We start from the raw sequence: 72,089 nt of genomic DNA, 5'->3' as shown, positions 1-72,089 counted from the left end.
TATTTCCTCATCAGTACGTAAGAAATTAGTATTGGGATCCTGTATTTTCTGGCTAGTTGATGTTCATATATGCTGGTGACTAGTTTTCTGCTTGTTTTCCGTTGTAGTGTTTGTTATAGTTCTTGCAAGGCTTATTGTTCCTGGAGCAGAACAGAGATAGATATGAGTTTATTGCGGTGCTCAAAAGTATGAATAAACTGTCAGAGTGAAAAATAGTACTTTATTAGTTGGCATTATAGCACCAAAGAATTCTAATTTCAAGGTTATATGCAAAAGTGCGAGGAGTGAAATAAGGAAAAGTGTTTTTATTTCGAGAGTTGTTACAAATTGGACTTGACTGACTGGGAAAGTTGTCAATGAAGATTCAAAAGAGAACTGGATATATAGAACATAGAACATAGAACAATACAGCACAGAACAGGCCCTTCGGCCCACGATTTTGTGCCGAACTTCTATCCTAGATTAAGCACCCATCCATGTACCTATCCAAATGCCGCTTAAAGGTCGCCAATGAATCTGACTCTACCACTCCCATGGGCAGCGCATTCCATGCCCCCACCACTCTCTGGGTAAAGAACCCACCCCTGACATCTCCCCTATACCTTCCACCCTTCACCTTAAATTTATGTCCCCTTGTAACACTCTGTTGTACCCAGGGAAAATGTTTCTGACTGTCTACTCTATCTATTCCTCTGATCATCTTATAAACCTCTATCAATTCACCCCTCATCCTTCGCCATTCCAACGAGAAAAGGCCGAGAACTCTCAACCTATCCTCGTACGACCTACTCTCCATTCCAGGCAACATCCTGGGAAATCTTCTCTGCACCCTCTCCAAAGCTTCCACATCTTTCCAAAAGTGACGCGACCAGAACTGCACACAGTACTCCAAATGTGGCCTAACCAAAGTTCTGTACAGCTGCAACATCACCTCACGACTCTTGAATTCAATCCCTTTGCTAATGAACGATAATACTCCATAGGCCTTCTTACAAACTCTATCCACCTGAGTGGCAACCTTCAAAGATCTATGTACATAGACCCCAAGATCCCTCTGTTCCTCCACCTGACCAAGAACCCTACCATTAACCCTGTATTCTGCTTTCTTATTTGTCCTTCCAAAATGGACAACCTCACACTTGGCAGGGTTGAACTCCATCTGCCACTCCTCAGCCCAGCTCTGCATCATATCCAAGTCCCTATGCAGCCGATAACAGCCCTCCTCACTGTCCACAACTCCACCTATCTTTGTATCATCTGCAAATTTACTGACCCACCCTTCGACTCCCTCATCTAAGTCATTAATAAAAATTACAAACAGCAGAGGACCCAGAACTGATCCCTGCGGAACTCCACTTGTAACTGGGCTCCATGCTGAATATTTACCATCTACTACCACTCTCTGACTTCGACCGGTTAGCCAGTTTTCTATCCAATTGGCCAGATTTCCCTCTATCCCATGCCTCCTGACTTTCTGCATAAGCCTACCATGGGGAACCTTATCAAATGCCTTACTAAAATCCATGTACACTACATCCACTGCTCTACCCTCATCCACATGCTTGGTCACCTCCTCGAAGAATTCAATAAGACTTGTAAGGCAAGACCTACCCTTCACAAATCCGTGCTGGCTGTCCCTAATCAAGCAGTGTCTTTCCAGATACTCGTAAATCCTATCCCTCAGTACCCTTTCCATTACTTTGCCTACCACAGAAGTAAGACTAACTGGCCTGTAATTCCCGGGGTTATCCCTATTCCCTTTTTTGAACAGGGGCACAACATTCGCTACTCTCCAGTGCCCTGGTACCACCCCAGTTGCCAGTGAAGACGAGAAGATCATTGCCAACGGTACTGCAATTTCCTCTCTTGCTTCCCACATAATCCTAGGATATATCCCGTCAGGCCCGGGGGATTTGTCTATCCTCAAGTTGTTCAAAATGTCCAACACATCTTCCTTCCTAACAGGTATCTGTTCTAGCTTATCAGTCCGTTTCACACTCTCCTCTTCAACAATACGGTCCCTCTCGTTCGTAAATACTGAAGAGAAGTACTTGTTCAAGACCTCTCCTATCTCTTCCGACTCAATACACAGTCTCCCACCACTGTCCTTGATCGGACCTACCCTCGTTCTCGTCATTCTCAGGTTTCTCACATACGCATAGAATGCCTTGGGGTTATCCTTGATTCTATCCGCCAGGGATTTTTCATGCCCTCTCTTAGCTCTCCTAATCCCTTTCTTCAGGTCCCTTCTGGCTATCCTGTATCCCTCCACTGCTCTGTCTGAACCTTGTTTCCTCAACCTTATGTAAGCCTCCTTCTTCCTCTTTACTGCACATTCAACCTCCCTCATCAACCAAGGCTCCCTCACACGACCATTTCTTTCCTGCCTGATCGGTACATACATATCAAGGACACGTCGTATCTGCTCCTTGAAAAAGTTCCACATTTCCACCACATCCTTCCCTGACAGCCTATGCTCCCAACGTATGCTCCTCAAATCCTGTCTTACAGCATCGTAATTTCCCTTCCCCCAATTGTAAAAACTTCCTTGTTGTGCGCACCTATCTCTCTCCATAACCAAGGTGAAAGTCACAGAATTGTGGTCGCCATCACCAAAATGTTCACCCACTAACAAGCCCACCACTTGTCCCGGTTCATTACCGAGTACCAAATCCAATATGGCCTCCCCTCTGGTTGGACAATCTACATAATGCGTTAGAAAAGCTTCCTGGACACACTGCACAAACACCGCCCCGTCCAATCTACTTGATCTAAAGAGCTTCCAATCAATATTTGGGAAGTTGAAGTCGCCCATGACTAAGTCGCCAATATTTGGAAATTATTAATTTAACGGGCAACAGAGAGAGGGCTGGCATATGGGAGGTGCTGGGAGACATTTTTGGAGCTGATTCATGCATAATGCCAATGACTTCCTCCTGTACTTTAAAGTTTTGTATTCTATCAAGTGTCAGCTGTGAAGAAAAGTCAGTATCCAAGTATTTCACATTGTAAATGCTCACAAATATCTGATTATTTGGTGCAGCATAAGTATTTAAAATTATTGCAAGGTCACCTTCATTATGAAGTCTAATTGTTACTCAGAACATCAATATTTTACATGTTGTATTCCAATTACTAAAACAAATATATCATTGCTTTGGCACAAAGCCCTTTGGAAAGCTTTGACATTTCGCTGACACGATATTATGTTTGTTGGTTTTTTTTCACTATCCACATTTCATATTAAATACCTTTCATTCTAAACATTGGAAGTTTTCAAATTATTGTTCACTGATATTTGATGACACAAATAATTTATTTGGTTTAATATTCACAGTTCATGTTGAATTATTGTCATTTTAAATTGCTGGCAAATAGCTGAAGATCGTACATTTCAGTGAGAAATTAAACTGATTGATTATATATAAATGTTTAAGAACTCTAATTCTATTTGTATGTTCAATCTTCTGCTCACTCTGAACATCGAATTATCCAAAAACCAACCACTTTAAATGTTGGAGTGGCAAAACATTGCTTTGAATCCTGACATTGAATATCTAATTCTCTTACCACAAGAGTTATGTTGTTTCTTCGATAAAATAAAATGTACCTGCTTTATATCTGTGTAAGAAAATCTTGACAGGAGTTATATTTTAGTTCCATAAATATAGAATCACCATAATTGATTTAAGAGATTATAGTCCAGTTGAAGGATTATCGTTCTCATTTTATTGTTCTGGATTAGCAGTGCTGGAAGAGCACAGCAGTTCAGGCAGCATCCAACGAGCAGCGAAATCGACGTTTCGGGCAAAAGTCCTTCATCAGGAATAAAGGCAGAGAGCCTGAAACGTGGAGAGATAAGCTAGAGGAGGGTGGGAGTGGGGAGAAAGTAGCATAGAGTACAATGGCAGAGTGGGGGAGGGGATGAAGGTGATAGGTCAGGGAGGAGAGAGTGAAGTGGACAGGTGGAAAAGGAGACAGGCAGGTAGGACAAGGCCAGACAAGTCATAGGGACAGTGCTGAGCTGGAAGTTTGGAACTAGAGTGAGGTGGGGGTAGAGGAAATGAGGAAACTGTCGAAGCCCACATTGATGCCGTGGGGTTGAAGTCTTCCGAGGCGGAAGATGAGGCAGTCTTCCTCCAGGCGTCAGGTGGTGAGGGAGGGGCGGTGAAGGAGGCCCAGGACCTCCATGTCCTCGGCAGAGTGGGAGGGGGAGTTGAAATGTTGGGCCACGGGGCAGTGTGGTTGATTGGTGCCGGTGTCTCCCCATCCCCACCCTCCTCTAGCTTATCTCTCCACGCTTCAGGCTCTCTGCCTTTATTCCTGATGAAGGGCTTTTGCCCGAAACGTCGATTTCGCTGCTCGTTGGATGCTGCCTGAACTGCTTTGCTCTTCCAGCAACACTAATCCAGAATCTGGTTTCCAGCATCTGCAGTTAATGTTTTTACATCATCTTCTTGTTGCCCAATTCATGAACTATAGCAAATATCCGATTATTGTTCGGTGTCAGTAAACTCAACATCTTGCAATGAGCTACGCTGAAACTTGCTTCCAATTTAGCTGAAATAATTTACAGTGTTAATGGACCTCACAGCTGCCTGTGATACAGAGAGACTCAGTGGCCTGTTCCAAAATTTGTGCATGGAGCTTCTAACCTGCTTCAGGTCAGTCAGGCAAATATCACTTCAAAACAAATCAGTTGGAACCTTCCTTGGGTAGGTGGATAACCCGCCAACAGACTATAACTGGTCTCAGTGTCGGTACAAATATTGTCCAGGTTAAATACTAATGGCTGACCAGCAACCAGGTTTTGAAATTCATCTTCAGTCAGAGCCTGGCCCAGAGAGCAGACGTGTTGACATTGAGAGCCAGAATCACACCATACAAGTTACCTATAGTGATGAAACCTGACCTGCCTCCCAGACTCCATACATCTGCACCCCGGACCAGGCATGGATGAAGACGTAAACAAGTTGACATTCTATTGCAGTTCCTTGTGTCTCTAAAGCCATATCTTCTAAATGTCACCTTCACATTCTCCAGTATTAAAATAAAATTGTACATCTCTGTGAATGATCAGAGTTACTACATGGATCACACAGTAGAACTGATATGAAGTAACCAGCAGCAAACGGCAATCCAAATTCACATTAATAACTGAACTTTGTGGATACTGTCTGGTCTAAGTAAACACAAATAATATACTGACTTTCAGGTGCCTGTAACAATGCACACCACAACTGGAGGCTTTGGCCTTAAACCCCTCCAAAGTTTCCTGATCTCATACATATCACTCCCTCACACATTCAACAATTTAAGGGGAATCCACAAGCCGGCTGAAACTGGAAACATAGAATAGTGCAGCACTGTACAGGCCTTTTGGCCCTTGACTTTTTATCCATCAAGCCAGCGGATAAAGGGGGCGCTGTGGTAGTCTGGCGCACTGACCTCTACACCGCTGAAGCCAAACGTCAACTCGAGGACACCTCTTCCTACTGCCCCCTCGACCATGACCCCACCCCCATCACCAAACCATCATCTCCCAGACCATACAGAACCTCATCACCTCAGGCGATCTCCCACTCACAGCTTCCCCCAGCGAGAAGGGGACATGAAAAGTCCTTGGTTGGTAGCATTAGGGAAAACCCTAAGGCTTTCTATTGGTATGTCAGGAATAAAAGGATGACTAGGGTAGATATCGGTCCAGTCAAGGATAGTAGTGGGATGTTGTGCGTGGAGGCAGAGGAGATTGGAGAGACACTAAATCAATACTTTTCGTCAGTATTCACTCAGGAACAGGACGTTGTTGCTGATGTGAATACTGAGTCACGAGTGATTAGAATGGATGGCTTTGAGGTATGTAGGAAAGAGCTCCGGGGAATACTGGAAATGGTGAAAACAGATAAGTCCCCTGGGCCTGATGGCATTTATCCTAGGATCCTCTGGGAAGCTATGGAGGAGATAGCGGAGCCATTGGCCTTGATTTATATGTCGTCGTTGTCTTCGGGAACAGTGCCAGAAGACTGGAGGATAGCGAATGTGGTCCCCTTGTTCAAGAAGGGGAGTAGGGACAACCCTAGTAACTATAGGCCAGTGAGTCTCACTTCTGTTGTGGGCAAAGTCTTAGTGAGAATTGTAAGGGATAGGATTTATGAACATCTGGATAGGAATAATGTGATCAAGGATAGTCAGCATGGTTTTGTGAAGGGCAGGTCGTGCCTCACAAACCTTATTGAGTTCTTTGAGAAGGTGACTAAGGAAGTGGATGAGGGTAAAGCAGTAGATGTGGTGTATATGGATTTTAGCAAGCCGTTCGATAAGGTACCCCATGGTAGGCTACTGCAAACATTACGGAGGTATGGCATTGAGGGTGCATTAGAGGTTTGGATTAGGAATTGTCTGGCTGGAAGGAGACAGAGGGTAGTAGTTGATAGTTAAGGTGCATCTTGGAGTGCAGTTACTAGCGGTGTTCCACAAGGATCTGTTTGGGACTATTGCTGTTTGTCAATTTTATAAATGACCTGGAGGAGGGGCTTGAAGGCTGGTTGAGCAAGTTTGCGGATGATACGAAAGTGGGTGGAGTGGTGGACAGCGAAGAAGGATGTGGCAGGTTAAAGCGGGATATAGATAAGTTGCAGAGCTGGGCAGAAAGGTGGCAAATGAAGTTCAATGTAGGTAAGTGTGAAGTCATTCACTTTGGTAGGAGTAACAAGAAGATGGATTACTGGGCTAATGGTAGGCTACTTGGTAGTGTGGATGATCAGAGGGACCTTGGTGTCCATGTACACAGATCTCTGAAAGTTGCCACCCAGGTAAATAGTGCTGTGAAGAAGGCATATGGCGTACTGGGCTTTATAGGTAGAGGAATTGAGTTCCAGAGTCCTGAGGTCATGTTGCAGATGTATAAGACTCTGGTGCGGCCTTATCTGGAGTATTGTGCACAGTTTTGGTCGCCATACTATACGAAGGATGTGGAGGCACTGGAACGGGTGCAGAGGAGGTTTACCAGGATGTTGCCTAGCATGGTAGGAAGATCGTATGAGGAAAGGCTGAGGCACTTGGGGCTGTTCTCATTGGAGAAAAGAAGGTTAAGGGGAGACTTGATAGAAGTGTACAAGATGATTAGGGGTTTAGACAGTGTTGACAGTGAGAACCTTTTTCCGTGTATGGAGTCAGCTGTTACTAGGGGACACAGCTTTAAATTAAGGGGAGGTTGGTATAGGACAGATGTTAGGGGTAGATTCTTTACTCAGCGAGTTGTGAGTTAATGGAATGCCCTGCCAGTATCACTGGTGGACTTTCCCTCTTTATGGTCATTCAACCGGGCATTGGATAAGCATATGGAGGTTATTGGGCTAGTGTTGGTTTGGTAGGCTTCGGTCGGCGCAACATCGAGGGCCGAAGGGCCTGTACTGCGCTGTATTTTTCTATGTTCTATGTTCTGTGTACTCTAAGATCATACTCACCTACATACCTTTTATTATACTATCATTCATGTGCCTATCCAATTAAATATCCCAAATATAGCTCATTTTACGACAACTGTTGGCTGATCATTGCACAGACCCACCACTCTCTGTGTAAAGAACCTACTTCTGACATCTCCCCTAAACCTTCCTCCAATTACCTTAAAATCATAACCCCTCGAGATAGCCATTTCCACCCTGGGAGAGAGTCTCTGGCTATCCACTCTATCAATGCCTCTCATCATCTTGTACACCGCTGTCAAGTCACGTTCCATTCTTCTTCGTTCCAATGAGGAAAACACCCCAGTTCCCTCAAATTTTCTTTGCAAGACATGCCCTCCAGTCCAAGCAGCATCTTGATAAATTTCCTCAGCACTCTCATCAAAGTTTCCTCATCTTTCCTATAATGAGGCAATCGGAACTGATCACAATATTCTACGTGTGGTCTCACCAGGGCTCCATATAGTTGATGCATCACCTTCCAGCTCTTAAACTCAATCCATCGGCTAATGAACACATCAAACACCTTCTTAACCACCTTATGAACCTATGTAGAAACATTGTGGGAGCTACGCCATGGCCCATATGATCCCCCGTTCCTCCACAAATTAAGAATCCTGCCTCTAACCCTGCATTCTGCATTCAACTTCGACCTTCCAAAATGAATCGCATCCCACTTTTCCACATTGAACACCATATGCCACTAAGCAGTTGAGTCCTGCATCCTGTCAATGTCCTGTTGCAAACTACAACAGCCCTCTACACTATCCATAATTCCACCAACCGGTGTTACATCATGGAACTTACTAACCTACCTTTCCACTTCGTCATCCAAGTCATTTATTAAAATCACAAACAGCAGAGGTCCCAGAACCGATCCTTACGTAACACCACTGCTCACCTAATTCCACACTTAAAACTTGCCATTTACCACCACCCTCTGTCTTCTATGGGCTAGCCAATTTGTATCCAGACGGATAGGTCTCCCTGAATGCCATGCCTCCTTACTTTCTGAATGAAACTACCACGGGGAAGCTTATCAAATTGTTAAAATCGATGCACTCCGCATTCACTGCTCTTCCTCCTTCAGTACGTTTAATCCCATCCTCAAAGAATCCAATAAGAGTTGTGAGGTATGACCTGCCCCTCACATAGTCATGCTGACTGTTTCTAATCAAACTCTGATTTTTCAGAATCGTCTCCAATACTTTAGCCAATACTGATGTAAGGCTGACTGGTAAGTCATTCACAGGACAATCCCTGTTCCCTTGCCTGGACAAGGGACGAGCATTTGCCACACTCCAATCAACCGACGCTACTCAAATAGAGAGTGAAGACGCAAAGACCATCGCCAAAAGCGCAGAAATCTCTTTCCTCTCTTCCTGTAGTATCTTAGGGTGTTTGCTGTCTGGCTGAGGGATTTATCTATCCTTATGTTTGTACTTCAATCAGTCTGTATTTCACCTCAACTTGTTTACTCCCTGTCCAACCAACTGATTGACGGCTTTCCATTTCAGGGCTCTGTACAGTGCCGCCTTCCTGAGCAAGTACGGTTCCCAATATCCTGTGTATTATGGAATGGCAAACTTGGGAAGGCACAAATGCCTTTCTCATGAGGGGGGGGGGGGGGGGGCGGAGTGCCAAAACTTTGACTCTGCTGCTCCTTAGATGCTGCCTGAATAGTTGTGCTTTGCCAGCGCCACACTTTTCTACTCTGATCATCAGGATCTGCAGTCCTCACGTTGCCCATTACTGAGGGCTGTCCTCTCTGCACACTGAGCAGGTAATTAATCAGCGGAAACCCGTTGTATTTAGAGCTGACTGTTCAGTTCTGAAAAGCTGCATTTGATGAACACTTTTAGTAAAAACGAAATTACAACTCAACAAATATTCATTCAGTCCCAGAGTTTCAGTTTTGGTTTATGAATTAGGCAGCTTGATAACCAACAGTGAATGACTGAAGAACTCCGAGATACAGAGTATTCCAGGTAATATATTCCAGGTTGGATGTGCTTTACCTTAATGCTGGGAATATTATTAGACAGACAGATATGACAAGGAAACGAGATGATATGTGGAAGTGTGTCCTTTTTACCATTACAGAGATGTGTCTGAGGGAGGTCATGGCTGACAACTCAATATTCTGTGTTAACAGAACTATAGTCAGGGCAGGAGAGAGGGTAAAATAGGAGTTGGTGTTGCCTTATAAATTATGGATTTAGTTACTGGCTTAAGAAGGGACGATATCTTGAAAGGATCATTTAATGCGGTTTGGTGGTTAAAGCTCAGTGTCAAAACCATGACAGAAACACTGCTTTGGATACACTGTCGAACCCCAGATAAAGGAAAGTACGGGAGTAGGTATATAACCAAGTTATTGAGGTGTGTAAAAACAATAATAGGATGACTATATTCAGGCATTTCAATTCCAAACATTCATTATGGTAGTGATAACTTCTTAAGGGGGAGCAGGTGCTTTGAAATTTATTCCCGAGACCTTCTTATATCAACATAGAGCAGATACAACAATGGGCAGTGCAGCGCTGGGCCTCACGTGGGGAACGAAGCCAGTCAGGTATTCCTGGTAGAAGTGGGAGAGCATTAAAGGACCAGTGACTGTGATATCACACATTTTGACGTGGCTAAGGAAAAGACACCAAAATGTTTGAATCATAAAAGCTTTTTGGATTGGGTAGACAGAGTTTATGAAAAAAATGACAGAATCTGGGCAAAGTGCAGTTGCTTCTGGGTGAAACTGTAACAGAACAAGTTGGGGTGGGGGTTGAGGGATCATTTGATTAAAATTGAATTGATGACAGTGTCGGCCCAGCATGTTACACCGAAGATAAAATTTAGGAAAACAAGCCCAGAGAACCTGAGATGTCGACACAAATCCCGAACAGGATGAAAAAGGAAAGAGAAGCTTAAAGCAGGTTCCAAGTGAGCAGGTCAATGAATGTCATAAAAGAATACAGAAAGTGGAGGGCTAACCTAAAAAGTCAGCGATAGAGCAGGAGGAGGGATGATAAAACATTAGCGGGTAAGATTAGCAAGAATCCAAAGTCATATTTTTGGTGTATTAAGGGGAAGACGCTAACGTGGGAAAGAATGGGAGTGTTAGGGACTAAGGGGACAGTCTGTCCACAGAGACAGGGAATATGTTAAATACATCCTCCGAATCGATCTTGAGTTTGGAGAAGCTGTTACTGGATTTAGGGAGAGTGGCTGTTTGACCCTTGAGCAAATTGACACAGGAGCTGAGGAAGAATTGGAAGTTTATGCAAGATAGAGTGGGCAAATCACCAGATTAAAGACCACCAAGTCTCACATCAGTGAGAGAGAAACAATTGTAGAAGATTTGGAGGGCTGTTGAGGCTGGGTCATTAAATATCTTCAAGGCTGAGACAGACAGATTTTTATACAAGTGTTACGGGGAAATTGCAGAAAAGTGGAATGGGGATTAACAAAATAAAAATAACCGATTCGAAGGAAACGCAGACTCATTTAGAGGACAGACATTATTGTTATCCCTATGTCTAATGGTCATCTTTTCCAATAGCCCTGTATTCACAAGAACATCACCTCTCTCGAGGGATTCAAGGAATTCATAAACGCGATACTCATAGACAGAAAGTCCGAGAGGACTGCACCAACACGGATTGTCTGTCGGGGTGAGGATTTCCATTGACACAGTCACCACTACCAGAAGGAAGACCTCAGCAAGACACCCTCCAAGGCCAAGCAGAGACCTGCACTGGGGACCTGGTAGTCAGTGGCCAGAAGTCAAGGTGTCCTGAAGGCCTAAACACTGCATCACTGTCGTGTCTCCTTCCTTCGCTGGCCAAATCTATATGTGGAGAGGTAGAGAGACATGCCGTTGTAGCAGAGTAAGCAGTAAGGCTTTGACACGAGAGGCTTCGGACAGCTCCAGCTCAGAAATATGTACAGGGAAACTGAAATAAAGTCCTTTTAACTTTATTGTTATAGCCGTCGAGATGGCAGTCAGGGCAGTCGCACTCTTCTCTTGTTTCATGTGGGAGCTCACGGAGATTTTCACTGTCCCTGATGACTATTCGTGTGGACTATGCACCCAGCTCCAGCTGCTGGGAGTCCGTGTTAGGGAGCTGGAGCTAGGCAGCACGGTGGCTCAGTGGTTAGCACTGCTCCCTCAAAGTGCCAGGGACCAGGGTTCAAATCCTGGCTCGGGCAACTGTCTGTGTGGAGTTTGTGCATTCTACCCGTATCTGCATGGCCTTCCTCTGGATGATGCGGTTTCCTCCCACAGTTCAGAGATTTGCAGGTTAGGTGAATTGGTCGTGCTAATTTGCCTGTAGTGTAGGGGAGTGGGTCTGGGTGGGCTGCTCTTTGGAGGCTCGGTACGGACCTGTTGGGCTGAAGGTTATTTAGGATGAACTCAGGGTCATCTGAGATACTCAGAACTTCATAGATAAGTGCTTTAGCGTGGTGGCCACACCCAAGACACACCCCTAGTTATGTTTCTTTAATGACTGCAATATTCCAGTCAACGTTCATCACCCTCGGTTCATTAGCTTTACTTGTCAGTCCTGTTGTATTTAAATAAACACAATTTAATCCAAGAGGCGTTCCTTGCTTCCTGTCATATTCCAGGTAGAGAGTAGCTGTGCGACCACCAGGAATGGCAAAGGGAGTAGGCAGAGAGTGCAGGAATCCCCTGTGGCTATTCCTCTCCATAACATGTAGACCATTTTGGATTGTTGGGGGTGATGTCCGTTCAGGGGAAAGCAGCAATAGCCAGGCTGGTGGTATTGCCCCACTGGCTCAGGGGCACAGCAGGAAAGGGTAAAGGTAAACAGGTCGTTAAAGATAGGAGGGTCGATTGTTAGAGGGACATTCGGAGATTCTGTGGCCACAAACGGGAATCCAGGATGGTGGGTTACCTCCCCGCTGCTCGGGTCCAGGATGCCTCCAAGTGGATGCTGAACATTCACAAGGGGTTGGGTGAGCATCCAGAAATCATTATGCTCGTTGGCACAAATGATACCCGTTGAAATAGGGCCGAGGTTCTGGAGCGAGATTACAGAGAACTCGGAGAAACATTAAAAAAAACCTTGACAGTGTTCATCTCATTAGAGGGAGATTACCGTCCGAGACATGCACTGGAAGGGACACCAATATCTTGGCTGCTAGTTATGCTCGTGTTACGAGGGTTGGTTTAAACTAGATCGGCAGGCGGTGGTATCCTCAAGAGCAGGGAGACAAGTGCGAGGCTGGAAGGAGATAGAGTCAATAGAAATAGTAAATTTAGGCTGGAAAATGACAGAGAGAAATGCCTTTTGGATTAAATTGCACTATTTCAATACAGGTAAGGCCAATGAACACAGGGCGTGGAAATGTAGGTGGGACTGGTATATTATAGCCATTACACAAACATGGCTAAGTAATGGATAGGACTGGCAGCTTAATGTGCCAGGGTACAGTTGCTTTAGGTGAGACAGAGATGGTGGAAGGAGGGGAGTGGAGTTGCATTTCTGATTAAGGGGAGTACCACAGCAGTAATCAGAGATAAAATAACTGATGAATCACCCAGTGAGGCTTTGTAGGTGGACTTAAGAAATAGGAAGGTGTTCGTGAGGTGATTGGGGATGTGCTATAGGCCCCCAAATAGTCAACAGAAATGAGAGTAATAAATATGCAGGGAGAGAGGGGACACCTGCAAGAGCAATAGGGTTTTCATAATAGGGGTTCTATTTTTTCGAATAGAGACTGGAATGGCCAGAGCGTTAAGGGATTTGATGAGATAGAATCTGATAAAAGCTTCAGGAAAGTTTCTTCAAGCAATATACAGAGGGTCCTACTAGGGAAGGGACAAAACACGAAATTTTCTTAGGAAATAGGGCAGGGCAGGTGACTGAGTTAACAGTGGGGGAGCACTTTGTGACCATTAACCGCAGTTCTATTAATTTTCAAATAGTTATGGAGAGGGACAAAACTGGTCCACAGGTTCATGTTCGAACTTGGGGCGTGGCTCAGGTCCAGGCAGCTGGGATCAAGAGAATTCCTGGAGGTATATAAGAGATAATGGAGTTTGCGGCAGAAGGAAATCAGTAGGGTGAAAAGAGGACAAGAAAGAGCCTTGGCTGAGAAGATTAGGATGAATCCAAAATGGTACTTTAAATATATTTTTAAAAAATCAAAACAGGATAGAAAATAGGACCCCTCGAAGACCAATGTGGACAAGTATGTGTGGAACTATAAGTGATGGGTGAAGCCCTCAACGAATATTTCTACTCTATGTTTATCGTGGAAAAAGACATGTTGACTTGAGAACTTGAGGAAGTTAGTGGTGATATCTTAGAGCCAATCTATATCATAGTTGAGGAGATTTTGGACGTACTAGAATGTTTGAAAATGGATAAATCTCATGGTCCTTACCCGATATATCCAAGAACACCTCAAGGGGCTCCAGATGAATTTGCGGGGACCCTGGCTTTTAATGTTTATCATCAGTAACCACAGGTAATGTCCCGGAAGACTGGAGGATAGCAAATGTTGTGCCCTTATTCAAGAAGAACTGAACAATAAAAAGCCTTGGAACGACAGATCAGTAGGTTTAACATCCGTGGTAGGTAAGTTACTTGAGAAGGTTCTGAGGGATAAGATGTACATGGATTTAGAAAGACAGGCTTTGATTAGGAATAGTAAGTGTGGCTTTGTGCGAGGAAGATTGTGCCTGACAATTCTCTTCAAGTAAGTGGAAGATGTCACCAGGAAGATTAAGTTGTGAGGGGCAGGAGATTTCAAAACATGTGGTGTTGGATTAGCACAGCAGGTCAGGCATATTCGATGGGCAGAAGAATCTATGTTTCGGACATAAGCCTTTAATCAGGAACATCCAAAACATCGATTCTCCTGTTCTGATGCTGCCTGACCTGCCGTGATTTCCAGTGCCACACTTTTCGACACTGATCTCCAGCATCTGCTGTGCTCAATTTCTCCATTGGCAGTAGATTCAGTCGATATGGATTTCAGTTACAGCAGAACAGAATGAGGCTTTTTAGCCCGTGGAGACTGACATACAATTACAGGAGGAGGCCAATAAGCCATCGGGCCTATAAAACTGTAACCAGATCATGCAACATCAGTATCCAGTTACACAGCAACAGGTTCAATCTATTCAGCTACTTGAAGTCTGTAACACAGGAAATGGAAGAGGTCACAAAGTGACTGGACTATGGGGTATACTGGAATAAAACTAGGCTACATAACCCCTCAGACCTGCACTTCCATTCAGTAAGTCAGGGCTGATTTGCACTCGGCCGCAATTTCTCGTTCATGCCCAATTTTTTGTAGCTGTCGACTCTCTGACGGGTCAAAACCCATTGACACCCACTCACACCCCCCCAAACATTTCAGTGATGTAGCCTCCCCTAACTGTCTGGCCCCAACCATCACTATTCCCTGAGAGAAGGAACTACTCCCCACACATATACCTTGGCCTATTGACATGGATAGAAAATATGAACACAGTGTAAAGTTACTGGCCCTGATATCACGGCAGTATTTGATTGAGCAAGATGTCAAGGAGGCTGAACAAAATTGAACTTGATGAGAATCAGTTGTAAACTCCCCACTGGTTGAATCATTCAGAGCACAATGGGGCTGGTGGACATCAATCCTCCCAGTCCCTGGATATCTCTGTGGGCAATCCTCAGGGTAGCTTCTTAGGCACAAACAACTTCAACTGCTTCATCAATGTCTTTCCCTCTTTCATGCAATCAGAGGTGGGGATATTGTTTGAAGATTATAAAATGTTGAGAACAATGGGTCGCCTCCGAAGGTACTGAAGAATCAAATCTGGGCAACATTCAAGCTTGTGCTGTTGATGTATAGGGAACATGAATTAAAGGCACTGCTGAACACTAAACATTTCCACGGTTAATAGAAAGAGGAACCCCTTCAGCAACTCTAGCTAGTTTCACAGTAATATAAGAAAGCCATTCAGCCCATCAGATCTATTGGATAACAAGAGGTGCAATGCGTTCACTCACTCCTGCCTATTACACAAGAAGACAATTTAAAATAAAAGCAGATGTTGGAATCCAAAATACACACGCAGGAAGCTGGAAGAACACAATAAGCAAGGCAGCATCAAGACTTTGAAACGTGTATGCCTTGAATATAACCCTTCGTCAGGACTGTGGATGGGAGTAAGGGGGTATAGATAAAGGAAGGAGGGGGCAGAGTGAGGGAGGAGGAGGCAGAGTGGCGAGGTGTGGATAAGTGGACACAGATAAAGGTATCAGCGAGTTGTTGATCGAAGGGCTGAATCCAGTTGGTAGCTGGACAAAAGGTGGCTCAGAGGAATGGACGGGAGGGGAGGGTTTGGGAAGGGAGTCAGGGGACTGGAATGGAGGTTATTTGAAATTAGTATTCAATGTTGAGTCCCCGGGATGCAGGCTGCACAGGTGACAGATGCGATCGTATTCCTCCAAATTATGGTTTGGTTCATTGTGGCAATGGAGGAGGCCAAGGATGGTCATGTCGGAAAGGCATTAGGAAAGAGAATTGAAATAGGAAGTGACTGGGAGATTTTCCATTTCACCTAACGACCCTACCTTTCAGCTCCCAACTGGATTCATCCCTCCCATCGCCCAACCAGGTTGCACCAACCACTTGTGTCCACATAGCCGTAACTGACCATCCCCCTGATCTCCCCACCCCAACCACTCCCATCCCTCTTTATCTGCAGCTAACCCTAACCCCCAACCCAGTTCTGAAGAACGGTTATACCTGAAATGTTGACTTTCCCAGCTCATGGTGCTGCCTGGCTTGCTGTGTTCTTCCAGCCTTCTGTTTGTCTCCTATAACCCAGGAAGATAGAGTCTAGTCTGCACAGCGTGCTGATAGGCAGGAACTAAGGGTTGCCCACTGAAGTCCTTGAACCTCTGCCCTCGGGCCAGGAGGAAGACATTCAGTTCCTCCAGACACTGACACATGAACAGAAGAGGCCATTCCGCCCATCCAAACTGTTAGACTGAAATTGGAGGATGTCATTGTTGCTGCAACACGACAAACCAATGAGCCATAGACTGCAAAGACAGACTGCTCCATTTTGTTCCTCCTGGCTCCATTGCTAATGGTACACTCGTGCTATGTTAACGTGGTTTGCTGACCATGAGGAGGGAAAGTGAATGGTTTGTGCCAAGTCCCAAGGAGGCATCTTCCATCTCCGAGATGTTATGAACTAGGTTAGACTACTCCAAATACTTTTAAGCAGGCAGCCCAGAGCATACCTTTGCAATTTGTTTCGGTAAGTGTACAATGAAAATTACCGGAGGTAATTTAGCTAGGTTGACTACTAGATTTTGAAACAGACAAAAACTTTATTCATAAAATTACACAATGAAACACAAAGAATAGAATAAAAAATCACGTCAGAATTCAACCGATTCAGCTAGACTTAATTATGTTATTCCGAATACACACAACTGTCCCAATAAGCAAACTCGCAATAAAAACCAGTATAAATGGAAGACTAACTGCAAGGTTGAAGTTGAAGGTCAGAAAAGAGTGAGAGTTTCCACACAGCTCCCAGTTGAACTTCCCAGTTCAAGACTCAACTGAAAACTGCTCGGCTCAGCGAGTTCAGCTAAAATAGCTCACCACTCTCCGTTCATTATACTGGTCACTTATGAAGCATGGCCACCTTGGGCTGAAGACTCATCTATTTCCATATAGTTAAAGACCTCTGAAAGTACTTTTCATCTCTGTACCAAACCAGACTGATCGAAGGTTGGAGAAAGTGAGGAAGGGATTATGCCCGAAATGTCGATTCTCCTGCTCCTTGGATGCTGCCTGACCTGCTGCGCTTTTCCACCAACACACTTTTCAGCTCTGATTGGAGCTTGGCCCCGTTTTATTGTTCCTCTGAAAAAGAAAACCAAGGACAGAGTCTACTTGAGCCAAGGAACAGCTTTTAGACAAAAAGGGACTTGCTTTGTGACACATCTTTCCCCTCTTAAAAAAAATCAATGATAAAAGGTGGCTGCATTTTTAACCCTTCAGACCCAGTTCGTAGTCTTAAAACTGACAGATATACTGTACTAATTGTAAACATTCAAACATGCACAAACCCATACCGAACACCTCCGTATCTCATTCTAGTCTCAGCAAGTCATCAGCTTTCACGTTTTCGCGACCTGCCACAAACATAATTGTCAGATCGAATGGCTGCAACAACAAGCTCCATCTAAACAGTCTGGCATTTTTGTCTTTAATTTTTTCCACAAATGTCAATGTGTTGTGATCAGTGTATGCGATTGTTTCAGATGCATTGCTGGTAATATAAACACAGTTATGGTGTAATGCCAACGCCAAGTTTAATGTCTCTTTCTTCACTGTTGAACATTTCTGTTGATGTACGTTCGACTTCCCAGAAAAACACCCAATCGGTCTTTCTATTCCCTCATCATCCTCCTGCAAGAACACTGAACCAATACCCACATCACTGGCATCGATAGCCACCTTGAAAGACTTCGTGTAATCGAGAGTAGCTAATATTGGGGCAGTCTCTAACACAGGTTTTAGGCTGGAAAATGTCTTTTGACAGTCCTCTGTCCACTGAGAGTTCTTGCCCTTGACAATTCGGTGAGTGGAGCAGCCACACCGCTTAAAGTTTGTCACAAGCTTTCAGTGCATTCCAGTCATTCCCAGGAACCGTACTATTACATATTTATTTTTGTCGACGGTGTGGAACATTCCCCAACTACTTTCGTTTTTGTATCTCATGGGACCATTGGTCATGTCCAATAACGTGACCCAGAAACGTGGCTTGGCTTTCTCAAATTCACTTTTAGCTAGGTTTACCAACAAGCCTGCCTTCTGAAGTCAATCAAACATGTCCGATAAATGCTGTAAATGTTCCTTTCATGAGTGACTAAAAACTACCATGTGATCAATGTACACCACATAGTTGGGTAATCCGACAATGACTTCATTATCAGTCTCTGACCTCATTATCAGTCTCTGAAAGGTGGCTGGATCATTTTACGTATCAAATGCCACAACTTTCAACTGATACAATCCATTTAGTGTTACAAAAGCTGAAATTGTCTTTGCTCTCTCTGACAGAGGTCCTTGCCAGTAGCCTCTGAGCAAGTCCAACTTAGAAATGTAAGTAGCTTCTCCCACTTTTTCGACAAAGTTCTCCAAACAGGCAATAAGATATGCATCAGTCTTTGTAACAAAGTTGAGTTTGTGATGTTCCTCACATGTCCGCTGGGTAACATCTGGCTTTGGCGCCATGACTATACATGAGCTCCAAGCACAGTAACTAATTTCGATTATTCCATCTTGGAGCGTGTGCTCTATTTCCTTCTGAACCTGTGCCAACTTTAGAGGATAATGCCTTTAAGGATGTTATTTCATCAGAACAGCATCTCCTGTGTCTACATCATGCACAATTATGTTCTTACTTCCCAGGTTATTTCCACACATCTCTCCAAGATACCGTAACAACTCTTTCAGGTCACTATGATTTTCTTGTGGAAGGTAACTCAATAATTTATCCCAATTTTTGGCCACTTTCTCATTGTTCAATTTGATATTAGGAATGTCCAATTCAGAATCCTCTGAACGTGGGTCTTCCTTCTGTGCTGTAATCATTAATACCTTCTCCTCTTGCTATCCTTCCCTATCGAAATACCTGTTGAGCATATTCACATGACACACTCTGTGAGATTTCTTCCTTTCTGATGTCGGTAGGAAGTAGTTCATCTCATTCAATTTCTTCCCAAGTTGATAAGGGAGACTAAAATCTGCTTCTAAAGGCTCAACTGTTACTGGAAGAAACACCAATACCTTATTCCCAATTGCAAAATTGCGAATTTGTGATTTCTGATCCACTTCCTTTTTTCTTTGTATGCTGCAATACTTTTAACTGTTGTCTAGCTAACTCTCCAGCTCTACTTAATCTTTCCCTAAAATTTGGCACATTGTCTAAATGGGTGGTCTCTGAATTCTGCCTTATTGATTTCTCCTTAACCAATGTTAACGGTCCTTTTACTTCATGCCCAAAAATTAATTCAAATAGTTTGAATTTAGTCGATTCATTCCGTGCGTCTCTGATCACAAATAGTTCAAAAATAATTTCCTTATCGCAATCATCAGGATTCTCCTGACCATAAACCCTCAACATGGTTTTCACTGTTTGATGCCATCTCGCTCATGCGCACATTGATTCCGAATACTACGTAGCAGATTTGAATTGCTTTATTCCCAAGTTATCCATCACCTTCTTGAATAGTTCGGATGTGAGGTTTGATCTGTCTGGATCTCTATTGGTAGTCCGTACCTACGTAAAAAATAAGTATTTTTTTCTACAACTGTTTTAGCTGTGAAGCATAATGGGTCTGCTTCTGGAAATCTAGTCGACACACCCATTATTGTTAAGAAATACTTATTCCCACTTCGACTTTGCGATAGTGGACCTACACAATCTATCAAGACTCTTGTGAAAGGTTCCTCAAATGCTGGAATAGGTATTAAAGTTGCAGGTTTTATTACTGCGTGTGTGACATGTTTGAGACATTTGGCAATATTCACTACATCTTTGTGTACTCCAGGCCAGTGAAAATATCTTTGTATTTCAGCTTGTAATGTCCTCACCCCGAAATGATCTCATGTGCCACTCGCAGCACCTCCTTTCTATACCCAACAGACAAAACAATTTGATAAATTTCTGTGCACGTCTGATCTGCTTCAATGTGTGCTGATCTCCATATCTGCATTAAAACATCATTTGTTAAGTAATAACACACAGGAATGCATTCATCCTCTTTCTTGCTAAATATCTTTTGATATAACTTCTGTAACTCCACATCTTTCTGCTGTAATTCAATCAGCTTAGCAGAGCTAAAAATACTTTCATTTTTTCCAACTTGCTCCTTCTGTTTTCCACTTAACTGATCAAAAAGAAACGTTCGTATAACTCGACGTCAGCTTCGTTATCTGTGCCTTTATCCTGCTTAAACCTGTGCATCTGTGATCTTCTGGTGATGCAATCAGGGGAAATTCCTGGATAAACCTTCTCCAGGTCTTCAGTTGCCTGCATCTCCACTGGCTTTTCAACTAGAGTAGGCAGCACGCCTACCAGTGAAACAGCTATATTATTTGCAAGGACAAATTTTATTCCTAGAGCTGAGAGTTAGGGGTCTAGTACACCTACCGCACATGCTCCAATTTTCTCTGGACACTATCGCCTCACTTTACATAACTGAGCACTTTTTGCCTCACTATGAATTCCTGTTACCAGCACATTTTCTGGAAGTAGTCTCTCAAGGGTGCATAAAGCCTCACCCCTCAGCATTACAGACGGAAAACATCCTGTCTCAATTAATATTGAAACCTTCTTACCAATTACTCCTGGCCTAGGTGAATAAACTTTCATGTAAGTTTTGTTTGCAGATTTGGCACGTCCACTGATCATTTTGTACACTCTGAGGCAGTTGCCTACCTTCCCTTATGCTTTTTGTTACGAGTCCAACAAAACTTCCAGGCTTATTTGGTTATCCTACATCTGGTTTTCTCCCAGCCCATCAACACTGTGATTTTGTGTGGCCCTCTTTTTTACAATGAAAACACGACAGGTTTTTAACTTCTTTGTCCCCCTCAAGGTTTTCTTTATTACTGTGGTAAATGATCCTTATGATCTACACTGTGATCTACCTTTCCCTTTGCACATGAGGATATCTGTTTGCTCCAATTTCTGTCCCTCAGAGACCAGAACTGGTTCTGGAAGCCAAACCAAGTTTATGGACCAGTCAATAATCATCAGCCATTTCAGTAGCTCACCTTGCTGCTTACACTCTCTGCTCTTCCACCTGAGTTTGCACTACTTCAGGCAGTTTGAATTCCTCCAAGTGTTAACCTCTTTAAGGGCATCATATCTTTGCTTGAATTTTAAAGCTCTTATCCAACTATCGAAATTAGTCTGTTTGATCCTTACAAACTCAGTGTAGGTTTCACCAGGATCCCTCATTAAATTCCTGAAAGGTTGCCTATGCAGACAAAATGTTTTTTTTTAACCTCCTTATACTCCCAGATACCTCCTCTGATAGGGATGTGAATACCTCACCAGTCCTACCGACAAGTTTCGTTTGGATCAACAAAATCCACATAGCCTCTGGCCACTGCATTTGCTTAGCCAACTTTTCAAATGAGATGAAAAGGGTATTATATTCTTCTCATCAAATTGAGGGGATGCTTGAACATACTCAAACAAATTCTCATTAGGCTTCTGACTACCAGGGGCTTGCTCATGCCCACTCTCTTCCTAACTAAGCACACCCTCAGCCGTTATCTCCAGCCTTTTAAACTGACTTATCTTTTTAAATGTCAGTTTTTGTTCTTCAAATGTTCTCTCTTTCTCTCTCCCCTGTTGCTTTCTCTTTTGCCATTATTTCTTTTTACTCTCTGATATGCTGCTTTCTTTTTTCCCTCTCTTCTGCATTTTATCGAAAGTCAAATGTTTCATATTGGGTATTAGTTTGATTGGCTTGAGAAAACTTAGAAGAGTAATGGCTAGTTCAGTAGCCAAACGTTTTCTGGGTGTGCATGCAGTGACTTTGGAAATTTTACGAAAAATGAATAAGACCAAGTTGCAAGAATTAGCAGAAAAGTTGGAATTGGAACTGACTGCTTCTGTGAGGAAAGGAGAGATAATTACAGCGGTATCTCGTCAATTAAACTTGCTGGAGAAACCAACAGAATCAGAGATGGCAAGAATTCAGTCGCAAATTAAACATCTTGAGCTAACGGTGAGAGGTAAGGAAAGGGCAGCCAAATTCCTTCACACTCTCCTCATGATACCATCACCGCAGGGATTAGTCTGGTGAAACTCCATTACACCGTCTCTCTGTAGCAAGGAGATCATTGATTATAAATGAAAGAAAATACTGTCTCAAGTATACTCCACAACTGCAGGACGGTGTCTTCACTCTTATTCTTTAATCATTTTGTAATGAACGATAATACTCAGTTGTTGTGCTGATTACTTGCTGAGTCATAGAGTTATAGAGATGCACAGCATGGAACCAGATCCTTCGGTCGGACCTATCCGTGCCGACCAGATATCTCAACCCAATGTAGTCCCACCTGCCAGTACCCGACTGCTCTGCATGAATTCTGTTAGTGTCTCATGATCAAGGACATCGAGCTCCTTTTCACCAAGAGCACTTCCCATCATCTCGCCTTCTCATAAATACAAAATGAGAAGGATGGCATTTTTTGCCAATCATTTATTTGCCTTATGAAGCAAAGTCACACCAATAACATCACTGTTGCCATTCGAGTTGAATGGAGACACTGAGGAGGCGATGATCTAGCTGTATTATCTCCGAATATTAATCCAGGGAATCAGGTATTGACCCAGACACTGGATCCGAATCCCACAACGCAAATGTTGGAAATTAAATTCAATAAAATATCAGGAATTAAGAATCAAATGAAACAATGAAACCAATGTCGATTGTCCTACCTTGCACCGTCATGCCTTTCAGGAAAGGAAATCTACCATCTTCAGCTGGTCGGGCTTACATGTCACTCCACAGAAATATGGTTAACTCTCAGTTGCAGTTTGAAATAGCCAAGCCAGCCACTAAGTTATATCAGTCACTTCAAAACCTCAAAGAAATGAATCCGCATGGATCTCAGCGCTGACTACATACAGCCCACAGACTGCAGTGGGTCAGGAAGGAAGCTCACCAACACCTTCTCAAGGACAACGGGGAAAGGGAATTAAATACTGGGCCAGCATCCCATTACTGAATAAAAGACGATGATCACACTCAGGGAAGAGAGAACAACAGACATAAATAAATTTAAGGAGGGACTTTGACATATACCTTACACGGTCATGCTTATCAATAATATGGGAACAAGAAAAACATAAGCAATGTTTAATTTCAGTTGTTATTTCCATCAAAGCTGACCATCAACAATCCCTTTGTTTGTTTCTTTCTCTCTCTCTCTCTCTTTCCATCTATTCAACTCAATCCTTCTCCCCTTCATAACAGATGTCGGTGTCACCATCATCAATCACACTATTTCCCAACTGTGTTCAGTTCTGATGTATGAATCGAATTGCCAATTCTATTTTTCTCTCGACCCGAGGGGGCTGCCAAATCTGTTCAGTCTGTCTGGCACTTTCTCGTTCTTTATTGTTTCTGATCTGTTGCATCATTCTTTGTTTTATATAACCTTTAATTATGTTATTATTTGGAATGTCTGCATCGCTGACAATGGGCAGCATTTGTTGACCTAACCAAATGTCATTTACTGCGAGGTCATTCTTTCAGGCAGTTCAGAACCAAGCACATTGCTGCGGGTCTCACATCTATCTTAAGCCAGACCAGAGAGTAACGCAAGATCTAATTACCAAAGGAGATCAGTGAAATAGATAAACGTAAATGCTGGAGATGTAATGGTTGTTATTAGTAAAACTTGCTTTTTTCCAAATTCCTGTCTTGTGTATTTACTTTCTGACATCGTCTGCGGTAGGATGTGGAACAGTGTCTTTCTGTGTAATAACCTGTGCATCTGAATTACATTTCTTCCGACATTACTGCTCTGAGAGAGTGTTCCTGTCATTAAGTTATTTTAGAGACAAGGACAAATATGTGATCGAAATATTTGCAACTGAAAGAGTGCTTAGAAGAGAGGTGGAACCATAGAGTCTGAATTTTACTGAAGCATAGATAATGGATAATTAAGCGTCAGCATTGAAGCCAAAATGGTGACTGGGCATATAATCGAGCTGATAGTGCTTTGGTTTGATGATGGACAGAATACCGAGACATAAATGAATTCAGGGAAGAAAGATACTTCGGTATTGTGAACAGTCTTGTTCTCAGATGTTTGTGAGGGCGGTTCTGAAATTTGTGGGCAATTAATGGAATTTGCATTTGAAACTGAAGACAATAGTTTCTGACTTTGTCAAATACAGATAACAGAAATAGCAACGAAGTTCGCCATGGTCGAAGAGATTAATAAATGGATTGAGATGAAGAAACTTACCAGGAACACCAACAATAGCGAGGATAGGATAGAAACCCGCCTGGATAATCATCAGTGCAGCACATATCCGATCTAGTAATGTTGACCAAGACCAGGAAAAAAAGAAAAAACCCGCAGATAAACTCCTGTCCATTGTTGCATCTTTCCAGTCTAATGTTCTCAGATTCTGATCCATTAATGGATCATTCCAGACTATTCTCAGATATTTAAATCTCCTTTTTGTGTCTCTGCAGCTGTGTCCCTTTGTGCGTTGGAGTTGATGCATCTGCTGCTACAATGGCATAAAACATTGCAAGAGGTCCCTTACTAATAGGAGACGGAAAACATCCAGTGACACAACTAGGATCCATGGAGACTGGCATCAATCACAGTCACTGAACAAACAGCCCCATTTAACCCTTTTCAGTATGGTTCCTTCAGTTCACAAAAACTACTGGACTGGATTGGATATTGGCACCACTAGCTATTGATCTCATCGCCCATGGATGATTCTGCTGCGTTGTCCATTTGCAATACTGTAACTGGCTGAACCACCCACCACCACCACCCTCAAAAACCACAATCTACATGCTGTTACCGGGCAGATCTCTCCTCGACTAGAACAGTCACGAGCAATATATTTACAGTAGATATATTTGCACTCCAATACATAGGAAATGTGAATTTGCCTGGGCATTCCTTTAATTGATCTAATAAGGCAATTTTGTATCTTCAACACTCAATGTGCTTCAGCATTTTTTTAATATAAACTCACAAACACCTTAACATACTTTATTAAGCAGAAATGTCTTCACTTTCGCCTCATGGTAGCATCATGTTTAGTCTGGTGGAAACCCTTTGGACTGAATCGCTGACAAGATCATTATTTATAAAGCTGATTCAACCTGTACACAATAACCCTAACAGTCTCTCAACAAAACAGAATCATTTGGAAAGATACATTTACTCTGGTACTTTAATCATTTTGCATGAAGAGCCACATATCATTTACTTCCTGCTGCGTAAAAACTCTGTTTGTGACTTATGACCAAACACATCCAGGTCTGTTTCAACAACAGCACTTCCCAACCTCTCACCATTTAATGAACATAAATGTGAATGATGATATTTGTTGTTCATATCTGAAATATTTTATATCTTGTGAAGAGCTATTGCACAAACACTGATCCTTCACTCCAGAAAATTATACTACTCTCTTCATTCTCTCGATTATCCAACTTTTAATACATTTGGTGTATTCCACCCCTACCTACCCATGGACTCTAACATGTCAAACATCTGCTGAAAATTTAAATACTTCATTCCCACTGGTTCTCAATTGTCGATGTCACAACGGACAATCTCCACAATATCCAGCAGGTTTATCAACGATCGAGATCATTTCCCCTTCCTGACTCTAGATTGACTCTACCGAATCATGCCATTATTTTCCAAGTGTCTAGTTGTCGCATTCCTCACAAAAGGTTCCAATGTTTTTTCTCACAGCTTACATCAAGCTAACCACTGTTTAGTTTGCTGTTTACTCTCTCCGTCCTTTTTTATATATTTAGGTTTACAAAAGCTGCTATCAAGTTTGGAGGATCCTTTCCAGAATCTAACCAGCTTCGAAAAATAATCAGTAATTTTTTCATGAGCTCTACTGCCACCTCCTCAATACTCGGGGATGTAGCTCATCAGATGCAGCAATATACCAACCTTAAATTCAATGAGATTTTGAAAGGCATACCTTTTTTTAATTCTAATTTCCTGCTGTTCCTCATTTACACCAGTCACTCTGTTCCTTTTTATTTCTGGAAGTTTCTTGCAGCATCTTCCTCAGGGAGATGGACACAGTATATTGCTCTCAGCAGACAAATGGGTTCTGTCAGAAAGTGAATATATCGGAGGATTGCACTCCGGTGATGATAGATATGTTACTCACTCCTGCCTGCAAAGTTCCAGAATTAATCCAGTTTAATTTATGGGGAGCATCAGCACAGTCCTGTCAGTGGTGTGAGGCTACACAGTAAACTGAAGGAGGGGACACAGCTCAGTGACCACCTCAATTTTGAAACAAACTGCTTTCGTACCCGACACCTGGTCCAGCTGAGACAAATGTCCCGGGAAATTCCAGGAAAGATAATGTACTGTCCTACACCTCCCTATTTATCGAGTTTTCCTTCCGTGGAGCCTCATCTCCATTTGTTTACCATGGACCCAGACACTCTGTAAATGCAGTGTATAGAGTGGGGTCACCAGACCCAGCAGCTGACAATACAAACCCGAGATAAGCATCCACAGAAACTCCACTGATTTTGCAATGACAGGAACAAATCAATTCCCCACACGGAACGTGCATGCGCTCAGTGTTGAAAACTATTTCCACTCCTGAGTTTCTCTTCCTGGCTGAGAAAGTCATTGCATCTCTGCACACTCCCACAGTAAGAGGTTCTCTCTCCAAAGAAGCAGTTGACAATGCAGCATTACCTTTCTCGACATCTCAGCAACTACAAGGGCACCACCAGAGAAGAGAGATAGAGGGAACCTAACTCACATTAAACAGGGACATATCTAAATGGATGCGATATTCAGGAATATGGGAAATGGGGAAATGTGAGAATAACTTGCCATTTTGTTTTCCTTTCAGTTTATCATCAGCAATCCCTTTGCTCACTTTTCATTTCTTTTCCTCTCTTTTTCTCGCCATTCCTCCATCCATTCAATTTACATCTAGCCCCCACCTTTCCCTCCAACCCACCCATCCATGATACCAGAATAAATAATATTATTTCCCTGTTTGCTTTCAGCTGTGAAGCAGGGTCGCTGGACTCAAACTGTTATCTGCATTTCTCCTGACAGAGGCTGCCATACCTGCTGAGATTCTCCAACAGTTTCAGACGCTGGAGAATTTTATTTTCGATCTCTAGCACCTACCGTTCCTTGGTTTATTTCACTGTTAATGCTGTTTTTTTCACGGGATGCCAGTATCATGGGCAAGGGCAGCATTTGTTGTCCATCACTAATTGTCCTTGACCACGCGGCCATTTTTCAAGACAAAATGGAGCCAAAAATGTTTCTGTGCCTCTGAAGTCACACTGAGTTCGGACTGGATAACAATGTTAAATTTCTTTACCAAAGACTATCAGCAAAATAATAAAAATATATCTTAACGGTTTCTGGCTTCCATGAGTGAAATTAGGTTTTATTCCAATTTTTGTCATTCGAATTTAAGCTCTGTTATCGGATGTGGTAGGGCGTTAAACACTGCCTTGGATTCACAGCCCGTGCCTCTGAATTACCCGTATAGTTACGTGATCACTGTCGTGGTTCTGTTCGCCGAGCTGGGAATTTGTATTGCAGATGTTTCATCCCCTGTCTAGGTGACATCCTCAGTGCTTGGGAGCCTCCTGTGAAGCGCTTCTGTGATGTTTCCTCGGGCATTTCGAGTGATTTGTATCTGCCGCTTCCAGTTGTCAGTTCCAGCTGTCCATTGCAGTGGTCGGTATATTTGGTTCAAGTCAATGTGCCTATTGATTGAATCTGTGAATGAGTGTCATGCCTCTCGAAATTCCCTCGCTGTTCTCTGTTAGGCTTGTCCTATAATAGTAGTATTGTCCCAGTCGAACTCACGTTGCTTGTCATCTGCATGTGTGGCTACTAAGGATAGCTGGTCGTGTCGTTTCGTGGCTATTTGGTGTTCATGGATGCGTTTGTTAGCTGTCTTCCTGTTTGTTCTATGTAGTGTTTTGTGCAGTCTTTCCATGGGATTTTGGAAACTACATTGCTTTTGCTCATGTTCAGTATTGGTTCCTTCGTTCTGGTGAGTTGTTGTCTGAGAGTGGCTGTTGGTTTGTGTGCTGTTATGAGTCCTAGTGGTCGCAGTCGTCTGGCTGTCAGTTCGGAAATGCTCTTGATGTATGGTAGTGTGGCTAGTCCTTTGAGTCGTGGCATGTCTTCATTCCGTTGTCATTCCCTGAGGCATCTGTTGATGAATTTGCGCGGGTATCCATTTTTGGTGAATTCTTTGTACAAGTGTTCTTCTTCCTGTTTTTGCAGTTCTGGTATACTGAAGTGTGTTGTGGCCCTTTTTAACAGTGTCTTGATGTAACTTCTTTTGTGTTTGTTGGGGTGGTTGCTTTCGTAGAACAGGACTTGGTCTATGTGTGTGTCTTTCTTGTAAACCTTTGTGGTGAATTCTCCGTTCGGTGTTCTCTGTACCATCACGTCTAGGAATGGGAGTTGGTTGTCCTTTTCTTCCTCTCTAGTGAATCGGATTCCTGTGAGTGTGGCGTTGACGATCTGGTATGTGTTCTCTATTTCTGTGTTTTTAATGATTACAAAGGTGTCATCCCCATATCTGACCCAGAGTTTGGATTGAATTTGCGGTAAGACTGTTTGTTCTAATCTTTGCATTACCGCTTCTGCTATGAGTCCAGAGATGGGTGAGTCTATGGGTGTGCCGTTGATTTGTTCATATATTTGGTTGTTGAATGTGAAGTGTGTTGTGAGGCACAGGTCCAGTAGTTTGAGTATGCCGTCTTTGTTGATAGGTTCCCCGTCCTGTTCGCTGTTATGTCAGTCCAGCAGGTTGGCTATTGTTTCTCTGGCTAGGGTTTGGTCGATAGAGGTGAACAGTGCCGTTACATCGAATGAGACCATCGTTTCTTCCTTGTCTATGTGTGTATTTCTGATGATGTCCAAGCATTCCTGTGTTGACTGTACAGAGTGACTGGATCCGCTGAACAGGTGTTTCAGTTTCTGCTGTAATTCTTCAGCCAGTTGGTGTGATGGTGTCCCTGGTAGTGATACTATTGGTCTGAGTGGGATGTTTGGTTTGGCAGTGCATAGAATCTGAGGGTGTTATTGCTTTCAGGTTTCATTCTCTGTAGGTCAAACCTGGTTATCTGTCCGTTTTTTTTGTAGGTTTCTCAGCGTCTTGTTTATCCTATTGGTGAGCTGCGGGGTGGGGTCAAACTCTACGCAATTTCATCCACAGATGCATTGGGGAAAGACAACGGAATGAAGACATGCCACGACCCAAAGGACTAGCCATACTACCATATATCAAGAACATTTCAGAACTGACAGCCAGACTACTGCGATCACTAGGAATAATAACAGCACACAAACCAACAGCCACTCTCAGACAACAACTCACCAGGACGATGGACCCGATACCCAGCATGAGCAAAACCAACGTAGTGTACAAAATCCCATGCAAGGACTGCACAAAACACTACATAGGACAAACAGGAAGACAGTGAACAATTGGCATCCATGAACACCAACTAGCCATGAAACGACACGACCTTAGTAGCCACACACGCAGATGACAAACAACATGATTTCGACTGGGACAACACTACTATTATAGGACAAGCCAAACAGAGAACAGCCAGGGAATTCCTGGAGGCATGGCACTCATCCACAGATTCAATCAATAAGCACATTGACCTGGACCCAATATACCGGCCACTGCAGTGGAGAGCTTGAACTGACAACCGGAAGAAGCAGATACAAATCACTATAAATGCCAGAGGAAACATCACAGAAGCGCTTCACAGGAGGCTTCCTGAGGATGTCACCTTGACAGGGGACGAAACGTCTGCAATACAAATTCCCAACTCGGTGAACACAACCACAACAACGAGCACCCGTGCTATAAATCTTCTCCCAAACATTGAAGCCCTTTGGACTCTACTACTCCGTCATGAACAAGCCACCATCTCTCTATTTCCTTTGTTTTCTTCAGTGTCTGCAACTCTCGCTGTGTCTTCCAGAAACGTTCTTTAGTTACTGCAGGTCTGCCTCGCTCCCCAGATAACCTGTTCATCCCTTAGAGCTCCCTCAATCACTGTAACACCCTCTGCTCTGTCTAATCCTCCTCTTTCCCACTTTCTGCCAGGCATAACGGCGATCCTGTAAGAGAACAGTGCGGAATGGGATGTTATAAATCTCAGCTGAGGCTTGAGGCCTACCATTACCTGGGAATCATAAAGGGAGAGAACCTGAGCGAGTGCAGCACAAAGCGGGAGACTATAAATCAGCAGGGAGGGTTAAGGCCGACTGGGACTTGGAGTTGGATAAAAAGCAGAGCAGGAGGCTCGAAATCAGCACCGAGTCACAGAGGGAGTGACCGTGTGAGGGAGCAACTTGGAGCAGGAGCTTGAGGCTGACTCCCACCTGGGAGAATATAAATCCGCACTGAGGATCGAGGCCTAGTTGTACCTGGGAGTCACAGAGACGGTGACCCTGTGAGGGAGCAGACTGGAGTGAAAGCTGGACGATTACAAGTCCGAGGAGACACATCACTGTGTGTGCACGTGTCCCTCCATTGTTCTGTGTGTGTGTGTGTATGCGTGTGTGTATGTATGCGTGTATGTCCCCTTCCCTCGCTGTGTGTGTGTAACTCTCCTCACTGTTTGTGTTTGTCCCTCCCTCACTGTGTGTGTTTGTCCCTTCCTCACTGTGTGTTTGTCCCTCCCTCACTGTGAGTGTGAGCGTGTCCCTCCCTCACTGTGTGTGTGTGGGAGTGTCCTTCCCTCACTGTGTGTGTGTGTTTGCGTGCGCATATGTCTGCATGTCTCCCTCCCCCAATTTGTGTGTGTGTCCCCTCACTGTGTGTGTGTGCCCCCTCTCACTTTCTGAGCACGTCTCACCCTCACTGTGTCTGCGTGTCTCAAGCTTGCTGTGTGTGTGTTCCTCTTGCTGTGAGTGTGTGAGGGTGTCCTCCCCTCGCTCTGTATGTGTGTGTATACATATCACTCACTTAGTGTGTGAGTGTGTCCCTCCCTCGCTATGTGTGTGTGTGTGTGTGTGTGTCCCTCCCTCGGTGTGTGTGTCACTCCCTCGGTGTGTGTGCGTTTCCCCCACTTGCAGTTTGCGTGTCCCTCCCTCGCTGTGTGTATGCGTGTCCCTCCCTCACTGTGTGTGTGCGTGTCCCTCCCTTGCTGTGTGTGTGCGTGTGTGTGTCTCCCTCCCTTGGTGTGTGTGTGTGCCCCTCCCTTGCTGTGTGTGCGTTTCCCCCACTTGTGGTGTGCGTGTCCCTCCCTCGCTGTGTGTGCGTGTCCCCCACTTGCGGTGTTTGTATCCCTCCCTCATTGTGTTTGTGTGTGTCCCTCCCTCGTTGTGTTATGTGTGTCCCTCCCTCTTTGTGTTATGCGTGTCCCTCCCCCGTTGTGTTTGTGTGTGTCCCTCCCTCGCTGTGTTTGCGTGTCCCTCCCTCGCTGTGACAAGCGTGTCCCTCCCTCACTGTGTGTGTGTGTCCCTCCCTCGCCATTTGTGTGCGCGTGTCCCTCCCTCGCTGTGTGTGTGCGTGTTGGTGTTTGTGTGTGTCCCTCCCTCACTGTGTATGCATGTTCATTCCTGGCTGTGTGTTCGTGTCACTCTCTCCCTGTGTGTTAGTCATTTTGTGCTTGTGCATGCGTGTGTCCCTCCCTCGCTGTGTGTGTGTGTGCGCGTGTTCCCCTCTTGCTGTGAGTATGTGTGTCCCTGTTGCAGTGTATGTGAGTGTGTGCGTGTGTGTGTATGTGTGCGTGTCCCTCCCTCGCTTTGTGTGTGTGTGCGTGTCCCTCCCTTGCTCTTTGTGTATATCCCCCTCACTATGTGTGCTCATCTCCCCTTGCTGTGTGAGTGCATGACCCCCTTGCTGTGTTTGAATTTGTCCCTCCATCACCGTGTCTGTGCATGTCCCTCCCTCGCTGGGTGTATGCATGTCCCTCCCTCGCTGGGTGTGCGCATGTCCCTCTTTTGCTCTGTGCGTGTGTTTGTGTTCGTGTGTGTCCCTCTCTCACTGTGTGTGCATGTCCATTCCTGGCTGTATTTTCGTGTCCCTCTCTCGCTGTGTGTGTCAGTCATTTAGTGCTTGCGCACGCGCGTGTCCCTCCCTGGCTGTGTGTTTGTGTGCGTGTCCCTCCCTCGCTTTGTGTGTGTGTCCCTTCCTTGCTCTTTGTGTATAACCCCCTCACTGTGTGTGCTCATCTCCCCTTGCTGTGTGAGTGCATGACCCCCTTGCTGTGTTTGCATTTGTCCCTCCATCGCCATGTCTGTGCATGTCCCTCTCACGCTGTGTGTGTGTATGTCCCTCACTCGCTGTTTGTGTGTGTGTCACTCCCTCGCGTTGTGTGTATATGTCTCTCTCTTGCTGTGCGTGTGCATGTCTCACCCTCGCTCTGTGTGTGTGCGTGCATGTCCCTCCCTCATTGTGTGTGTGCGTGTCCCCGCTCACTGTGTGTGTGTGTGTGTCCTTCCCTCGCTGTGTGTGTGTGCGTGTCCCTTGCTGTGTATGTGTCAGCGCCCCCGCCGTGTGTGTGTGTGTGTGTGTGTGTGTGTGTGTCCCTGTTGCTGTGCGTGTGTGAGTGCCTGTTCCCCCTTGCTGTGTGTGCGTCTCCCTCCCTCGCTGTGTGCGCGTGTCCCTCGTTTGCTGTGAGTATGTGTCCGACTTGATGTGTATGTGAGTGTAACTCCCTCACGGTGTGTCTTTGTGTCTGTCCCTCGCTGTTTGTCTGCGTGTATCTCCTTAACTGTTTGTATGTGTGCGTGTCCCTCCCTCGCTTTGTGTGTGTGTGTCCCTCCCTGACTGTGTGCGTGCATATCCCCACTTGCTGTGTGTGCATGTGTCCCTCTCTCGCCGTGTAAGTGCGAGTCCCCTCTCCCTGTGTGTGCGGGCTTCCTGTCAATTTCTGTACACATGCCCTGCCCCTCGCCGTGTCTGTGTGCTTGTCCCTCCTTCCGTGTGTGTGTGTGTGCGCGCGCGCACGCGCGCGTCCCTCCCATGCTATGTGTGTGCGTATCCTTCCCTTCCTCGCTCTGTGCTTGTGTGTGTTTGTGTGTGTTCCTCCCTCGCTGTGTGTGTGTCCTTCCCTCGCTGTGTGTGTGTCCCTCCCTCGCTGTGTGTGTGTGTCCCTCCCTCACTGTGTGTGTGCGCGTGTCCCTCTGTCGCTGTAGGTGCATATCCCTCCCTCACTGTGTGTGTGCATGTCCCTGCCTTGCTGCGTGTCTCAGCAAGTCCGTCGCTCTCTGTGTGTTCCCTCTCTCGCTGTGTGTGTCGCTCGCTCGCTGTCTGCGTGTGTGTCTCTTGCTTGCTGTGTGTGTGTCCCTCCCTCGCTGTGTGTGCTCTCACTGTGTGTGTGTGTTTGTGTGTGTGTGTGTGTGCGCGCGCGCACCTGCGCGTCTCTCTCCCTTGCTGTGTGTGTGTTTCCCTTCCTCTAGTGTGTACGTGTCACACTCTCACATTATGTGTTTGTGTGTCCCCTCTTTGCTGCGTGTTCCTCACTCGCTGTGTGTGTGCATGTCCCTCCCTCACTCTGTGTGTGAGTGTGTGTCTCCCTCCCTTGCTGTGAATATGTGTCCCCCTCCTCGCTGTGTGTGTGCGCGCGCATGTCCCTCCCTCGCTGTGAGTGTGCGTGTACCCTCTCGCTTTGTGTGTGTGTTCCTCCTTCATTAAGTGTGTGTGTGTTCCTCCCTCATTAAGTGTGTGTGCGTGTCTCCTTCCCTCGCTGTCAGTGTGCGTGTCCCCCTCTCAGTGTGTGTGTCCCTCCTCACTGTGTGTGTGTGTGTGTGTGTATGTGTGTGTGTGTATGTGCGCGCGCGCGCGCATGTCCCTTCCCTCGCTGTGCGTGTTTCTGTTTGTGTGCTTGCGCATGCACATGTCCCTCCCTTGCTCTTTTGCTCTTTGTGTGTGTGTGTGTGTGTCTCTTGCGGTGAGTATGTGTGTCCCTCTTGCACCATATGTGCGTGTCCCACCCTCGCTTTGTGTGTTTGCGTCCCTCTTTCCCTCTTGCTGTGTGTGCGTGTATCACTCCCTAACTCTTTGTGTGTGTGTGTGTGTGCGTCCCGTGTGTTTGTGTGTGTGTGTGTGTGTGTGTGTGTGTCCCTCCATTGCACTTTGTGTATATACCCTCACTGTGTTTGCACTTGTCCCCTCACAGTGTGAGTGCATGTCCCCCTCACTGTGTGTGTGTGTCCCTCCCTCGCTGTGTCTATGCATGTCCCCTCTCGCTGTGTGTGCGTGCCCCCCTCAATTCCTATACACATGCCCTCCCCCTCGCCATGTGTATGCTTGTCCCTCCTTCCGTGTGTGTGCGTGTCCCTCCCTTGCTCTGTGTGCATGTTCTTCCCTCGCTGTATTTGCGTGTCCCTCACTCGCTCTGAGTGTTTGTATGTGTATGTATGTATATGCGTGTGTGCACATGTCACTCCCTTGCTGTGTGTGTGTGTGTGTGTGCGTGTGTGTGTGTGCGTGTGTGTGTGTGTGTGTGTGTGTCTGTCCCTCTCTTGCTGTGTGTGTCTCTCGCTCGCTGCGTGTGTGTGTCCCTTCCTCGCTGTGTATGCATGTTCTTCTCTGTTTGTGTGTGTGTGTGTGTGTGTGTCCCTCCCTCGCTGTGTGTGTGTGTCCCTCCCTCGCAGTGTGCGTGTCACCCCTCGCTGTGTGTATCTGAGTCCCTTCCTTCGCTGTGTGTCTGCGGGTAGCCCCCTCACTGTGTGTGTTTGCGTGTCGCTCCCTCACTGTGCGTGTCCCACGCTCGCTGTGTGTGCATGTGTCCCTCCCTTGCTCTGTGTTTGTGTGTGTGTGTGTATATCTGTGCGTGTCCCTCCTTCGCTGTCTGTGTGTGTGTGTCCCTCCCTCGCTCTGTGTCTGCGGTTAAACCCCTCACTGTGGGCTTTTGCGTGTCGCTCCCTTGCTGTGTTATCCCATGTTCGCTGTGTGTGCACGTGTCCCTCCCCAGCTCTGTGTTTGTGCGTGTGTGTATCTGTGCGTGTCCCTTCCTCGCTTTCTGTGTGTGTTTCCGTCGTGTGTGTGTGTGCGCGCGCACGTGTGCATGTCCTTCCCTTGCTCCGTGTGTGTGTGTATGTGTGTGTGTGTGAGAGAGAGAGAGATTGTGTCTGTGTGTTTCCCTCCCTCGCTTTGTGTGTGTGTGTTCGTAACTTGTGTGTGCGTGTGTACATGTCCCTCCCTTCTCTGTGTGTTTGTGTGTGTGTCCCTCCCTCACTTTGCGTGTGTGTGTCCGTCCCTTACGTGTGTGCGCGTGTGTGCATGTCTCTCCATTGCTCTGTGTTTCTGTGTGTGTATGTATGTATGCGTGACCCTCCCTTGCTTTGTGTGTTCGTCCCTTGAGTGTGTGTATGTGTGTGTGTGTGTGTCCCTCACTGTGTGCGCGTGTCCAACCTTGCCGTGTCTGTCTGTGTCCCCTCTCGCTGTGTGTGTGTCCTTCTCTCGCTCTGTGTGTGTGTGTGTGTGTGTGTGTGTGTGTGTGTATGTATGTGTGTGTGTGTGTGTGTGTGTGTGTGCGTGCATGTCTCCCTCCGGCTGAGTTTGTGCGTCTCTCTCTCTCTCTCTCTCTCATTGTATGTTTCTGTGATTGTGTGCTTCCTCATGTGCGTGTCGCTCGCTCACTTTGTGCATGTCACTCCCTAGCTGTCGATGTGTGTGTGTGTGTGTGTCCCTCCCTCGCTCTGTGTGTGTGTGTGTGTGTGTGTGTGTGTGTGTGTCTGTGTGTGTGTGTGTGTGTGTGTGTCTCCGTTGCTCTGTGTGTTTGTGTGTGTGTGTGTGTGTGTGTGTGTGTGTGTGTGTGGTCCCACCCTCGCTTTCTGTGTGTGTGGTCCCACCCTCGCTGTCTGTGTGTGCGTGTCCCTCCCTTGCTATGAGTGTGTGTGCGTATGTTCTTCCCTTGCTGTGTATGTGTGAGTTACCCCCTTGCTGTGTGTGTGTGTGTGTGTGTGTGTGTGTGTGTGTGTGTGTGTGTGTGTGTGTTTGTCTCTTGCTGTGCGTGTGTCTGTGTGGCCCTCCCTCACTGTGTGTGCATGTGTCTCCCCCTTGCTGTTTGTGTTTGTGTGCGTGTCCCTCTCTTGGTCTGTGTGTGTGTGTGTGTGTGTGTGTGTGTGTTTGTGTTTGCGTGTGTCCATGTCCCTCCCTGGCTATGTTTGTGTGTGTGCGTGTCCCTCTCTCGCTGTGTGTCTGTGTTTGTCTGCTTGAGCATGAGCGTGTCCATCCCTCACTGTGTGTACGTGTCCCCTCTTGCTGTGAGTATGTGTGACCCTTTTACAGTGTATGTGAGTGTCCTTCCCTCGCTGTGTGTGTGTGTATGCGTGTCACTCCCACACTGTGTGTGTGTGTCACTCCCTTGCTTGTACGTGTGTGTGTGCCTCTTGCTGTGTGTGCACGTGTCACTCCCACGTTCTTGTGAGTGTGTGTCCGTCCCTTGTATGTGTCCCTCCCTTGCTCTTTGTGCATATCCCCACCATTGTGTGTCCTCATCGCCCCTCGCTGTGTGAGTGCCTGTCCCCCCTTGCTGTGTGTGCGTGTGTCCCTCCCTCGCCATGTCTGTGCATGTCCCCTCTCGCTGTGTGTGTGTGCCCCCTCTCAATTTCTGTGCACATGCCCTCCCCCTCGCCGTGTGTCTGCTTGTCCTTCCTTCCCTGTGTGTGTGCGTGTCCCTCCCTTGCTGTTTATGTGCGTGTCTCTCTCGCTCTGTGTTTGTATATATCCCTCCCTCGCTGTGTGTGTGCATGTCCCTCCTTGGCTGTGTGTGTGCGTGTCCCTCCCTCACTATGTGTGTCCCCCTCTTGTTGTGAGTATGTGTGTCCCTCTTGCAGTATATATGAGTGTCTCTCCCATGCTGTGTGAGTGTGTGTTTGTGTGTCCCTCCCTCGCTGTGTGTGTTTGTGTATCACCCTCCATCGCTGTGTGTGTGCATGTCCTTCCCTCCCTCGCTGTGTGTGTGTCACTCTCTCACTGTGTGTGTGTACATTTCACTCCTTCGCTGTTTTGTGTATCCCTCACTCGCTGTGTGCGTCTGTCCCTCCCTTGCTGTGTGCGTGTGTCTGTCTCTCGCTGTGTGTGCGTGTCCATCCTTCGCTGTGTATGTGCGTGTGTGTGTACGTCCCTCCCTCCCTTCGTGTGTGTGCATGTCCTTCCCTACCTCCGTGTGTGTGTGTGTGTGTGCGTTTCACTCCCTCGCTGTTTGTGTGTCCCTCGCTCGCTGTGTATGTGTGTGTGTCCCTCTCTCGCTGTGTGTGTGTCTCCCTCCATTGCTGTTTGTGTATCTCCCCCTCACTGTGTGTGCGCATCTCCCCTCGGTGTGTGAGTGCATGTCCCCCCTTGCTGTGTGCGTGTGTCCCTCCCTCGCTGTGCCTGTGCGTGTCCCTCCCTCACTATGTGTGCGTGCACCCTCTCAATTTCTATGCACATGCCCTCCCCCTCACCGTGTGTCTGCTTGTCCCTCCCTACCTTTGTGTGCGTGTGTGTGTGTGTGTTTGTGTGTGTGCATGGCCCTCCCTCGCTGCGTGTCTCAGCAAGTCCCTTTCTCGCTGTGTGTGTGTGTCTTCCTCGTTGTGTGTGTACGTGTCACATCCTCACAGTATGTGTTTGTGTGTTCCCCTTCACTGCGTGTCTCTCTCTCACTGTGTGTATGCATGTCCCTCCCTCGCTCTGTGTGTGTGTCTACGTGCATGTCCCTCCCTCTGTGTGTGTGTGTAAGTGCGTCTCCCTCCCATGCCGTGAGTGTGCATGTCCCCCTTGCTGTGTGTATGTATCCATCTTCCTGTGCGTGTGTGTGCATGGCCCTCCTTCGCTGCGTGTGCATGTGTCTCCCCTCGCTGTGTGTGTGTCCATCTGTCCACCTCTTGCTCTGTCTGTGTGTGTGTATGTGTGTGTGTGTGTGTGTGTGTGTGTGTGTGTGTGTGTCCCTCTAGATGTGTACGCGTGTGTGTGGCCTACACTCTTGTGTGTATGTGTCAGCCCCTCGCTGTGTTTGCGAGTATCCCTCTCTTGCTCTGTGTGTGTGTGTGTATGTGTGTGTGTCCCTCCCTCGCTGTATGCACGTGTCCCTCCCTCGCTGTGTGTGAATATTTCTCTCTCGCTGCATGTGTCTGTGTTTGTGTGCTTGCGCATGTCCCTCCCTCACTCTGTGTGTGTCCCCCTCTTGCTGTGAGTATGTGTGTCTCTCTTACAGTGTATGTGAGTGTCTCTCCCTCGCTGTGTGTGTGCATGTCCCTTCCTCGCTGTGTGTCTGTTTGTATCCCCTTAACTGTGTGTATTTGTGCATGTCCCACGCTCACTTTGTGTCATTTCCTCGCTCTTTGTGTGTGTGTGTGTGTGTGTGTGTGTGTGTGTGTGTGTCCCTCCATTGCTCTTTGTGTATATCTGTGTGTTTGCCTCTCCCTCGCTGTGTGAGTGCATGTCTCCCCTCGCGATGTGTGTGTCCCTCCCTTACAGTGTTTGTGCGTGTCCTCTCTCGTTGTGTGTGCGTGTCCCCTCTCAATTTCTGTAAACATGCCCTACCCCTCGCAATGTGTGTTCTTGTCCCTCCTTCCCTGTGTGTGTGTCCCTCCCTTGCTGTGTATGAAGGTGTCCCTCTCTCGCTGTGTGTGCGTGTGCCTCCCACGCCGTGTGTGCATGTCCTTCACTCCCTCACTCTGTGTGTGTGTGTGTGCACGCGCGCGTATCCCTCCCTCGATATGTGTGTGTCCCTCGCTCGATGCATGTGTGTATGTGTCCCTCCCTCGCTGTGTGTGTGTGTGTGTGTGTGTGTGTGTGTGTGTGTGTATGTGTGTCTATGTGTGGCACTCTCTCTCTGTGTTTCTGCGGGTAACCCTCTCACTGTGTGTGTGCGCATGTCCCTCCCTTGCTCTGTGTGTGTATATGCCTCCTCGCTGTGTGTGCGTGTCCTCCCTTGCTGTGTCTGTGTGTGTGTGTGTCCCTTCCTTCGCTCTGTGTGTGTGTGTGTGTGTGTGTCCCTTCCTTCGCTCTGTGTATGTGTGTGTGTTCCTCCCTCGCTCTGTGTGTGTCTGTCCCTCGCTGTGTGTCTGCGGGTAGCCCCCTCACTGTGTGTGTTGGCATATCGCTCCCTCGCTGTGTGTGTCCCTCCCGCATTGTGTGTGCACGTGTCCCACCCTTGCTCTGTGTTAATGTGTGTGTGTATATCTGTGCGTGTCTCTCCCTCACTTTGTGTGTGTGTGTGTCTGTCCCTTGTATGTGCGTGTGTGCATGTCCCTCCCTTGCTCTGTGTGTGTATGTGTGCATGTCCATCCCTCGCTTTGCATGTGTGTGTCCATCCCTTGTGCGTGTCCCTCCCTTGCTCTGTGTTTCTGTGTGTATGTATGTGTGCGTGACCCTCCCTTGCTTTGTGTGTCCATGTGTCAGTCCCTTGTGTGTGTGTGTGTGTGTGTCCCCTTGCTGTGTGCGTGTGTCCCACCCTTGCCGTGTGTGTGTGTGCGCCCCTTCTTAATTTGTGTGCACATGCCCTCCCCCTCGGTGTGTGTGTGTGTGTTTGTGTGTGTGTGTGTGTGTGTGTGTCCCTTCCTTCGCTGTATATGTGTGTGTGCCCCTCCCTCGCTCTCTGTGTGTGTGTCCCTCGCTTGCTCTGTGTATGTCTGTCCCTCCCTCGCTCTGTGTGTGTGTGTGTGTGTGTGTGTGTGTCCCTCCCTCGATCTGTGTGTGTGTGTGTGTATGTGTGTGTGTGTGTGTGTCCCTCCCTCGTTGTGTGTCTGTGGGTAACCCCCTCACTGGGTGTGTTTGCATATCGCTGCCTCGCTGTGTGTGCACGTGTCCCTCGTTTGCTCTGTGTGTGTGTGGATGTATCTGTGCATGTCCCTCCTTCGCTTTGCATGTGTGTCTGTCCCTTGTGTGCGTGTGTGCATGTCCCTCCCTCGCTTTGCGTGTGTGTGTCCGTCCCTTGTGTGAGTGTGTGCGCGTGTGCATGTGCCTCCCTTGCTGTGTGTGTATGTGTGTGTGACCCTCCCTCGCTTTGCATGTGTGTGTGTGTCCGTCCCTTATGTGTGTGACCTCCTTGCTGTGTGCGCGTGTCCCACCCTTGCCGTGTCTGTGTGTGCCCCCTCTCAATTTCTGTGCACATGCCCTCCCCCTCGACATGTGTGTGCTTGTCCCGACTTTGTGGTGTGTGCATGTCCCTCCCTCACTGTGTGTCTGCGTGTATTCCCCTCACCATAAGTGTGTGTGTTTGTCCCTTCCTCGCTGTGTGCGCGTGTCTCTCCCTTGCTCTGTGTTTGTGTGTGTGTGTGTATGTGTCCCCATCCCTCGCTGTGTGTGTTTGGGTGTCCTTCCCTCGCTGTGTGTCTGCGTGTATACCCCTCACTGTGTGTGTGTGTGTGTGTGTGTGTGCGCGTCCCTCCCTCGCTGTGTGTGTGTCCCCGTCCCTCGCAGTGTGTGTGTCCCTCCCTCGCTGTATGTCTGCCTGTATTCCCCACACTGTGTGTTTGCGTGTCCCTCAATCGCTTTGCGTGTGTCCCTCCCTCGCTGTGCGTCTGCGTGTATCCCCTCATTGTGTATTTGCGTGTCCCGCCCTCGCTCTGTGTGTGTGTGTGTATTTGTGCGTGTCCCTCCCTCGCTTTGTGTATGCGTGTCCCCTCTCAAATTCTGTGCACATGCACTCCCCCTCGCAGTGTGTGTGATTGTCCTCCTTCGCTGTATGTCCCTCCCTCGCTATGTGTGTGTGCGTGCCCCTCCCTCGCGGTGTGTGTGTGTGTGTGTGTTTTTGTGTGTGTATTTGTGCATGTCCCACCCTCGCTTTGCGTGTGTTTGCCCCCTCTCAACATGTCCACCCCCTCGCAGTGTGTGTGATTGTCCTCCTTCGCTGCGTGTCCCTCCCTCGCTGTGTGTGTGCATGCCGTTCCCTTGCTCTGTGTGTGCGTGCCCGACCCTCACTGTGTGTGCGTGTCCTTCCCTCGCTGTGTGTGTGTGTGTGTGTCCCACCCTCACTGTGTGCGTGCGTCCCTCCCTCGCTGTGTGCGTGTGTCCCTCCGTCGCTGTGTGTGTGCACGTCCTCCCCTCATGGTGTGTGTCCCTCCCTCGCTATGTGTGTGCGTGTCCCTCCCTCGTTGTGTGTGCATGTCCTCCCCTCACTATGTGTGCGTGTCCTTCCCTCGCTGTGTCTATGTGTGTGTACGTATGCATGTGCCCCCACTTCGCTGCGTGTGTCCGTGTCCCTCCCTCGCTGTGTGCGTGTCCCTCCCTCGCTTCACATGTGCGTGTCCCTCCCTCGCTTTGTGTGTGCGTGTCTCTCCCTCGCTTCGTGTGTGCGTGTCCCTCCCTCGCTTCATGTGTGCATGTCCATCCCTCGCTTTGCATGTGTGTGTCCATCCCTTGTGCGTGTCCCTCCCTTGCTCTGTGTTTCTGTGTGTATGTATGTGTGCGTGACCCTCCCTTGCTTTGTGTGTCCATGTGTCAGTCCCTTGTGTGTGTGTGTGTGTGTGTCCCCTTGCTGTGTGCGTGTGTCCCACCCTTGCCGTGTGTGTGTGTGCGCCCCTTCTTAATTTGTGTGCACATGCCCTCCCCCTCGGTGTGTGTGTGTGTGTTTGTGTGTGTGTGTGTGTGTGTGTGTGTGTCCCTTCCTTCGCTGTATATGTGTGTGTGCCCCTCCCTCGCTCTCTGTGTGTGTGTCCCTCGCTTGCTCTGTGTATGTCTGTCCCTCCCTCGCTCTGTGTGTGTGTGTGTGTGTGTGTGTGTGTCCCTCCCTCGATCTGTGTGTGTGTGTGTGTATGTGTGTGTGTGTGTGTGTCCCTCCCTCGTTGTGTGTCTGTGGGTAACCCCCTCACTGGGTGTGTTTGCATATCGCTGCCTCGCTGTGTGTGCACGTGTCCCTCGTTTGCTCTGTGTGTGTGTGGATGTATCTGTGCATGTCCCTCCTTCGCTTTGCATGTGTGTCTGTCCCTTGTGTGCGTGTGTGCATGTCCCTCCCTCGCTTTGCGTGTGTGTGTCCGTCCCTTGTGTGAGTGTGTGCGCGTGTGCATGTGCCTCCCTTGCTGTGTGTGTATGTGTGTGTGACCCTCCCTCGCTTTGCATGTGTGTGTGTGTCCGTCCCTTATGTGTGTGACCTCCTTGCTGTGTGCGCGTGTCCCACCCTTGCCGTGTCTGTGTGTGCCCCCTCTCAATTTCTGTGCACATGCCCTCCCCCTCGACATGTGTGTGCTTGTCCCGACTTTGTGGTGTGTGCATGTCCCTCCCTCACTGTGTGTCTGCGTGTATTCCCCTCACCATAAGTGTGTGTGTTTGTCCCTTCCTCGCTGTGTGCGCGTGTCTCTCCCTTGCTCTGTGTTTGTGTGTGTGTGTGTATGTGTCCCCATCCCTCGCTGTGTGTGTTTGGGTGTCCTTCCCTCGCTGTGTGTCTGCGTGTATACCCCTCACTGTGTGTGTGTGTGTGTGTGTGTGTGCGCGTCCCTCCCTCGCTGTGTGTGTGTCCCCGTCCCTCGCAGTGTGTGTGTCCCTCCCTCGCTGTATGTCTGCCTGTATTCCCCACACTGTGTGTTTGCGTGTCCCTCAATCGCTTTGCGTGTGTCCCTCCCTCGCTGTGCGTCTGCGTGTATCCCCTCATTGTGTATTTGCGTGTCCCGCCCTCGCTCTGTGTGTGTGTGTATTTGTGCGTGTCCCTCCCTCGCTTTGTGTATGCGTGTCCCCTCTCAAATTCTGTGCACATGCACTCCCCCTCGCAGTGTGTGTGATTGTCCTCCTTCGCTGTATGTCCCTCCCTCGCTATGTGTGTGTGCGTGCCCCTCCCTCGCGGTGTGTGTGTGTGTGTGTGTTTTTGTGTGTGTATTTGTGCATGTCCCACCCTCGCTTTGCGTGTGTTTGCCCCCTCTCAACATGTCCACCCCCTCGCAGTGTGTGTGATTGTCCTCCTTCGCTGCGTGTCCCTCCCTCGCTGTGTGTGTGCATGCCGTTCCCTTGCTCTGTGTGTGCGTGCCCGACCCTCACTGTGTGTGCGTGTCCTTCCCTCGCTGTGTGTGTGTGTGTGTGTCCCACCCTCACTGTGTGCGTGCGTCCCTCCCTCGCTGTGTGCGTGTGTCCCTCCGTCGCTGTGTGTGTGCACGTCCTCCCCTCATGGTGTGTGTCCCTCCCTCGCTATGTGTGTGCGTGTCCCTCCCTCGTTGTGTGTGCATGTCCTCCCCTCACTATGTGTGCGTGTCCTTCCCTCGCTGTGTCTATGTGTGTGTACGTATGCATGTGCCCCCACTTCGCTGCGTGTGTCCGTGTCCCTCCCTCGCTGTGTGCGTGTCCCTCCCTCGCTTCACATGTGCGTGTCCCTCCCTCGCTTTGTGTGTGCGTGTCTCTCCCTCGCTTCGTGTGTGCGTGTCCCTCCCTCGCTTCGTGTGTGCATGTCCCTCCCTCACGATGTGAGTGCGTGTCCCCCTTGGGTGTGTGTGTGTGTGTGTGTTTGTGTGTGTCCCTTCCTCGCTGTGTGTGTCCCTCCTTCTATTTGCGGGTGGGTCTCCCTCCCTTGCTGTGTGTCTGCGTGTATACCCCTCACTGTGTGTGTGTGAGTGTGTGTGTGTGTGCACGTCCTTCCCTCGCTGTGTGTCTGCGTGTATCCCCCTCACTCTGTGTGTGTGCATGTCATTCCCTCGCTGTGCGTATGCGTGTATCCCCCTCACTGTGTGTGCATGTCCTTCCCTCGCTGTGTGTCTGCGGATATCTCCCTCACTCTATGTGTGTGTGTGTGTGCACGTCCTTCCCTCGCTGTGTGTCTGCGGGTATCTCCCTCACTGTTTGTGTCTGTGTGTGTGTGTGCATGTCCGTCCCTCGCTGTGTGTCTGCGTGTATCCACCTCACTGTGTGTGTGTGTGTGTGTACGTTCTTCCCTGGCTGTGTGTCTGCGTGTACCCCCTCACTGTGTGTGTGCATGTCCTTCCCTTGCTGTGTGTCTGTGGGTATCTCCCTCATTGTGTGTGTTTGAGTGTCGCTCCCTTGCTGTTTGTGTGTGTGTGTGTGTTTGTGTCCAATATTTGCACCATCAGTGGATTGGCCATCATAAATTGACTGTGGTATTCAGGAATGTGTGGTTGAAGTAAGTTCACCACGAGAAATGCAGGGTTTAATGTATAGGTAGAGGGGTGGGTCTGGGTAGGATGCTGTTCAGAGTTTTGGAATGGACTGGTTGAGCCGAATGGCCTGGTTGCACACTATGGCGATTCCATTCAGGTTATTGTCCAGCCCTATCAACCATCCCCGTCTCTTACACCTTACCTTATCCCCAATATTCTCCTTAACACTGTAATCTCCTCCAGACTCTAAAACACTCCTTGGTGATGTAACCTTCTCCAGTCCTTACAAAGATCGATATGTCTGTCACCTCTTCCTGCTTTTAGAACCCTCCCTATAACTATTACCATTTGGTACAGCACTCCCAATCATTGTTCCCTCTTGAATCTCCCATAAACATTTGTATCTCTGAAAACTCATCTGGACTGTCTCAATTTCCCTTTGACAGTTACATGCTGAGACCTGCTCTATATCAGTGAAGAAATTAAGTCTTGGCAACACTCACTGTTATAATCTCCCTCCAGCATGACGGCACCGAGGATCTGTAGAAGCTCTTTTCAACCCGACAGCCATCTCTGTGTCTGTAATCTCCTCCACTCCCCATAATACATTCACTCTGAGCTCCTCTGTTGTCCACTAAACACTCCCTAACACTATCTGTATCAGTGAAACCTTCACCAAAACACAATCTTCTCTATCGGTGTAAATCCCTACGCCAGTCCCTATCCCTCTCAGCTCCATCTAACAATACAACCCTCCATGTTTGTGTATTCACCTTCAGTCCCTACTCACCTCCCTATCTGTGTAACCTTCTCCATGCATTTTTGCTTCAGTGTCTTCAACTGTCCCTGTCAGTGTAACCTCTTCCAGGCGCGAAAACTCTCCTCTTTTTGACTTACTCAGACCTCACTATCTATAACCCACTCCTGTCTGAGAAACCTATCTCTGCAAATTGCTCCAACTCTTCAACTCTCCATAAGTTCGTGCAGCTCTTACATCCCTCCCTATCTACTAAATCTCTTCCAGTCCCTAAACACCAACAGTCTGTGGAGACCCGACCACCATCCCTATCAGTATAATCCTCTCAGGTCTCTGCAGTAATCCTGATCTGTCGAACTCACTCCATGCCTGTGCCTCTCCCAATCCAGTTCCCACAAAACCCACTATCTATTTAACACCCTCCTGTCACTATCAACCCCATGTCAATGTAAGCTCCTCCTGTGTCTCCACCATCTACCCATCTCCATAAACTTGTCCACCACTTACACCACTATCTGTTTAAACGTCACCCTCCCCTACAACTTGCTCCTGTTTGTGCTATGCTCCCTTATCTGTGAAACTGTCTCTGACCAAAATTGTTATCCCAGTCTCTGAAAAGAAATCCAGTTTCCACAGCCTCCATAACCCCCAGAACCTAAGCCTTCCTACATCTTCAGTCACGACTAATCTGCATATCTCTGTTTGTTCTTCTAGTCGATAAAAATATCTTTATCTCTGTAATCTGCTTAGCTCCCTAATACAGTCCTTGTCTGTGATCCAGCCCTGGCCTACAAACATCCTTATCCCTGTAAACTTCTCCATCCCTCCCAACATTCCCATCTCCATGAACCCGTCAACCTTACAGCGCTCCACATCTCTGTAACCTCCTGTGGGTCTATGGTCCTCCCTCCCTGTGAAACCACCTCCAGTCCCCACATCCCTCCCAATCTGGGTCCTCTGCTCCAGATCAGACCATTGCTGTCTCTGTAAACACCTCCACTCCTGACAACTCTTCCCATTTGTGTAACCTCGTTCAGACCCCATACTCTCCAGCTTCCTGAACACTCTTCCTGAATTGCAAACAAAACCACATGTTTCTGTAATATCCACCAGTGCTTACACCCTCCGCAACTCAGTAAACACTTGCAGTCCGAACAAAACACCTAAACTGTGAAACCTCTCATTTCCCTACAATCCTCCCTCCCTCCCTCCTCAAATACCTTCATCACCATGAAACCTCACAATTACTGAAGCCTCCTTTTGGTACTGCAAACCTCCTAATGTCTTCAAAATCCTCCTGTCCTGATATTCCTCTCTAGCTCTATAACCCTCACCACCTTTCAGTGTCCTTCTGGGGAACATGGCAGAGGAGGGAAGATTTGTAAAGTCTGAGCCATGTTACGGAGTTAGAATTCTGGGAATTACAGATTTTGTCGAATGTCTGTGGTGTGCAGATTATTGGTGAGGACTCTAAAGACAGGATTTATGACTACTTGGAAAACCATAGTTAAATTAGTCACAGTCAGTATGGGTTTGTGAGGGGTCAGGTCATACCTCACAAACCTTATTGAATTCTTTGAGGATATTGCAGAATATGTTAATGGCTCATTCAGAAAAGAAGGAAAATTGGGATACAGGGAAATCTGTCTGTCTGGATACAGGATTGGATGGCACAGAGAAGCCAGAGGGTGGCAGCAGATGGACAGTATTGAGCCTGGAGCTCAGTGACCAGTGGGGTTCTGTAACAATCAGCTCTGGGACTCTGCTCTCTGTGATTTTTGTAAATGACTTGGATGTGGATGTTGGAGAGTGGGTTAGTAAGTTTGCCAATAACATGAAGTTTGGTGGAGTGGTGGGGAATGTGGAGAGCTGTTGCAGGTTGCAATGGGACATTGACAAGATGCAGAGCTGGGCTGGAAGTGGCAGATGGAGTCCAATGTGGAAAATTGTGAAGTGATTCATTCTGGAAGGTCGAATTTGAATACAGAATAGAGCGTGAAAGGCAGAATACTTGGCATTGCGGAGGAACAGAGAGATCATGGGGTCTGTGTCCATAGATCCCTCAAAATCGCCACGCACGTTGGTAGGGTTGTTAAAAGGCTTACGTTGTATTGGCTCCCCTTTGAAGGGGATTGACTGTAAGAGCCGTGAGGTTTTACTGCATCTTTATAGCGTCCTGGTGAGACCACACTTGGAATATTGTGTTCAGTTCTGGTCCCCTGTTTACAGGAAGGCTGTGCACGTTTTAGAGAGTGTACGCAGGAGATTTACCAAGATGCTGCCTGTAATGGAGGGCAGTTCTTACGAAGAAAGGTTGAGGGAGCTAAGGGTTTTTTCATTGGAGAAGGGGGCGGGGCGACTTTGTGGCGGTGACAAGATGATAAGAGGCACAGAGTGAGTGAATAGTCAGAGACCTTTCCTCCTATGGCAGAAATGGCTATTACAAGGTGGCATAATTTTAAGGTGAATGGAGGATAGATAAGAGGATAGAGAATGGTAGGTGGTAGGAATGCACTGCCAATGGTGGGAGTAAAGATAGACACATTCGGGACTTTTAATAGACTCTTGGACAGACACATGGATAATATTAAAATGAAGGGTATATAGTTTACTTTGATCTTACAGTTGGATAAAAGTTTGGCATGAAATCATGGCCCAAAGGTCTTGGGCTGAACTGTTCTGTGTTGTGTTCTGTCTGGTAAATTGGGTAATAAGCTCAGATCAGTGTAAAATGATATGGCATTCAGGAGGAGCTAGTGAACTGGATACAAAATTTGCTTGATGGTTATAGACAGAGGATGGTGGGAGACATGTTGTTTTTCTGATTGGAGACATGTGACCAGCGGTGGGTGGATCCCCTGTTGTTTGTCATTTGGATAAATGGTTTGGATGGGAATATTGGTTTCCTGGTAAGTAATTGTTTTGGGTGTCACTGAAATTGGTGGGAAAGTGGACAGTGAAGAAAGTTATCTATGATACAACAGGATGGACAGTACTGCTGGGATAGTGGGCTGAAGAATAGCAGATGGAGTTTAATTAGATAAAGGTGAGGTGTTTCATTTTGGTGAAACAAACCAGGGTGGGACGTGTACAGTTAATGTTCGGGCCCTGGGTAGTGTTTTCAGTCAGAGATCCAGTGACCCAGGTACACAGTTCTTTGAATGTGGTGTCACAGGTAGACAGGCTGATGAAGCAGGCATTTGGGACGGTTACCTTCATTGGGGAGAGCATTAAGAGTAAGAGTTGGGATGTCATGTTGTGACTGTAAAAGACATTGGTGGGGCCATCATTAAAACATTGTTGATCAGTGGGAAGAACTCATCTAGTTCACAATCCCCCTTTCGGGAAAGACATCAAATATTCTAACCTGGTCGGGCCGACATGTGACTCCAGACCCACAGCAATATGGCTGACTCTGAGCTACCCTCTGGGTAATTAGCAAAGGGGTCAAAGAATGTTGTTCCAGGCAGTGAAACCAAATTCCCAGGAATGAATACATAAATATACCTATGTTCCTCCGTACCTCTGCAAACCCCTCCAGATGCAGCAATCCGTCCTGGCTTTGTAACACCCTGACCACTCTCTGCAACACTCTCACTACCTCCAGCACCTTCACCTCTCCCTGTTCCTATCGTGTCAATGAACCCTGACCGTGGTTCCCCTTCCCACAGCCCTCCTCCTGCGAGCAGACCCATTGTAATCCAGTAACATTTACTCCTAAATCACTCTCTCACTTCAGGATTTTAAGTACTTTTTGGTGATCTTCTCAGCCTCATAATCAGTATGATCAATTTTGTCCTGAGTGAGGGATCAGTGGGAATTACTTGCTGAGGTTTTTACTGTTTCAATTGAATGTCCTTTTGTTGAGTATTTTGCATTGTCCCTTCAAATATTTTCCACTGTCCATTCACAGACACAAATTTCAGTCTGTTTAGCCCATTTACCTTAATCAGTTCTCCTCTCAAACTCATGGCGTTGGCTATTTTTGTTTCTAGTTCTGGCTTGTCCTTTCTGTGATTCACTTTAAAACTTTATATTTCTTTAAACCGCACTTTATCACAAGGATCTCTACAGGTGACATGACTCATTCACTAAGTTTCACTGCACAGTCGCTCTGCGATTGTGCAACTGTTAAGGGACATAACTGTCTTTTTCAAAGAAACACTGAAAAAACAATTAACCGAACTTCTCTTCCAATATCAATGTTGACCGTGTGATTGTCCCAGATTATACAAATATTGAAGTTTTCCAAAATTATCACAATGCCTTTGTTAAAAAATTCCAATGAGTTCCTGTGAAATGCAGTGATGAGCAATGAAATGCTGTTCGGTGGCTGAAACTGTTCTGCTGCTTGTGTCCTTGGCAAGTGGTAGCCAGAATGTACATTCAGACTGAATCTACTTCATGATCTGAGGTCAAATGATTTCTCTGTAATGCTTTTGTTATACATTGTTGTCAGCGTTGCCCATTTTGCCACAGTTTTCACGAGATTACGAACCACTGAATATTTTTGTTCTCCCTGTATCCATGTCTCCTTGGTGTCTAAATCTCTTTTATCTCTGTATCACAATTCCATCGACCTTATTGGAGAAACGTTGTCCATTAAAAAAAAACATAATATTCTCTCTTCCACAATTTTCTGTCACAAACCTATTCACTGATGTACAATATTAATTAAACTCTGTGCCATCCTGTTCCTTTCTGCTTGTCTTCAGTCGCATTCCTATGCTCCTCCATTGCTTCAACTCTTCCCTTTGGATTTGGAAAGCTCCTTTCACCTGCACCCTCTCTGTTAGTTTAATGCCCTGTCCATAAACCTACCGACATGATTGGCCAGGACACTGCTCCCAGCACGGTTCCAGGGGGACCATCCTAATAGATTTTTATTTAAAATCAGGTATAGGATGTGTGAGTCTCTGGCTGACGAGCCTTTCTTGCCCATCCCAGAAGCACTTGAACTGAGTAACTTGCTCGGCCATTTCAGAGGGTAATTGAGAGGCAAACCCTTTGCTGTGGGGATGTCGTGCAGACCACATTAGGATGGGCAGATATCCTTCTCTAAAGGACAAGTGTTTGGATTTGTTTTACATCAGCAATGGTTTCATACTTATTTGTGGATTGTTAATTATTATTTTTAAAGTTATTGATTTCAAATGTCTCCTTTTCAGATGGCGGGATTCAATCCTGCCTCCCCTGAACATTAGCTGAGGTATTTTCTCGCAATAATACCACTAGGCCATCACTTCACCTGCTCATGGGTGCTCATCCCTGAGCACTGATACCAAGGCATCATGAAGCTAAACCCATTCTTCCCACACAATTGTGTGATCCTGACATCTTCCAGCAACCTGTAACTATTACTTAATATTGCTCCATTTTCCAGATCTCTGTGGAACTCAGTGCCATTCTCCATGTGTAACCTACACTGCATCTGTTTAATTTCCAATTCTGTCTATTTCTCTGTCTCCTGTAGATACTCAGGAAAGTCCTGACTCAATTGCCTTCCCAGCTGCTGGCTGGATCGTCCATCACCTCAATGAATGCAGTTGGTCTGCCAGAGAGAGACAAAGGGAAAGGAGATCTGGAGCCTTCAATAATTCCTGTCGTGAGGTAAAGTCACCCACAGTGCACACAGCAAAGAACAATGAGAGGGCTCCAAACATCTGTTAACACAACATGACATAGATACAGCGCTGGAGGGGAGCACAGAACACACACACACACACACACACACACACACACACACACACACACACACACACACACACACACACACACACACACACACACACACACACACACCCCCCAGGCTCAATCACCACCCCAATGTAAATTCTGTGATATTAAAACTCACTACTCTACAACAGTACATCTATGGTATGTCTTGTGGTCCAGTGTCTTCAATAATTTTTAATACCTATAACAGATACTATCGTTGTAACCTCCTCCCTTCCCGATAGTCCCTCCACATATTTGAAATATACCGCATTCCAGACTACCATCCCTATCCCTGTAACTTGGTTCAGTGTTTACAACATGCCTTATCTCGGTAGTCTCCTCCTCCAATAAGGTAAAAACAAGGACTGCAGATGCTGGAAACCAGAGTCGAGATTAGAGTGGTGCTGGAAAAGCACTGCAGGTCAGGCAGCATCCGAGGAGCAGGAAATCGACGTTTCAGGCAAAAGCCCTTCATCAGGAACAGAGGCCGGGAGCCTGCAGAGTGGGGAGATAAATGAGAAGGGGGTGGGGATGGAGGAAGTTTGCAAAGAGTACAATGGGTGAATGGGGGTGGGGATGGGGGTGATAGGTCAGAGACGAGGGTGGAATGGATAGGTGGGAAGGGAGATAGGCCATTCGGACAGGTCATGAGGGCGGTGCTGACCTGGAAGGCTGGAGGTGGGGTGAGATGGGGGAAGGGGAAATGAGGAAACTGGTGAAGTCCACTTTGGTGCCCTGGGGTTGAAGTGTTCCGAGGCGGAAGGTGAGGCGTTCTTCCTCCAGGCGTCGGGTGGTGAGGACATGGCGGTGGAGGAAGCCCAGGACCTGCATGTCCTCGGCAGAGTGGGAGGGGGCGTTGAAATGTTGGGTCACAGGGCGGTGGGGTTGATTGGTGTTGGTATACCAGATATGTTCCCTAAAGTGCTCTGCTAGGAGGTGTCCGGTCTCCCCAATGTCGAGGAGACCGCATCGGGAGCAACGGATACAATAAATAATATTGGTGGATGTGCAGGTAAAACTTTGGATGTGGAAGGCTCCTTTGGGGCCTTGGATAGTGGTGAGGGGAGAGGTGTGGGCGCAGATTTTGCAATTCCTGCAGTGGCAGGAGAAGGCGCCAGGAAGGGAGGGTGGGTTTTTGGGGGGCGTGGAACTGACCAGGTAGTCACGGAGGGAATGATCTTTGCGGAAAGTGGAGAGGGTTGGGGAGTGAAATATATCCCTGGTGGTGGGATCCGTTTGGAGTTGGCGGAAATGGTGGCGGATTATTTGGTTTATGCGAAGGTTGGTAGGGTGGAAGGTGAGCACCAGGGGCGTTCTGTCCTTGTTATGGTTGGAGGGGTGGGGTCTGAAGGCAGAGGTGCGGGATTTGGATGAGATGCGTTGGAGGGCATCTTTTACCATGCAGTAAAGGAAATTCCAATCTCTAAAGAAGGAGGCTATCTGGTGTGTTCTGTGGTGGAACTCGCCCTCCTGGGAGAGGCGGAGGAATTGGGAATAGGGGTTGGGAATTTTGCAGTCGGTAGGGTGGGAAAATTTGTAATCTAGGTAGCTGTGGGAGTTGGTAGGTTTATAAAACATGTCGATGTCAAGTCGGTTGTCATTAATGGGGATGGAGAGGTCCAGGAAGGGCAGGGAGGTGTCTGAGATGGTCTAGGAAAATTCAAGGTCAGGGTGGAATGTGTTGGTGAAGTTGATGAATTGCTCAAACTGCTCGAGGGAGCACGAGGTGGTGCCAATGCCGTCATCAATGCAGTCATCTACGTAGCCAACAAAGAGACAGGCATACAGGTGCCCATGGCTACCCCTTTGGTCTGGAGGAAGTGGGAGGATTTGAAGGAAAAATTGTTAAGGGTGAGGATAAGTTCAGCCAAACGAATGAGAGTATCGGTGGATGGGTACTGTTGTGGATGTTGGGAAATGAAGAAACGGAAGGCTTGAAAGTCCTGGTCATGGTGGATGGAAAAGTAGAGGGATTGGATATCCATTATGAAGATGAGTCGTTGGGGGCCAGGGAAACAGAAGTCTTGGAGGAGTGGAGGCTGTAAGTGGTGTCTCGAACGAATGTGGGTAGTTCCTGGACTGGGGGATTGGACAATGTCGAGTTAGGCAGACATGAGTTCGGTGGGGTAGGAGCATGCTGAGACAATGGGTCGGCCAGGGTGGTCAGGCTTGTGGACCTTGGGAAGGAGGTAGAAACGGGCAGTGCGGGGTTCCCGGACAATGAGGTTGGAAGCTGTGGGTGGGAGATCTCCTCCTGAGGTGATGAGGTTCTGTATGCTCTGAGAGATGACGGTTTGGTGATGGGAGGTGGGTCATGGTAGAGGGGGTGGTAGGACGAGGTGTCTTTGAGTTGGCATCATGGCTTCAGCGGTGTGAGGTCTGCGCACCAAACTACCACTGCACCCCCTTTATCTGCTGGTTTGATGGTGAGGTCGGTATTGGAGCGGAGGAAGTGGAGGGGTGCACGTTGTGAGGGTGAGAGGTTGGAGTGGTGGAGGGGGTAGATAGGTTGAGGCGGTTAATGTCTCGGTGGAAGTTGGAAATGAAGAAATCGAAGGCAGGTAATAGGCCAGCGCGGGGTGTCCAGGTGGAAGGAGTGTATTGGAGGCCGGCAAAGAGGTCCTCAGATAAAATAGGCGGGAGTCTTCATTGTAAAAGTAAGCTCTGAGGCGGAGGTGGTGGAAGAAGTGTTCGATGTCACGGCGTGTATTAAATTCATTGATGTGTGGATGGAGGGGGTTAAAGGTGAGGCCTTTTCTGAGGACTGATCATTCGTCCTCAGTGAGGGGGAGGTCAGGGGGATGGTGAAAACTCGGCAGGACTGGGAGCTGTGACCAAGCGTAGGTGTGGAGCTGGGGGAGGCGACGGAGCCTGTAACTGGAGTGGGTGTGGTGTTAGGGGGAATGGGGATGGAGTCATGAGCAGGGGTGGTGTTCCCCTCAGAGTTCTGGGGGCAGGGATTGTGACGGTGGGACCTGGGGGTGGTGTCAGCAGAATGCAGGTGAGTGGCGTTGGTGGGGGTGGAAGTGGTGGCAAACACGGCAGTGGGGGGGCGTTGAAGTCACTGAATGTGTGACATCAGCGATGATGTGATGGGCGGAATTGATGTCACTTGTGGTGTATAAGGAATTGTGAGGGGCGGAACTGGCATTTACTTTATTTTAACCAATAATTTCCTGTCACAAATCTGTTTGACAATGTCGTATTTTAATTAAACTCAGCCCCTTACTGTTTCTTTTGGTCTTCATCCACATCTCCATGGTGTTCCAATATTTCAACTTTTCTCTTTGGACTTGGGAATTTCCATTCACCTCAGACCCTGTCCCCCTCCTAATCTGTGTCCATTTATAGCACACTGCATAATCCTGGTACCAGAGGAGCCTATCCCAATAAAATAGCTCAGTCCTCCCTGAGTATTGGTAGCACTGCTCACTGATCAGAATCACTTCTGATGATACCATTGTGTGATCCTGATACATTCCTGCACTCTGCTGATATCACTGTCTCTCTCCATGTGATATCCCTCACTGTGTGGGTCTAATTGCTGCCTCTGTCAGTGTCTCTCACTCTTGCAGCTACTCCAGATCCTGAGCCAACAGCATTCCCACTCCAGAGGGAAGCAACTGCACAGGCCATGGATGGAGACTGGGAATTTCCAGATCTCTGTGGGACTCAGTGCCATTCTCCATGTGTAACCTTCATTGCATTAGTCTAATTTCCCATTCTGTCCACTTCCCTGTCTCCTGTAGGTATTCCTGATGTCCCTGACTCAGCAGAATGCCCAATTCCTGTCTTGTCATTCACCACATTGAAGACAGTTGGTCAGCCAGAGAGAGATGGAGAGTGAGATCTGGAGCCTTCAGTAAATCCTGCAGCCGGTAAGATCACTCACAGAAAACAGCACAGGGAGGAGTTAGTGGACTTTAATTCAGACCCTGAGGGCATGATGTAGGAACAATGCTGGGCAAGGAACATGAGAAAATTCTCAGGCTTCATTATCACGATCTTGTCTGTAAATTCGTCTGTTCCACAGAACCCTCCCTCTGTCTGTCAGTTTCTCCATTGTCTGTTTCATTGATACCACTTCCCCTATCTCTATCAGCCCCTACAATCCTGCTTATCCCTGTAAGCTCCTCCTACCACTACAACTCTCCACGTTTCTGCCTTTGCCTTTAATCCCGGGTTCTGTCACATCTCTCCTTAACTGAAGAAAAACAACTCCTCAGTTCCTTAAGCCATCCTGGTCAGTGTAGTCCTTTCCAGACCTGAAACACCTCCCTGTCTTTGTGACTTTTTTGAACTCCTACCACCTTCATGATCTCTGTAACATTCCCGTCACGACAAGAAAAAAGCTCTGTACCTTAGTAACCTCCTCCAGCTGTTAGACTCCTCCTTGTCTCTGGGCACAGTGCAGAGTGACCCTGCTTCTCTCATAAATTAGTTTCTGCATTTCTAATGATGACTATGAAGTCTTCCTGTCTCTAAAATGCACTCAGTCTCTGTAAACTCTGCTGGTCCCGATTGATGTAATTTCCTTCGGTAACTACAAACCTTTATAGCTTTAGTCTCCTCCAGACGCGACCACACAGTTTATTTTTATAACCTCTATGAGTGATAGAGTCGTAGAGATGTACAGCACAGAAACAGACCCTTCGGTCCAACCCGTCCATGCCGACCAGAATCCCAACCCAATCGCGTCCCACCTGCCAGCACACGGCCCATATTCCTCCAAACCTTTCCCATTCATATACCCATCCAAATGCCTCTTAAATGTTGCAATTGTACCATCCTCCACCACATCCTCTAGCAGCTCGTTCCATACACGTACCACCCTCTGCGTGATAAAGTTGCTCCTTAGGTCTCTATTATATCTTTCCCCTTTCACCCTAAACCTATGCCCTCTAGTTCTGGACTCCCTGACACAAGGGAAAAGACTTTGTCTATTTATCCTATCCTATCCATGCCCCTCATAATTTTGTAAACCTTTGTAAGGTCACCCCTCAGCCTCCGACGCTCCAGGGAAAACCACCCAGCCTGTTCAGCCTCTCCCTGTAGCTCAAATCCTCCAATCCTGGCAACATCCTTGTAAATCTTTTCTGAACCCTTTCAAGTTTCACAACATCTTTCCGATAGGAAGGAGACCAGAATTGCATACAGTATTCCAACAGTGGCCAAACCAATGTGCTGTACAGCCACAACATGACCTCCCATCTCCTGTACTTAATACTCTGACCAATAAAGGAAAGCATACCAAATGCCGCCTTGACTATCCTATCTACCTGCGACTCTACCTTCAAGGAGCTATGCACTTGCACTCCAAGGTCTATTTGGTCAGCAATACTCCCTCGGACTTTACCATTACGTGGTAAAGTCGTGCTAAGACTTGCTTTCCCAAAATGCCGCACATCGCATTTATCTCAAATAAACTCCATCTGCCAGTTAGCACATTGGCCCATCTGGTCCAGATCCTGTTGTAACCCTCTTCACTGTCCACTACACCTCCAATTTTGGTGTCATCTGTAAACTTACTAACTATACCTCTTATGCTCGTTTCCAAATCATTTATGTAAATGACAAAAAGTAGAGGGCCCAGCACTGATTCTTGTGGCACTCCACTGGTCACAGGCCTCCAGTCTGAAAACAACCCTCCACCACCTTTCTCTGTCTTCTACCTTTGAGCCAGTTTTGTATCCAAATGGCTAATTTTCCCTGTATTCCATGAGTTCTAACCTTGCTAATCAGCCTCCCATGGGGAACCTTGTCGAATGCCTCACTGAAGTCCATATAGATCACATCTATCAATATTCTTTGTTACTTCTTCAAAAAACTCAATCAAGTTTATGAGACATGATTTCCCACGCACAAAGCCATGTCGACTATTCCTAATCAGTCCTTGCCTTTACAAATACATGTGCATTTTGTCCCTCAGGATTCTCTCCAACAACTTGCCCACCACTGAGTTCAGGCTCACCGGTCTACCATTCCCTAGCTTGACCTTACCACCCTTCTTAAACAGTGGCACCACTTTTGCCAAGCTCCAGTCTTCTGGCACCTCACCTGTGATTATTGATGATACAAATATCTCAGCAAGAGGCCCAGTAATCAGTTCTCTAGCTTCCTACAGAGTTCTCGGGTACACCTGATCAGTTCCTGGGGGTTTATTCACGTTTTACCATTTCAAGACATCCAGCACTTCCTTCTCTGTATATCTGGATGTTTTGCAAGATGTCATCATCGATTTCCCTGCAGTCTATATCTTCCATATCCTTTTCCACAGTAAATACTGATGCAAAATATTCATTTAGTATCTCCCCCATTTTCTGCGGCTCCACACAAAGGCCGCCTTACTGATCTTTGTGGGGCCCTATTCTCTCCCTAGTTACCCTTTTTTCCTTAATATATTTGTAAATTCCCTTTGTATTCTTCTTAATTCTATTTGTCAGACCTTTCTCATGTCCACGTTTTGCCCTCCTGATTTCCCTCTTAAGTATATTCCTACTTCCTTTATACTCTTCTAAGGATTCACTCGATCTATCCTGTCTATATCTGACATATGCTTCCTGCTGTTTCTGAACCAAACACTCAATTTCTTTAGTCATCCAGAATTCCCAATAATTACCAGCCTTCCCTTTCACCCTGACAGGAATATACGTTCTCTGGATTCTCATTATCTCATTTCTGAAGGCTTCTCATTTTCCAGCTGTCCCTTTCGCTGGGAACATCTGCCTCCAATCAGCTTTCAAAAGATCTTGCTTAATACCGTCAAAATTGGCCTTTCTCCAATTTAGAACATCAACTTTTAGATCTGGTCTATCCTTTTCCATCATTATTTTAAAACAAATAGAATTATGGTCGCTGTCCCCAAAGTGCTCCCCCACTGACACCTCAGTCACCTGCCCTGCCTTATTTCCCAAGAGGAGGTCAAGTTTTGCACCTTCTCTAGTCGGTACATCTACATACTGAATCAGAAAATTGTCTTGTACACACTTAAGAAATTCCTCTTCATCTAAACCTTTAACACTATGGCAGTCCCAGTCAATGTTTGGAAAGTGAAAATCCCCTACCATACCTACCCTATTATTCTTACAGATAGCTGAGATCTCCTTACAAGTTTGTTTGACAATTTCCTTTTGACTATAGGGGGGTCTGTAATACAATCCTAATAAACTGATCATCCCTTTCTTATTTCTCAGTTCCACCCAAATAACTTCCCTGGTTGTATTTCTGGGAATATCCTTCCTCAACACAGCTGTAATGCTATCCCTTATCAAAAATGCCACTCCCCTCCTCTCTTGCCTCCCTTTCTATCCTTCCTGTAGCATTTGTAACGTGGAAAATTAAGCTGCCAGTCCTGCCCATCCCTGAGCCATGTTTTATTAATTGCTATGAGATGCCAGTCCCATGTTCCTAACCATGCCCTGAGTTAATCGGCCTTCCCTGTTAGGCCCCTTGCATTGAAATAAACGCAGCTTAATTTATTAGTCCTACCTTGTCCCTACCTATCCTGAATGTTTGACTCACTTCTGTTCTCAGCTGTACCCGTCTCGGATCAAACTCCCAAATCCTCCCTGTGAATGTTATCACGTCCCATCCCTGCATTCCTCCAAATCCCTGTAAACTCCTCCCATTCCGAAAACCCGCCCTGTATCTGTCACCTGTCCCAGCTTCCACAACCCTCCCTATCTCTGTAAGACACCCCCCGACACCCCTGTCCCAGTTACTACAGCCTGCTGTATCACTTAATGCCAGTAGTCACTATAATATCAGAGTAAAGTGTGAAAGCAGGAATACTGTGCTGGGTTAAATGATCAGTCGTGATCATATTGAATGGTGGGACCGACTCTGGTCAAATGGCCGATACCTGGTCTTCTTTCCTGTGCTTCTCTATAAACTTACTATCTATATAACCTCCTTCAGTCCCCACAGCCCTCCCTATCTCCATAAACTCCTTCAGTCCCCACGACTCTTCCTATCTATGTAACCTGAATCATTCCGCACAAACCTCCCTAACTCCATAACCTCCAAAATGCCCCACGACCCTCCCTATCTCCATAATCTCATTCTGACCCAATGACACTCCCGTTCAGAGAAACCTCCTTCAATCCCCATGATCCTCCTGATCTGTGCAACCTCCTTCAGACCCAACAGCCCTGCAGATCTCTTTGGCCCCTTTCAGGCCCGACATCACTCCCTATCTCCATAATGTCCTTCAGTCCCCACGACCCTCCTTATTTCCAAAACATCTATTACCTGTTGAACCTGTAAGCTACCTTTGTCAGATTGATAAACATGAACTCGCATAACCCTTTCTGCTGCCAGTCTGAAACCAAATCGTGTTAACCTGACAGTAGGTCGTGAGCTGAAATATGTCTGAAAGTATATTTCAATGAACAATAACTGGACCCTTAGAAACACTTTTAATAAAAAGAGAATGTGTTTTTAACTTTTTGGATTTTATTTTTATTGGTGTGAATATAAATGGCAGAATAGATACAGGTGTAGGAGCGGCTGTACCGAGGATATGGTTTATTTGAATTTTCAGAAACCTTTACACAAGTTTCACTAAAGGCTAAAGAGTAACTTGGTAGAGAATAGGGCACCTTAACTGTCAGGAGGTGGGTGATATATTAGACAAAATAGTGTTGTTAGCATTTACTGTGGAGAAAGACAGGGAAGCTCGGGAACTTGGGGAAATAAATAGTGATGTCTTGGAAAGAATCCACAACAGAGAAGAAAAAGTGCTGGAATCTTAAAACAAATAAAGGTAGATCAATCCGCAGTAGCTCATTAGGTCTATCCTTGAATATTCATGGGAAGTTAGGGAAGAGATTGCAGTGACCCCAACAGAGATATTTATATTATCAACAGACACAATGAGTTCCCGGAAGACTGGAGGGTGGCTAATGCTGTTCTATCACTTAAGGTCTGCAGGGAAAAGCCAGGAAATCTCAGCCCACTGAGCCAGTGCTGGGTAAGTTGTTGGAGGAGATTCTGAGAGAAAGGAGCTACATATATTTGGAAAGGCAAGGGCTGATTAGAGATAGTCAGCATGGCTTTGTGAGTGGGAAACCGTGTTTCACAAACCGGATTGACTTTTTGATGAGTTGACCAAGAGATAGATGAAGGCAGAGCAGTCAGCGTTGTCTACATGAACTTCAGCAAAACATTTGACAAGGTTCCAAGGAATGTAGAACATCAAGAGGAAGAAGGAAGCTAACTTAAGTTTGAGGAACCAAGGATCAGAAGCTCTAGAGAGTTACATGGGGCAGCACGTTGGCTCAGTGATTAGCACTGCTGCCTCACAGCACTAGGGATGCGATTTCAATTCCAGCCCCAGGCGACTGTCTGCGTGGAGTTTGCACATTCTCTCCATGTCTGCGTGAGCTTCCGACAGGTGCTCTGGTTTCCACCCACAGCCCAAAGATGTGCAGGTTAGGTGAATGAGCCATGCGTTGTTCAAGAAAGGGAATAGAGGTAATCCTGGGAATCACTGACCTGTCAGTCTTCTCTCTGTGATGTGCAGATTATTGGAGATATGAGAGACGGGATTTATGATTCCTTGGAAAACCATAGTTTGATTAGAGGAAGTCATCATGACTTTGTAAGGGACAGGTCATGCCTCACAAATCTTATTGAATCCTTTGAGAATGTGACAAAACATATTTATGGCTCATTGAGAAAGTACAGAGCATGGGATACAGGGAAACCTGCCTGTCTGGATACAGAATTCCTGGCCCATAGAAGACAGAGGGTGATGACAGATGGAAAGCATTCAGCCTGGAGCTCAGTGACCATTGGTTTCTGCAGGGAGAGGTCAAAAACTCTCTGCTCTTTGTGATTTTATGAACGACTTGGATGTGTGAGTGGAAGAGTGGGCAAGTAAGTTTGCCAATGACACGAAGGTTGGTGGAGTGGTGAATAGTGTGGATGTCTGCTGGAGGTTGCAATGGGACATTGACAGGATGTAGAGCTGGGCTGAGAAGTGGCAGATGAAGTCAAATCTGGAAAAGTGTGAAGTGATGCATTCTGGAAGGTGAGACTTGAATGCAGAATAGAGGGGTAAAGGCAGAATACTGAATAGTGTGGAGGAACAGATGGATCTTGGATTTAATGACCAGAGATCCATCAAATTTGCCACTAACCTGATAGTGTTGCTAAGAAAGAATATGTTGTATTGGCTTTCATTAGCTGGGGGATTGAGTTTTAAAGCCATGAGGTTATGCTGCAGCTCTATACAGCCCTGTTTAGATCCCAATTAGAATATTGTGTTCAGTTTTGATCCCTTCATTATAGGAAGGATGTGAAAGCTTTAGAGAGGGTAAAGAGGAGATTTACCAGGATGCTACCTGGACTGGAGGGCATGTCCTATGAAGAAAGGTTGAGGAAGCTAAGGCTTTTCTCATTGGAGTGAAGAAGAGTGTGGTGTGACTTGGTGGAGGTGAACAAGATGGTGTGAGGCAAAGATAGAGTGGGCAGTGAGAGACCTCTTTGTCCCATGGCATACATGGTACAAGGGGGCATAATTGTAAGGTGATTGGAGGATGTGCAAGGGGAGATTTCAGATGTAGGTTCTTTACACAGAGTGGTGGGTGATTGGAACGGGACACTTGAACAGACTCCTGGATAGGCAAAATGAAGGTTATCTAAATTAGTTTGATCTTACAGTCGGGTAAAAGTTGGGCATGGCACCATCGCCGATGGGTCTTGTGCTGTCCTGTTCTGTGTTCTACGTTCTGTATGGTAAACTGGGTAATAAGCTCAGATCAATGTAGAAGGATATGGCATTCAGGAGGAGCTAGTCAACTGGATACAAAATTGGGCTTGATGGTAGGAGACAGAGGGTGATGAGAGACCTGTTGCCTTTCTGACTGGAGACATGTCACCAGCGGTGGAGTGGGTCCACTGTTGTTTGTCATTTGGATAAATAGTTTGGATGGGAACATTAGTTTTGTGGTAAGTAAGTTTTTTGAGTGACACTGGAATTGGTGGGAAAGTGGACAGTGAAGAAAGTTATCTATGATACAACAGGATGTACAGTACTGCTGGGATAGTGGGCTGAAGAATAGCAGATGGAGTTTAATTAGATAAAGGTGAGGTGTTCCATTTTGGTGAAACAAACCAGGGTGGGACTTGTACAGTTAATGTTCGGGCCCTGGGTAGTGTTATCAGTCAGAGACCCAGGGATGCAGGTAGACAGTTCTTTGTAAGTGGTGTCACACGTAGATAGGCTGGTGAAGCAGGCATTTGGGATGGTTATCTTCTTTGGGCAGAGCATTGAAAGTAGAAGTTGGGATGTCACGTTGTGGCTGTACAGGACATTGGTGAGGCCACCATAAAAGCATTGTTGACCAGTAGGATGTACTCATCTGGTTCACTTAGGTCCTTTAGAGAAGACCATCTGACATTCTAACCTGGTCTGGCCTGCACGTCACACCAGACCCACAGCAATATGGCTGACTCTGTGCTATACTCTGGGTAATTAGCAGTGGGGCAAAGAATGTTGGTCCAATCAGTGACACCCTCATCCCATGAATGAATAAATTAAAAATACATATGTCCCTTCCTACCTCTGCAAACCCCTCCAGCTGCAGCAATCCGTACTTGCTTTGTAACACCGTTCAGACCCTGACCCCTCTCTGTAACACTCTCAACACCTCCAGCACCTTCAGCTCTCCCAGTTCCTTTTGTGACATAAAACCTTGACAATTATTCCCTCTTCCATCTGACCTCCTCCTGCGAGCAGACCCTTTTCAATCCCTTTAAAACTTACTCCTAAAACATTCTCTCACTTCAGGATTTTAAGTACTTTTTGGTGATCCTGCAAGCCCGATAATTTAATATGATCCTTTTTACTTGAGTGAGGGACCGATGGGGATTTCTTGCTGAGAATTTGTCCGTTTCAATGGAATGTCCTTTTGTTGATGTTTTACATTGCTCCTTCAAAAGTTTTCCACTGTTCATTTACAGGCACATATTTCAGTCTGTTTAGCCTGTTTACCTTGGTCAGTTCTCCTCTCAAACTCATGTCATTGGCTATTTTTGTTTCTAGTTGTAGCTTGTCCTTTCTGTGATTCACTTTAAAACTTTATATTTCTTTAAACTGCACTTCTTCACAATTTCCATGAGGATCTCTCCAGGTGACATTACTCATTCACTAAGTTTCATCACACAACGGTCGCTCTGAGATCGTTACCTCCCTAGCCAGTTGCACAATTTGTTATTCAAAGAAACACTGGAAAAAAAAAATTCTCTGAACTCTTCCAATGTCATTGTTGTCAGTGTGACTATCCCAGATTATGTGAATATTGAAGTTTCCCAAAATTATCACAATGTGTTTGTTAAAAAATTCCAATGAGTTTCTGGTTAATGCAGTGATGAGCAACGGAATGCCGTTCGGTGGCTAAAACTGTTGTGCTGCTTGTGTCCTTGGCAAGTAGTAGCCACGATTTACATTCAGACTGACTCTTCTTCATGATCTGAGGCCAAATGCTTTCTCTGTGATGCCTTTTTTACCCATTATTGTTTTTGTTACCCATTTTTTCTGAGTTTCTGCAAGGTTGTGATCCATTGAATAGTTATGTCCAACTTTTGTTCACCCTGTAACCACGTCTCTCTGGTGTCTAAATCATTTTTATCTCAGTGTCAGACATCCATCTACCTCATTGATAAGACTTCGTCCATTCAGAAAAAATCATAATTTACTCTTTCCCGCAATTTCCTGTCACAAACCTATTCACTGATGTACAGTTTTAGTTAAACTCTGTCCCATCGTGTTCCTTTCTGATTGCCTTCAGACACATTCTCATGTTGCTCCCATACTTCACCTTTTCTCTCTGGATTTGGAAAGCTCCTTTCACCTGAACCCTGTCACTGCATCCTCTCTGTCAGTTTAAAGCCCTGTCCATAAACCGACTGACATGATTCGCCAGGAAACTGGTCCCAGCACAGTTCCAGTGGGATCATCCAATTGGATTTTTTCATAAATCAGGTATGGGATGTGGGTGTCTCTGGCTGACCAGCCTTTATTACCCAGCCCTAGCTGCCCATGAGCTGAATAGCTTGCTCGGCCATTTCGGAGGGCAATTGAGAGGCAAACACTTTGCTGTGGGGATGTCGTGCAGACCACGTGAAGATGATCAGATCTCTTTGTCGAAAGGGCAAGTGGGCGACACGGTGGCTCAGTGATTAGCACTCCTGCCTCACAACACCAGGGTCCCAGGTTCGATTCCAGCCATGGGCGACTGTGTGGAGTTTGCACATTCTCCCCGTGTCTGCGTGAATTGCCCCCGGATGCTCCGGTTTCCTCCCACAGTCCAAAGACGTGCAGATCAGGCGAATTGGCCATGCTACATTGCCCACAGTGTTAGGTGTATTAGGTCGAGGGTGATGGGTCTGAGTGGGTTACTCTTTTGAGGGATGGTGTGGAATGGTTGGGTCAAAAGGCCTGTTTCCACACTGTAGGGAATCTAATCGAAGGGATTGTGACTTTTGTACATCAGCAATGGTTTCATATTTGTTTATGGATTGTTCATTGCTATTTTTAAAATTATTGATTTTAAATTCCACCATATATTATGATGGGATTCAAACCTACCGCCCCTGAGCATTAGCTGAGATTTTGGACAAATGCCCTAACAATAATGTTACTAGGCCATCACTTCACCTGCTCACTGGTTGCTCATCCCTGAGCACTGATACGTGAAGCCAAACCCATTCTTCCAACATGATTGTGTGATCCTGAAGTCTTCCAGCACTCTGGTGATATCACTCAGTCTCTCTCCATGTGGTATCCCTCAATGTCTGGGTCTAATTGCTGCCTCTGTCAGTGCCTCCCGCTCTTGCAGCTACTCCAGATCCTGAGCTAACAGAATTCTCCACTCCAGAGAGACGCAACAGCACAGGCCAGAGATGGAGTTTGGGATTTTCCAGATATCTGTGGGGCTCATTTCTATTCTCCTTGTGTAACCCTCACTGCATCAGTCTAATTTCCCATTCTGCCTATCTCTATGTCTCCTGTAGGTACTCAGGAAGTTGCTTACTCAATAGACTTCCCAACTGCTGTGTGTCTCATCCATCACCTCGTTGTCTATCTGGATGACCAACCATCTTCAAAGGGAAGGGAGATCTGGAGCCTTCAATAAATCCTGCCGTGAGGTAAGATCACTCACAGTGCACAGAGCAGAGAGCAATGAGAGGGCTCCAAACATCGCTAACAAGACATGATATAGATACAGTGCTGGATGGGGAGCACAGTATAGACACACCCCATGATCAATCACCATGTCTACTTTAACTTATGTTGCACTGAGACAGCATCTGGAGTTCATAGTTATCAATCCAGTCCAGTGCTGTGTTAGTGAGCATCAGTACAACTGAGGGGAGAGTAGGCATCCGACAAGAGGTTGGGAATGCTGCCTGGGATCTTTCTGTTCTGTGTTCTCCCTCCAACACTGTACTAAGACTCACTACTCTGCAACACTGTATCTGTGGCATGGCTTGTGCACCAGTGTCTTCAGTCATTTTTAATTCCTACAATAGTCCCTGTCCCTGGAACCTCCTCTCTTCCCGATAGTCCCTCCACATATTTGAAATGTAATGCATTCCAGACTACCATCCCCATCACTGTAACTTGCTTCAGTGTCTACAACATGCCTTATTTTGTTACACTAATCCTCTTTAGCTGGATACAGAGTAATACAGCACGGAAACAGAACCTGTGGTCCAACTCCTCAATCCTTCCCATGTTACCTAAACTGAATGAGTCTTATTTGCCTGCATTTGGCCTTATCTCTTCAAACCTTCTCCTCTCCATGTACCTGCCCAAATTCTTTTCCCGTGTTGTCATTGTTCTTGTTTCTCCCATGTGCCTGAGGCAGTCTGTTCTGTCTGTGCACCATCCTCTGTGGATAATGTTCCCCCTCAGCTCCCTCTTTAAATCCTTGCTCTCTCACCTCCCGTTTATACTCTCTAGTTTTGGACTCACCTACCCTTGGTTATTCACCATTCTTAGGGTCACCCCGTGGCCTCCTCTGCCCAAGGGAAATATTTAGGACAGTATTACAAATATCTCCAACGTATGTAACAAAGTGCTGGCCAATGTTGGCAAATGTGTCAAATGTCGCTTTCCCCAACCTGTCCACCTGTGATGCCATTTCCGAGGAACAATGTAACTTGCACCCCCTGGTCTCTCTCTCTCTCTCCGTTCAACAACCCGGGCCAGAGCCCTTCCATTAACTATGTTAGTCCTCCCTGGTTTGTCTTAACAAAATCCAACATCTGAATTAAACTCCATCTTTCATTCCTTGGTCCACTGGCCCAGTTGGTCAAGATCCCCTTTGATAACCGTATTTACTGCCCACTACACCATTCATTTGATCATCAACAAACTTTCACACGATCACTCCTATATTTTCAACCAAATCGTTTATGTCGATGATGCACATCAGTGGACCCAGCCCTGATCCTTTCTTCAATAATGGAATCAAACCATATTCTTGTCATAGAGCCATACAGCATGGAAACTGACCCTTCAGTTGATACCCACCATCATCTAAAACTAAACTCTTCCCAGCTACCTGTTGCTGGCCCATATCACTCCAACCCTTCCCTAGTCATCTGTTTATCCAAATATCTTTTAAACGTTGTAATTGTACCCACATCAACCCCTTTCTCAGGAAGTTCATTCCACACTCAAACCACCCTCTGTGTAACAATTTGCCCCCATGTCTTTTTTTTGAACATCTCTCTCCTCTTACCTTAAAAATATGCCCCCTCCTCTTGAGACTCCCCCATCCTGAGGAAAAGGCAACTGCCATTAAATTGATCTATATACCTCATTTTATTTCATAAACCTTTATAGCATAATGTCTCATCCTCCAGGCTCCAGTGAAAAAAGACTCAGCCTATCCAGCCATTTTTCAGAACTCAAGTTTCAAGAATTATGTACGTGAACCCGGAGGTCCCTCTGCTCTTAAACACTAACTGAAGCCCAAACATTAATTGTATAAGCTCTACCCTTGTTTGTTTTACCAAATGCATTACATCGTATTTATTCAGATTGAATTCCATCTCTAGCTTTCAGCCCATTCACTCACTTCATCAAGATCCCTTTGCAATCTCAGAAAACCTCCTTCATTGTCCATGATGCCACCCTCCAGCCTGCCAGCCCATCACACATGGCTGTCAGTCGTGCACATACCTTTTTTAGGGGCTCCACAATTTCTTCCCTAGCATCCCACAGTGTCCTGTGATACACTTAATCAGGTTCTGGGACTTGCTTTGTGTTTTAAAACCTCCAGCACCACCTCTTTTATTACATGCACTCTTTTCAATTCATAGAGATATACAGCATAGAAACAGACCCTTCGGTCCCCAACTCGTCCAGGCTTACCAGAGGATCTAAATAAATCCATTCCCTTTTCCAGCATTTGGCCCATGTATGTCTACACCCTTACTATTCAGATGCCCATCCAGATACTTTTAAATGTTGTAATTGTATCAGTCTCCATTACTTTCTCTCTCAGCTCATTCCATACACCCATCACCATGTGTGTGAAGAAGCTGTCCCTTCAGTCCCTCTGTAAATCATTCACCTCTAACCTTAAACCTATGCCCTCTAGTTTCGGACTCCCCAACTTCTGGGAAAAGACCTTGAATGCTTACCCTATCCATGCCGCTGATGTTCATATAAACCTGTGTAAGGTCATCCCTCAGTCACCGATTCTCCAGTGACAGTAACCCCAGCTTATTCACCAACAACCCGGGCAATATCTTTTTAATCTTTTCTGAGCCCTTTCAAGTTTCACAACATCCTTCCTGTAGCAGAGAGACTGGAATTGCAGAGAACTCCAATTGTGGTCTAAAGTGTTACTCTTGTTCCCTGAATTCCCCAGTCTTTCTCCACAGTAAGTTCTGGAGTGAAAAAAAATGTTTAGGATCTTAGCAAATATCCTGCAGTTCCACATATCGATGACCTCATTGATCTTTAATGGACACTATTTTGTCCCGAGTTACTTATGCACTCTTAATATACTGATACAATCACTTTTGGATTCCCCTTTCCTTCTCTGCTGAGGCTATTTCATTTAGCCTTTCTCCATTCCTGTTTTCTACGCAAAGTGTATTCCTACAGCCCCTCTATATCCTCAGGGATTCCCTTGATCCAGCTGGCTATACCTGACATGTTGCCCCCTTTTCCTTGACCAGACCCTCAATAGACAGCCAGTGTTTCCGAATGCTGTCAGCATTGAGCTGCACACAAACAGGAACATGCTGGCGCTGATCGATCAGTTTATCTTACTTTTAAAATATTCTCACTTGCCATACTTCCCTTTCCCTGTAAATAATTCCCTTCCCCAATCACATTTTGAAAGTTCCTGGCTAATATGATCAAGATTGGTCAGGCTCCATTTTATAACTTGCACTTGTGGACCAGGCATGTCCTTTTCTAAAGCTGTTTCCAAACCACTAGAACTGTGGTCACTTTGGCAAAACGCTTTCCCACTCACACCTCAGTCCCTTTCCCTACCTTAATTCCCAAAGGGAGGTCAGGTTTTGCCCCTTTCTCTTTTCAGGCCATTTACATATTGATTGGGAGTTTTCCAGAACACAATTACCAAATTCCTCTCTTCCAAACACTGAACACTGGCAGTCCCAATCTAGGTTTGGAAAGTTTAAAAACCCCAACCATAACAGCCCTATTATTATGGTTGATATTTAAGATGTCCAGACATCTGCCACAGATTATTCGGGGTCAGCAGTCCAATCGTATCAAAGTGATGACCCATTCTTATTTCTCTGTTCCACTAACATAGCTTCACTGGGCGATCCTACAGGAATATCCTCTCTAAGTACTGCTGTGATGACTCATGCATTCAAAACCCAGCACCACACGTCCTCTCTTGTCTCCACTTCCTGTAGCATCTCTACCTTGAAACAATGAACTGCCAGTCCTGCCCCTCCCTCAGCTGTGTTTCTGTAATAACTATAATATCCCAGTCCAATGTTCCAATCCATGCCCTGAGTTCATCTTCCTTAGCTGTCAGGCCCCCTGCATTGAAATAAATCCAGTTTAATCATCAGTTTTCCCCGATTCCCTGCTATGTTCTTGCCTGCCTTGTCTGCTGAAATTGCTGTCTTTAACTCGTGTACCAGCCTCAATCTTCTTTCTGGCCTTACGTTTAGTTAAGGTCCAACACCCTGCCAGACCAGGTTATATCCTCTCAAGCAGCTCTAGCAATTCACCCTACCAGGATATGGGTCCCTCTCCCGCTCCCAGTTGAGGTGCCTTTCCCACCCTGTCTCGCTGTGCTGACACCTTCAGGGATCTATGGACTTGTCCACAATGGTCCCTGTATTCCTCAGTACTCCGCAAGGACCTACCATTTATTATGTCTGTACTTCGCTTATCGTACCTCCCACAGTGTATTACCTCACTTCGATCAGAACTCAACTCTGCTTAGATTATCATCCAATCGACATCGGACAGCAGACAGAGACCATCCTCCTCACTGTCAACAACACCCTCACCTTTCATGTCATCTGCAAAACGATTAATGATACCTTCTGCTTTCACATCCGAGTTATTAATGTTCAATGGTTCCTGCACAGTTCCCTGTGGCACACCCGGTGGTGAAAGTATTCTATCCACCAATTTTGCATCCAATTTGCCAACTTGCCTTGGAACCCAGTCCTTTTGGATCAGCCTTCCATGTTGGATCTTGTTTCAGGACTTATTCAAGTCCATGTAAACCACATCATCTGCACTGCCTTCCTCAATATACTTAAGCACCATCTCAAAAAAACTGAACTGAATTCCTCAGATAGTATCTCCCTCTGCCAAATCCATGATGACTAAACCAAGTTGATCCTTACCTTTGCAAGTGTCGAATCATCCTCAGAATTGTTTCCAATAATTTCGCTCCCTCTCCTGTCAGACTATCTGCTCTGTAATTACCTGGCCTATCCCTGCTGCCCTTTTTGAACAAAGGAAGCACATTAGTGATCCTCCAGTCATTCAGCCCTTCACCTGTGGCCAGCAAAGTATTATATTTATCCACCAGGGCCCCAACAATCTCTGGGTAATTAGCATGGGGTCAAAGATTAGATTACGTACAGTGTGGAAACAGGCCCTTCGGCCCAACAAGTCTACACCGACCCGCAACCCACCCATTCAACAACATTTACCCCGTTACCTAACACTACGGGCAATTTAGCATGACCAATTCACCTAACCTGCACATTTGTGGACTGTGGGAGGAAACCGGAGAACGCGGAGGAAACCCACGCAGACACGGGGAGAATGTACAAACTCCACACAGTCAGTCGCCTGAGTTGGGAATTGAACCCAGATCTCTGGCGCTGTGAGGCAGCAGTGCTAACCACTGTGCCACCATGCCTCCCTAAAGAATGCTGGTCCAGGCAGTGACACCCACATCCCATGAATGAATAAATAAAACTACATATGTCCCTCCCTACCTCTGCAAACCCCTCCAGCTGCAGCATTCCGTACTGGCTTTGTAACACCGTTCAGACCCTGACCACTCTCTGTAACACTCTCACCACCTCCAGCACCTTCACCTCTCCATGTTCGTATCGTGTCAATAAACCCTGACAATGATTCCCCTTCCCATTGCTCTCCTCCTGCTAGCAGGCCCATTGCAATCCCTTTAAAACTTGCTCTAAAACTCTCTGTAACTTCAGGATTTTAAGTACTTCGTGTTGATATTCTCAGCCTTCTAATCTATTATGATCCATTTTGTCTTGAGTGAGGGACTGGTGGGAATTTCTTGCTAAGATTTTGTCTGTTTCAGTGGAATGTCATTTTGTTGAGTATTTTACTCTGTTCCTTCGAATGTTTTCTATTGTTCATTTCCAGACACATATTTCAGTCTGTTTAGCGTGTTTATCTTGTTCAGTTCTCCTCTCCAACTCATGTAATTGGCTGTTTTTGTTTCTAATTGTAGCTTGTCCTTTCTGTTTTTTACTTTAAAACTTAATATTTCTTTAAACTGCACTTTATCACAATTTCCCAGAGGATATCTTCAGGTGATATTACTCATTCACTATGTTTTAGCAAACAACAGTCTCTCTGAGACAGTTACGTCCATCGCCAGTTGCACAATGTGTTATTCTAAGAAACACTGAAAAATTCTCTGAACTCCTCTTCCAATATCACTGTTGTCAGTGTGATTGTCCCAGACTTTGTGAATATTGACGTTTCACTAAATGTTCACCATGCCTGTATTAAACATTCCAATGAATCCCTATTTATTGCAGTGACGAGCCATGAAATGCTGTTCGGTGGGTGATCTAAAACTGTTCTGCTGCTTGTGTCCTTGGCAAGTAGTAGCCAGAATTTACATTCAGACTGACTCTACTTCATGATCTGTTGCCAAATGCTTTCTCTGTAATGCCTTCTTACCCATTATTGTTAGCGTCGTCCATTTTGACTGAATTTGCACAAGGTTGTGAACCATTGAATATTTATGTTCCACCTTTTTTTCGCCCGGTAACCACATCTCTCTGGTGTCTAAATCTCTTTTATCTCTGTGTCACAAATCCATCTACCTTGTTGCAGAGATTTTGTCCATTAATCAAAAACATAATTTACTCGTTCCCACAATTTCCTGTCACAAATCGATTTGCTGATTTACAGTTTTAGTTAAACTTTGTCCCATCCTGTTCCTTTCTGTTGTCTTCAGTCACATTCCCATGCTCCTCTGATGCTTCACGTTTTCTCTTTGGATTTGGAAAGCTCCTTTCACCTGAAGCCTATCCTTGCATCCTCTCTGTCATGTTAAAGCCCTGTCCGTAAATCTACCAACGTGATTGGCCAGGACATTGTTCCACTGGAACTGTGCTGGGACCAATCTGAATGGATTTTTTTAAAAAATCAGGTATGGGAAGTGGGTGTCTCTGGCTGACTAGCCTTTATTGCCCATCCCTTGCTGCCCTTGAGCTAAGCAGCTGGCTCGCCCATTTCACAGGGTAATTGAGAGGAAAACACTTTGCTGTGGGTATGTCGTGCACACCACATGAGAGTGAACTGTTGTCTTTCTCTGAAGGTCAAGTGTTTGGATTTTTATCAATACTAATTTATGGATTGTTAATTCCAATTTTTAAAATTTATATTCATTTAAAATTCCACATGGTTAGAAGTTAGAAAGAAGAAGGGGGGTCATTTTGTTGGGACTGTATTGTAGACTGTTGTAGACCCAACAGATACCAGAGGAACAGCTGTGCAGAGAGATTGCAGATAACTATAGGAATAATAGAGAAGTGCAGGCTGGAGATTTTAATATTCCCTGTATTGACTGGGCCACCTAGAGTATAAAAAG

The sequence above is a fragment of the Chiloscyllium punctatum genome, chromosome 31, assembly GCF_047496795.1.
Source record: "Chiloscyllium punctatum isolate Juve2018m chromosome 31, sChiPun1.3, whole genome shotgun sequence".
Taxonomy (NCBI): domain Eukaryota; kingdom Metazoa; phylum Chordata; class Chondrichthyes; order Orectolobiformes; family Hemiscylliidae; genus Chiloscyllium; species Chiloscyllium punctatum.
The sequence above is the reverse complement of the archived record's forward strand: the minus strand, read 5'-3'. Positions refer to the sequence as shown.